This window comes from Dermacentor variabilis, chromosome 1 (genome assembly GCF_050947875.1).
Source record: "Dermacentor variabilis isolate Ectoservices chromosome 1, ASM5094787v1, whole genome shotgun sequence".
Taxonomy (NCBI): Eukaryota; Metazoa; Arthropoda; class Arachnida; order Ixodida; family Ixodidae; genus Dermacentor; species Dermacentor variabilis.
In genome coordinates this window covers 94206492-94278580 of record NC_134568.1, presented here as the reverse complement: position 1 = coordinate 94278580, position 72089 = coordinate 94206492, and positions in this window count along the sequence as shown.

Sequence of the window (72089 nt, the reverse complement as noted above, 5' to 3'; positions counted from 1 at the left end):
TCGCACCGCGCAAATCATACGCGAAAAGGAAACGCACGTATAGAGCGCGAACGTTGCGCAGCGATGCGCTGCCGACAGAGCAACTGCGTGATGGATGATAAAATAATGACAGGCTCAGAAGTCAGATACGGCAAAGGCGATACTGCGTATACCGCCGAAGATTGGAGGCCAGATGCGTCACGACATTCGGCCTCGCCGCTTGCTCGGGCCGGCCCGTTAAGAGAGCGGTTGCTTTGCCATGGACGCTTCTTCTCGTCCTCGCTCTATATTCAAAAGCACGGGCACCTACATCACGTCAGACTATGGCGCACGTTATGATGCCCGTAGGTGGCGCGATATAACCGAACAAGCGGCGTACCGTATACTTTTAGCAGCTATAGAGGGTTCGGTTTCACTCTGAATTCCTTTAATACTTAAAGCGCCAAAATAATAGCAGCCTCTTGAAGCGTAAAACATGGTAAGGTGTGGCGGCGTTTCCGGCTCCGATCGTGTTAAGATAGCGTGTGCCTTCAGCGTGTGCTGCGTGTGCGTGACAGCTTGCGTGATGGCGTATACTCACGGCGCGTATGTGTAGAGAAATCCAGATAAGAGGATAGATCGACTATGAAAAATTCAGTGGCGATTTAGCGGTAAATGCCCGAGATATGCGTTAGGCATTAGGTCGCCCCTTTTTGAGGTACCGCATACATTTAAACCGCGCTCACCACATTGCAAAGTGTTGTTCAGGAGCTTACTCGACACACGTCCTGCCTGTTCGAGGAACGAAGTGCAACTGACAGTGGTCCGGAGCGGAGCTACGACTGCCGTTCGACCACTGTCAGAGCAGAGCACAGCAGACAGATGGATTGATCAATGGATTGATTGATGGATGGATGGATAGACGGACAGACAGATGCATCTGTTTTGCCACTTCGTCACTCTGACGAAGGCTGGCCCACCAGCCGAAACGTATGGACAGTAAAGAACGTATTTCAACGTACGTCATTTTGATTTTTGGCGTGCCCATATGGCAGGGGGCTCAGTTGGAGAAGCTGGAATCACGTGGCTGCTGGTATTTTACTTATAAATGGGCTAAGGCGCTATGAGTGATGAAGGTTACTCATCCAATCAATTTAAACTTGGAATGCGTGCACACTCAGTACGAAGTATGCATATATATATATATATATATATATATATATATATATATATATATATATATATATATATATATATATATATATATATATATATGCACGTTTGCCCGACTTGCTATAGGCACTGGTATTCTAACACAAGCATTTTTTTTTTTCAAGCGAATACCTTTCACTCTTAGAACACTTGCTCCCTTTGGGGTGTATATTTGTCCCACAAAGATAATCGTCATCTCCCTTGTTTGCTGCAGTGCAGTTCGTGGACTTTTCTCTACCCCCATCTCTCCCTTCTTTCTATTCCCCTACTCGATTGCTCCCAGCGTAGGGTAGCCAATCTAACTCTTGACTGGTTAACATCCCTGCCTTCCTTTTATTTCTCTCTCTCTCTCTTTCTGCCTTGCTTGCCTTTCCTTTCTTGAAAACGCTGCGCTTGCTACTTTCCTGTCGAGAATGCTATGCCGCGCTGATCACGCGCAAGCCGTTCGTGACTTGGGAGTACCCGGATCGCAGCGTTAAAGAAATGAAACGAAGGAAAGACAGACCACGATTATTGTTGCAGGACAAGGTAAGCCCCAAATGGTGTTAATTTCCTTAAGAGTGCTCTTTGCCTCTTTCGCCCGTTTTTTGTCGTTGGCCGTCGGAAGGCGGTGGTCGTCGGGAAAGCAGGACGGCAGTGACGTTCCACACTCACGCCGCTCGAGACCACACACACATGACGAATCAGGTTATATGTAAAGCCACCAATAAGCTACCGCCGCATATGTGCTGGTACACCACTACCGCAGTAGATATGCTACAGATATACGAAATTAGCAATTAAACAACAAGCGCTACCTAAATGTCCTCGTTGGAATGGATATATGCCATGACGCGCATCTTTGTTTTAATAAAGCAAATAGCGTTCTAGAAGCATGCGGCTATTCGCTTAAATTAAAAAATCATAGCCGATGGTTCCTTGACCATCTTTTGAGCTTTTTGTGTCATAAAGCTGTTTCCCATACTTGCATCTCAAACTTTTCAGGCCATTTATGACGGGCCTAACCACCGCTTCTGCACGAATGTATACATTGTGCATGGGGAGAGTGGCCTGTCTTTGGCATCATCATCCCATTCAAGCACAGTCGACCGATTCTTTAACAGTATCGCGCGAGCGTCTAGTAGCCTTTAGACTAGCCAACCAGCCAGAGCCTTCTAACGGCGCGAAGTGACAAGATAAGCAAGAATAGCGCATGCGCACCAAGTTCACAAGATGCGCAAGTTTCGTCTCCTAGGCTCTTCCTACCAGCACGACACAGCCCCTGGCATGATTAATTCGGCGCAAGCTTCACGGCTTATTGGATATGACAGGAGCGTGTGTCCCTGACTTGTGTCCTTTTCTTCTTTCTTTCTTTCTTTCTTTCTCTTTTTTTTTTTTGCCGTATGCTGCTCTACCTCGCATGTACAGGAAAGTAATGAACAAAATGCGCACAGCTGCAATGCAACTTTATCATATGGGCAAGAGAAAGTTACGCAAGAGGGGATTATCAACTTTTCGATCTAGTTTAACGTGGCGCAAGCTTCCACTGAGTTAAGCGCAACAGGGGTCGGGTCATGCCTGTGGGAAGAGCCTAGCAGACTAAACTTGCGCTTCGAGTAAACTTGGTGCCCATGCGCTACTCTAACTGATCTCGTCGCTTCGCGCCGTTAGAAGGCATTGAACAGCCGGCCAGTCGACGCCCGTGCGGTAATGTTACATAATCGGTCGATAGTACCTTAGAAAGTGCAGGGTGCTTCAGAAAATGGCATCAGAAGTACCTTTACGATAGGGAAGATATCACGATTAGCTGATTTTGTCGACTTTTTTTTTTCTACTCCAAAGGCATACATATTAATGTAGTTCGATGTGGCAATTAGACAGGTATCAAGTTAGACCATCAAGTTCTTAACTGAAAAAGTAGGACAATTAATCCCAATGCGGGACTTGAAACCGGTCATCCGAAGACTTCCTAACCAGATCCAGACATGCAAATAGCTGACGCTCTTAATTTCTACTTCCGGCCAATTTCACGCAGAAAAGCAGAACTGAACTGACGAAGAGTGCAACCGTCACGCCCTTAGCAGACCTTAGCAGACGCCCATGAAGCTGTTTATGACTCACCGTCGAGCGAGCATGAAGCAAACGAGACCATGGCTTGTAAAGGACACTCGCTCATACACACACGCCCGCAGACAAACGCCTTAATTTATAACCATGAAATGGGCTAAGCGTCACCAAGTAAACGTTTCTCTATGGCCCTCGCTCCCTCTAAAAGAATGCACAAAACGCCGTACCCAATAAGCCGAATAAGCGAAACAAAATTCTGGGGTTTTACGATGCCATAGCGACGATCTGATTATGAGGGACGCGGCAGTGGGGCACTCCCAATTAATTTTTACCATGTGCACCTGGGGATACTTAAGGTGTTCCAAGTAGACGAGCGTCTTTGGCAAAGTGTGAACTTCTCTCTTCTTTCCCTTCTGTCAATACGGATGACAAAACAGCAATACGTTCTGCGAGTATTGTTTACAATTACGGGAGAAAATGCTGGAGCAGAAGGGAAACTCCAAGCCACACACTCATATTTCACCTTCCGACCGACCGTCGAAGGCCCGTTGGGTACAACATTAAAGACTCAATACCGCCGTCGGCTGCAAGACGAAGCCCCACGAGCAGCTTGAGAGAGGGTGTCCGGTGACGCAGTCGCACCGCCGCCCCAGAGGCAATTCGCCTCAAAGGAGAGCGAACGAGGAGCGCTCGGTTCTCGGGTGACTAGTGCGGCGACCTTGGCAGGGAGGGAATGACGACAGCGGCAGGGCAGAGGAGATGCCGAAAAAGAAGCACATCGCGGAAAAATCAGCGGGGCCGGTGAAAGTTACTAACGCTGTGTTGTACTGCTTGTACAACTGCTGGCTCTGAGGTTCCCAGAGAGGCCGTGGCCCGGCGTTGTCTCGGCCTGTTGCCCGGAGCTGCGTTTTGCTAGAAATAACCTCACAGTAATTCGATCGCTGAATACGAAAAAAAGAAATAATCCCAAATGTGTCCGTGCTTTCTTTACTTCGATATGTGGAGTTGGCTTTTGTTCGTATCTATGCATTCACTGCTTTCCCTTTTCCGTACCGTCAATAAAGGGGGTTGAGTTCACGTGCAGCGTTTCACAAAGTATATGCTGTGATGCTTTTCTTAGCGCCCTAGATTTATTTGTTGTTGTTTTCTAATTTGTTACTTGCACCACTTACAGAGCTCGCTAAGCATGGGGTAAACGATGTTTTAGATGAACAAGGGGAACGATATCTGAAGTTACGTTAAAAGAGCGCTAAAAAACTTGAATCAATTCAGACTGCCAAGTTATTTTTACAATGTGCTATTTACGTTAAGTTTTCTGGGATAATAGATTAATTATTAGAAAAGAAAATGAAGGTCGAAACTCCATTTTTTTTTCTAATTTTACGCAGAAAACTCACCGCCGGTCCGTCAGTGGGACGTCACGGATTTGAAATTATTTTCCCGTATTGAGGTCATTGTGGTTCAGTATAGCTTATTGAAACTTGATACATTCAATCTTTGGGCTCCTTTTCGAATACAATGTGCTCAATAGTTACCCATAACAAGTTAACGATACCGTAGTTGACCCCGTGAGAATACGTCACGTCACTGCGAGCTGGTGCGCTAACTTGGTCGTGGCGCCGACGGCCGTCTTTCATGTTTGCCTCTTTTCTGGCTCGCAAAGCCTTCTCGCACAGTGTCTGTGGCATCTTTTTTTTTTTGGCACTGCAGAAGAGTAATTTGCTAATGCAGCTCAGATAGCTTTTCTCGACAGCATCCCTTTAATGGTATCGTTACATCTAGCACCGCCTAACGCGGCACTGCTTGCACGCTCGTGAACAGCCCGAGAAGCTGCGGAACGTGTACAGTATTAACAAGGACGAAGGGCGACCGCAGGTGCCCTCGTAAAATGTGTTCCTTGCTCACCGCTGAATTATGACGCTGGCATCCAACGAAAACAAGTGAAAGTAAGCCGTCTATATAAGAAACGCATTTGTTTCTTAAACAGGAATGAGTAACAAGTGCGAGAAATAAGTGAAGCGCTCACATGATTAGTAGGGCCCGGAGTGCGAAGCATATATAGGACGTCAAAGGATGAGCAAGCCCTTGGCGTATATCATATGACCGACGCAATACCTGGGGCCGAATTCCCGAACGTTTTTGTTTGTAAGTGCAGTTTGCCATTGGCCTGCGGAGTTTGCTGATGATATATATCCGGCATCCCGATAAACAGACATCTGCTCTTACGAAGAGTTTAAGCTTAATAACTTTTCCGTGAATACGAGCCCCGATTACTCGTTTTGAGAACCATCAATAACCGCTGTGAGTTGTTCCATGCACTGCCCATTCGAAGCAGACACAAGTTTTCAGTGAGGGCATTGCGTAGGGAAGATACGTTGTTTCAGTTTTATGGTTGCTTTTAGAATGTTGTATTCCTGTTGATTCGAGGAACCCATCAACCTTTCTCGCTGCTTGACTGTGACGTTGCGACAGTTATTTCAGGTTATTTTCAAGCACTGGGTTCACGGCATCCGGTATATGTATGGCACTGCGGTACGTTAAGGGACGACGAGCTGATGGTTTGTGCAGCTCAGTAAAATGCATGCGAACAGCATCAACCAGCAGCTGCATCATAATGATCAAAGGATCTGTGAGTTGCAGATGATAGGCGCTTGGCTGCTTGAGAATGTAGAGACTGTAACTAAATCAATGTGGCTAGTTCCATTTATGTTCAACGGATTTTGGCATGCTCGTTTTCCGCAGTAACTGTCGTGGTCCCTCGGTCTTGTTGGCGTTTCCGCTGTTTTGACCACAAAAATGGCACTTCGATGCATATTCTTGGAGTTATGTGTCCTTTCGCATGATAAAATTTCCGATCTCCCTTAGCGTTAGCACAGAGCGATTCAAAAGTTGTCGCAGTCATATTTTAGTTGTAATTAAATCAAAACTGTTTCTTGATTGTTTCTTCTGAAATATTTTATGAAGTGAACCAATGTATCAAGCATTGTGTAAATATATAAACAGCGCGTTTTCAATTCAACATTAGTTGAATGGAAAACAACAGGTTTTTTAAATACTCAGCTTGTTTAAGGCCTTTAGCAATCATGCAATGTGCCCTGTTTGAGGTCGTTTTCAGGGGCTACCCGATTCTTTTCCGACTTTATCTAGTCGTACTGGTCTATAAGACAGACAGAGATACTAGTGCGTTCACTGACAGGTGGTAGTACAGGTGGTAGCACCGTGGTAGTACAGGCGTACCACGGTGCTATAAAAATTTTCTGTGCCATCTGTGACTATATTACATTTACTATAGGTTTTATAGTTTTGTTTTCTTATCATAACTGTCCGTAGGTATTTAGACTAAAAAAGCTGTGGTGACACAGTCGTGCACTTGTGTTGCATCGGTCCACACTACAGCATGGAGAATTGATCGAGGGCTGTGTACTGCACATGAGTGACTCCAGAGTCGTCCGCTGTCAGGAGAAGGGTTATAGATGAGAGTAGTCACAGTAGACGCTTGCGCTAAGAGCTGACAATGCGCTAGTTTCTCTCCTGTACTTTACGGATCTATGCAATAGGTTGCGACATGAATGCGTACCGTCTTTGGTTCGCGTACAAGGTTCTTTACGATATAGCGAACCTCCCGTAACTTAAGCTATATCTCTTTCTCTTCAAGGTGTACCAAAGTGTAAAATAGTAGGATACCTTACTATTGGCCGCTGGTGTGTCAATCTAAACGCAAAATAAACACCTAGAATATGGACGTTGGAAAAGCGAAAGGTCCATGTTTGCCGTCCGTCGTTCATCAACTAAATTCTTTTTTTTTTTCGACGGTTTTAGTTTGTGCTGAAACAAAATGCATATAAATTTTTCTTAGTAATTTTTCATTAATAGCATAAATTCAGAAGTCGTTTCTACCATACGATGACAGATTCCTCAATTTTCGTCTCAATAAAAAAAAGTTGCCCTTAAAGAGGAAATTCAGGAATGAATTAAGCCCAGTACCTATAGGCGTGTACTTCTAGCCTCTTAGGTGCTGCGTGCTCGGCTATATCTCTTCCCTGCGCACTTACCTGACGAGGCATCTGCGAGGAATAAACGTTACAGCCTCAATCATACATTCACGTGCGGGTAAGCACGCTCAGTATACTGTTTGCGAAAACCGAGGCAATAAGTTTGTTCATACTGGTCCTTCGAAAACGACACCTGCGAGAGCACCAATGCTCAATTATGCTTGAAGGTCTTGATCCATGCTGCAGGGGCACTGCTTCGGTGTGAATGTACTGGAAGGCAGTGGCGTGGCCAGAAATTTCGTTCGGGGGGGGGAGGTGTGGGGGGGGGGGGGGGCTCACGGTCCGGCTCCGCCTCCTCCTCATGGAATTTGTCGAGGGATCAAATACATTAATAATAACTGCATTGCCATTGCGAAAGATGCGGCAAACGAATAGTTGAACGCTACGCACTGTCCAGCTAGAGCAGCAAAATATGTATTTTTTCATAAAATAGTATACTCGTATGTCTCAAAAATTGTTTCCGAAATAACTGATACCAATGCTTCCATGCTTCCATGCTTTCTGTCTAGTTAATACGTAAAGAAAATATCACACGAACTTTAGAATTATATCAGTCTGAAACCAGAAAAGCAGTGCATGCCGCTGATATGAAACATGTAAAGGCCATGAAATGGACAAGTTGAGGACGAATATTTTGACGAAACTTTGTTAACCTCCGTGCTTTTCTCTCATTTCCATCTCCATATCTCTGTCGTTCAAGAACATTTTTTACATTTCTGTACATATGCAAAGACAAGGGAAAAATCTCAATGACACTGTCCTTTGTTATAATGCATTGCGCAGGAGCAGCTGTCATCGGTCGTGTATTGTGAGTAATTTCATCGAAATTATAGTCGCAACAGAGAGCACATGTCTTACGAAAAGCGGAACTTCAAGGGCTACGAAGAAGAAGTGCAGAAAGGCAGAAATTCTTTCGTTTAGTTTTTCATGACAAAATTGGAATTGATAAGGCATCGTATATAAAACCATCGTCAGAATGTACAATGCGCTTTTGTCACTCCAAGAAAGTTGCAGATTTTATAAATTCCACTGATACGCTCAAAAATTTATTTTTCCGAGAACAACCAGTGAATGGAATTGTCTACCAGCTGATGTTGTAAAATGTGAAACATTCGAACTATTTATAAACGGGCTCAGGCACCAAACCTGATTTTTTTCTTATTGTGTTGATTGTATGATGATGCACTTCATTATAGATAATGCCATGTTTATTTGTGCTTTTTTTTGTTCAGTTACTTTCCTTTTTTTTTCACCATGTCTTTGTGATGTTATATGTTGCAACTATTTTGCCAAAAAAATTATGTATGCTCACTCCTGCTTAAGGCCTGGAACCCAGGCTATCACTATGGAATAAATGAAATCAATATAAAAACAAGGAGTTCTGCGAAATGTACGAGGGCGAGTAAAATGAAAGTCAGCCAATGCGAATATATGACTAACGGCGTACTTTGTTTAAAAGTGGTCTCCATAAGCATTTAGACATTTGACCCACTGACTAACGAGGCACGTGATTCCCGTCTCATAAGATTCCTTGGGTTGCTGCTTCAAAAAGTCTGTAACTGACTCTTTCACGTCATCGTCCGACACAATTCTGGTTCCTTCTAGCTGTTTTTTTTTTTCAAATGCTCCAAAATGTGGAAGCCACAAGGCGACAGGTCTAGGCTGTATGGCCAATGTTGCAGCGTTTCCCACTTGAACTTTGCCAGTTTTATGTTAAGGACATCAGCGACGTGGGGACGCACATTGTGGAGCAAGATGACCCATTCCTCAATTTCCACGTCATTTCTTTTTGATTGCGACACGCAGCCGATCCGACGTTTTACAATATCCGAAACGATTGAGTCTCTCTAGGTTTAGCAAATTCGATCCTGACGACCGAAAAAAAGTCAACACATTTTCGGCAGAAATGACGGCCTTTGCTTTTCTTGGGGGTTAGGAATTGAAATGTTTCCTCTGTAAGCTTTGCCGTCGTCTTTCAGGCTCGTAGTAGTGGCACCATGATTCGTTCCCGGTCACCATTGCAGACAAAAGTCGTCACCCGCATTGTGATACAGGATTAGATGAGTCAAGGCAGCGCCGCACCTCTCCGTCTTTTGGCCGTGGTTCAAAATCTTGGGCACTCATTGCGCACACAAGAGCCGACAACCGAGATGTTCATGAATTATGGTGTGACCCGAACCATGACAGATGTTCACACGCCCTGCCAATTCGCCGATGCTTATCCTCCGTTCTTTTCTAATTAGCCTTTGCAATTGTGTTGGGTTGATTGCACAGTGGCTTTGGCACGGCCTTGGATCGTCTTCGCAAATTTCACGTCCTTCTTGGAACCGTTTGCTACAACGCTTCACAGTGGCTAATGAAATGCAATGTTCAACGTACACGGCAGCCACACGGCGACTAATTTCTTTTTCCGAAACATCTTCAGCTGTCAAAAACCTCACGACAACATACTGTGACACTTTCGGAATGTCCATTATGCCACGAAACCAAGTTCAACCCAATGTACAAGAGCATTAAAGAACTTTTATCCGCACACCTGTGTGTCACTTTCGTAAACGAAAGATGCCTCTGTGCTATGTGCATGCCTGGCAGATAATGAACCGAACCATTATTGGGCGGGGTGGGTTGGCTCACTTTTATTTCAGTCGCCCTCGTGCATTAGAAATGCGAAGATACAATGGAATATGCAAATGCGAAGATACAGCTTGATAGAAGGCAAAAAAGTGTCACTGGAAACAAAGTTCACGGCACGTATACACAAAACCTCGCAACAAGATATTTCAATATAACTATAAGTCTCCAATAAAGCTACGTATCTAAGAAAAAGTCACTATATAAAATGCGTCAAACAAGGCAAATAAACATGTTGCGCAACCACAGATTCACAGATCACAGCCCTCCCCCCCCTCCCTCGACTCCCTCTGATGTATCGCGCGCGACAGGAGGTGGCGACCTTCCTCCCTGCTTTTCTCCCTTGCGCACACAAGATTGAGCCGCCCCATCGTCGGCAAACCCATGCCAACCACTCCCCCCCCCCCCCTTACGCTTTCACTCGCACATGCAGCATGCGGCACGCGGTCACGATGTTTTCGCCTTTGGACTTTATACGGAACATGAGGGCGACGTCGACGGCAGTAATGCGCCTGGAGGGTCCACCTGATTGCTACCGCAATAATATAGTGAGTATCCGCCAACTGAAGCGTCCCTTGGCCCATTACTTTCCACAAAAGAAGTAACAAAATCAAACTTTCACCATGCGACAATTTGCTGCGCCGCAACAATGTATTTTTTTTTCTTTTGTAGGGCGGGGGCATGGAAATGAAAAAGAAACGCAAGGAAGGCATGTTGACTATAACCGAATGCCTACTTTGGGTGCCTAATGCGGCTACCGAAGGAATATCGAAGAAAACGTGAGACGATTGGTCCACAGATAACCTTAGGCATGCTGCGCGGCATCATATCCTAATTTTCCGGAGAACTTCCGCTTAAGCGAACGCGTTGCAATCCGTCGAGTCCCCACAGTGATGACGGCGAGTGGCCATGCATTTGTTCCTTTTTCTCGTCTGCTAGCCAGAAAGCGTCCAAAACTATGCCAGGCGGTAATCCGCTCGGTTAGAGAAAAACGAACGCGCATCGAAGTGCGCTGCGTGGGGATCGGGGCAACACGAGAAAAACGCATGCGCTCTGGTTGGTTCCGGCAGCCCGCGGGTAGCGAGAACAAAAAAAGATAAAAAAATGAAGAGGCTCAATGTGTTCTCTGGAACAAAGTCAAAGTAGAAAAAAAATGGCTGTGGCTTAGCTAAGGTTAAGCCCAGGATGCAAAGCATACTAGCCTGTATTTTAGTTGTTGAACCACTGTTTAGCCTGGTGAACTGCTGTACTTGGCTATATTTGGTTCGGCTAGACAAAGAAACAACTCATGCAGGCGAGCGCACGAGCTGAGACCCGGCTATGTAGCTACGCGGCCGCAAGCGAGCGCACGAGTTGAGCCTCCGCTTTTGCAGCTGTTATGACGTCATATTGTAGCTACGCGGCCGCGCGCGGCGCAGCAAGGAAGAGCGTGGTTGTGCGGCTAGTATGCTTCGCATAAAATAAATAAGAACGTAGTTACCTTTGCCGGCTTTAGTACCTTGACATGAATGCTTTGGCGCAGGTGAAAGAAAAATGTTGATATTCTTTTCTGTGACATACTGCCACAAATGAACCACCACAACGCTTCGTCTCATCGGACCTCGCTGCGTGCTTTGTAAACTTCCCTGATAGTGTGTTGATTTGGCTTGTCTCGTTTTATGGTCAGATGTAAGACTTTAGAAAAGTCAACGCACCTTTGGCTTCAAATGTTTATAACAACATTAAGCCCACAATGTTACGGAATTGAAAATCTAAAGCACGACTTTGGAAATGTCAATGAATCTTTCCCATCAACAATTTATGAGAACTTCATACCCATAAAGTTCCAGAATTGAAATCATGCGCTCCGTCGATTGCGCGGCCTCCGCGAGATGCCACGACGAGCCCGCTTGCCATCAAAACGCCCTTGAAACTTTGTGCTCGGGAGGGGCTCCTTGCGTTACGATATGTGACTCCCTGTGCATGGGCGTTGCCGCTAAATCCAGTCCGATTTCGCAATGTTCGCGCTGAAATGTCTTTTCGAGCATGAAAAGTTCATTCTAGACTAAATACAGCATGATTTCCGGCGCCGGGGGTTATTTTGGTTGGCGGCGCACGAGAGCGCGAAACATTTCGGGGGGGGGGGGGGGGCTGAAGCCCCATAAGCCCCCCCCCCCCTCTGTCTACGCCCCCGCAACTCCCTGCCGGTCTACGCAAACGAATGAATGACTATAGTTGACGGTGTTTTCATTCCGTCTTCAATGCTTCATGGCCTTGCTAGCTGAACTAGTCGCTTTCATCAATGTCGGCATACGATGCTTCCATCGATGCTGTCTCTCTCCACAGTTTGAAAAAGTTTCCCGCTATAAAAGTTGTTTAATTTAGAGATTCAACGTTTTCATGCGAACAGCAATCTCTTGGGTTGAATTCTTGCATGCTTTGTCGACGGTCTCTGGATACTCCAACGGACGTTAGTGGCAATGCCTTACATCGTGTGAGTGGACAGCTTCCATATGAATGCTACTGAATATGAAACAGCAGTTCTATCGCGAAGGAAGGATTGCCGAGCCACCCAACAGTGAAAGGGCCAATAAAGCTACCCAGCGCCTAGCTATATAAGGTGATTCGCTGCCAGTTTCTACTGCATTACACGACTCCGAATCCTTGCGTAATAGGGGAACTATACCACGTTGGAGCTTTACTTCTTAATACAATAGAAAGAGCAATAGTATACACTTTAGCTTTGATGTTTAGGATGGCGCGCGTTCATTCTTCGCTTAGCAAGGGCGGCATTAATGCGTGACAAGGTGCACTTATCTGGTGCTGCCGGTGCTTCAAATGTTGAGTGCACTCGACAATTCGTGCACACGCCGATGCGCCCGAGGATAGTTGGGAACGAGCTCTCGCGGCAGATATGCCAGGAAGAGGCGTTTTTACGTGATCTTTAGCTGAAGGGCATGTCGTCGCACGACTAAGTTTGGAAAAGAAGCGCTCAAGTGAAACAACTGCCGGTTCAAAGGGCTATTACATAGCTGTAGCTCAAGCAGTTCCACCGTCAACAACACCTAGACGATGCACACGATGCTTCCCTAACTTGTTCCCACTCAAGCATAACTTGGTCAAAAGTTTAGAGACTTACTGCCATGCCTTACAGACCGAGTAAGTGCATGGTGACGGCCAAGCTTTAGACACATTCTCTTACAGAGGTGAGTAGCACGCATCGAAATCCGCAGCATTAATTTGTTTTGCAATGAAATATACGAGACCGATTCGTTATCGCTCTCTACATTCGCTTCAAATTTCAAGACGAGTGCGCGCTTCTAGACGGTCTTACCAGAAATAATTGACATGGTCACTCGCTTTACGACCTGCTGCAGGGCCGGATCCAAAGAGAGAAGTGTCCTGTTGATCTCACGCCGTATGACCCAGCTGTATGATGGAGTTTTATCAGGTCGACGAGAAAAATAAAAAAAATACCACCTTCCTCAGGCCTGCCTAGGATTTTCTTTATCTTTTTCTCCTCCTATTAAAACTCTGGATCACATGGCTTGGGGTGGAGCTTTCCTGCTACTGAGATATAACTCAAATGCTTCATTGATTCGTCCCACAAATGAGACAATGCATCACTTCCCGCATTGAGCTAGCACGGAAATATTGTTGCCTACAGCCTGACCCAATGAAAAATGAGAAGCAGGGTAAAAACAAGGGACACGGCCATTGCTATGTTCAAGCGTACGGTCAGCCATGTGTCTCTCCCCTTTTCTGTCGAAACAAGACAGTTTCACAGGAAGAAGACGAGCAGTGATCGACAGGGGCCGAATAAGCGATTTGTCAGAGTGGAGCTGAAGGTTTCTACAAGGGTACTCACCCTAACGAAGCCCCTTGTCTAAATGGTGACTCCAGTTTGACGCGTCCCTTGCTCGACCCCTGTTGATCTGTTTGCATTGTGTCGTCTCGACCACTTTTACCTGCTCGCACTAATAATTCGAGCATAAGCTCAGAAGATACCAGAGAACATTTATCGAGGGCGTTGTAGCCGAAAAAATATTTCTCTCAACCTATTTTCGATTGTGCCACAACCAGAATCCGGCGCAGCGTGGGCGAGATCAGGCTGAACTTCTGAAGCGAAACTTTAGAGGAAGCTTGAGCTTGGGGCCAAATCCACTTCCCCTCACACAACTACGCGTATAACGTAGAAATGTTTTGCAACAATACATTTCTACAGAAAATGCTTTGCTACAATGCATTTCTACAACAAATGCTACAACCTGCTACCGACAACAAATGCTACAATGCTACATCCGCCGGACCAAGTTAAATTAATTTTGTAGCATATGAAAAACAGTTAATTTCTAGCAGCTCTAGGAGGAGGAATAAACTGTATTTGTGCGCAGCAGCTCTAGGAAGCAGAATTAATTTTGATCAGAACCTCGTATGTTTCACGAAAATTGCCGAAAATTGGTAAGTTAATAGAAATTAAACAAGAACTTAACAAGTCGGTAACTCTGCACCAAGAACAGACATTGTAGTTCCCTAAACTGCGTATGTTAGAACATCTGAAGAGGAAAAATCTTATGTATGCATTTATAGCTTGCGTGAAATTCGTACAGGATTTACAAGAGATTAGCGAAGTGCTACTCACAAATTAGGAGTAAATTTCATTGTGGTGCATAGTCTATCTTGTCCTCTTTACATGTATGATTTGGTGCAGCTCACAAACACGCAGTATCGTTTTTTTTTTTTTTTTTTACTGCTGAGGGACAGAGTTGTAAACTTGATAGTTAAGTTCGTTGAAATTTTTTGTTCTACAGAAATTATGGCATAAATGGAAAATTAAATTCCTGTTTCCCTCTAAATGCAACAAAACTAATCAAAATCGGTGCAGTGTTTGTAAAGAAAAATGAGTTCTCTGTTGCAATGTATTACTATTAATAGCACGTTGACCTGGTCCGACCATATAAGAAAATTGGCTACCGACACTAATAAATCACTTGGTTACGTCAGACGTACCCTTGCGCTGTGCCCCTCATCCACAAGAAAACTAGCCTATGAAACTTTTATTCGAAGTAAACTTGAATACGCCTCAGCTATTTGGAGCCCGCACCAAGCTTACTTAATTAATATGTTAGAATCAATACAAAAACGTGCCGCTAGATTCATCACTTCCAGGTACAGCCGTGAAGAAAGTGTCAGTGCGATTAAATCATCTCTAGGACTCGAACCATTGGTGTTGCGTCGGAAAATGCGAAACTGTGCCTTTTCCAGCGACTTTATTATAACATCCCCGAACTGCATGGAAGGCTTCTAATCCCACCAACCCGTACATCTCGTCGCTTTTTTAACTCTTGCAGCATCCAGTGCTTGCATGGTTCAACATTTTCCTTTAATCAATCGTTTTTGCCTAGCGCCATTATAGAGTGGAACAATTTACCAGATAGAGTTGTCAATGAGCGCAACCCCATTATCTTCAAGCAGCTGCTTACTGATCATCTTAAACCCTAACCTTATAATGACCGTACTGTGCCTTCATTCTTTTGCGATTGCCGTTTCACATTGTGACTGTTCTGCTGATTTGCTTTTGCATTCTATTCAGTGTGCCTCTTGGCTTTTTTGTTGTTGTTGTTGTGGTTGTTTGGTTGTTCTAATGCGAATCCACAGGCTGAGCCTTGTAAGAAATTGTAACCATATCTCTGTTTCTATCGTTATCTTCTCTAACCCCCCCTTATGTAATACCCCGACAGGGGTCCTTAAGGAAAAATAAATGATGATGATGAATGTATTTAGATAGGAGCTCACAAGTTATAGCATTCCCTTAGGGCACTTTTAACACGCCACGATCACGTGGTACTTCACCATAACTCGCGAAGGCAAGCTACCTACGCACCCGAAAGTTCCTGGATCATGCGTACTCTGCCTCAGTGGGAAGCGCATCGATGTAGCACACAATAACAAACCGCCCATTTGTTTAATTGCGCTACTCCGCCCCTTTTTTCTGCACCACGTATTTCAATTTCAATTTAATTTCAATCTAGTCTTTATTTTCTCTTAGACAGAGAAGGAGACAGGACTAAAAGCTCGCCAGCTTGACAGAGGTCCTGCCCCCTTTATCAACTTGGCAGTAAAGTATACAGGCAGAGATTTCCATTTTTCCAAATAAACACTGAAATAAGATAACAAAACACTTTGTAAAAAGTAGCGCTTTGCATTGCAGCACAAACAAAGGCATTATAAAAACAAACAACAGGTTATAGAGAAAAAAAAAATACGGCATAGCTTTAAACTGAGTGCAATATGATCATGTCATATTATTAAGAAAAAAATTCGCTTAATAGCATAAGTTGAATACTCAGAAGGGTCAAACAATTCTTTGTATAATTTATTTAATAATACTGGAAGAGTATAAGAAAGAGACTGCTTGGTATAATATGCCCTAGGTGTCGGTACTAAGCAAATTTCTTTGTCTAGTCTGCAGGATATGGATGTATTTCTCAAGTTTTGCCAGATAACAAATATAATGTTCATCACTTCGTGAGGAGCGTTTATAGGTCATTAAAAGTCTATAATTGTATAAACTATAAATTGCCAGGATTTCATATTTTAAAAACAAGTCATGTGTGAGGAAACCGTAAGGCAGACCAGCAATGCATCTTACAGCTCTTTTTTAAGAATGTGAAGCTTGGATAAATTTGTGACACCTGTGGTGCCCCAAACGGTACAACAATATTGCAAGAGAGAGGAGGAGGAGGAGGAAGAGGAGGAGGTGGGGGAGGAGGAGGAGGAGGAGGAAGAGGAGGAGGAGGAAAACTTTATTTGCTCTAATTGGTTAGAAATCAACGGTGGCAGATGTGGTCGGCCGTCTTCACGGTGTTCTTCCTCATCTGCGCAGGGTCGACGCCCCTATTCCAAGACACCACTGAGGGTGGCTACTCGGTGAGCGCGCCTTACTAGTCCATGTTGGACTTTCGGGTCACTGCTGAAGAGCACCCTCTCCCACTGCTCCGCCCTCGGGTCATTTATTTGAAGGAATTGTTGATTGTGAACGCATCCCCATCTAATGTGATATAAGGTGGGCTTGGCGCCGCACCAGGGGCAAATGTCTCTATACTGGGTGGGAAACACCTTGCTTAGTGTGTTTAGATTTGAGTATGTTCCTGTTTTGCAGCCTCCTCTAAGAGGTTGATTCATGCTGATTTAGGCTGTTGTGGGGTGGATGGTATTCGATTCGGACCCTTTATAGTAATTCAGAATGTCAGAGTAGCTTGGGTCGACCGGTATGGGAGACTGATGAGTTGTATAGCAACAGCCTAACCTTGACAGGAAGAATACCGCGCAGGCGCAACATAACACCGACAGCTGAAGACACTTTTGATGTACATAGTCAATATGATCATTCCAAGTCAAATGCTTTGAAAATATAACGCCAATGATTTTAACAGAATCTACTGTTTCAACAGTGTCAACGCTTAAGGACACGTTCAACGGCCTAGAAATTACCTTCCATTTTGGAAACTACAATATTACTTTTGTCTTTTTAGAATTGATCTTCAAACAATTTGATTTTGCCCATGTATTTATTGCCTTCAGAGTTCCGATTGCTTTCTCTTCAATGTCACTTTTTGGTCTCCCGGATATAAACACCGAAGTGTCACCAGCGTAGGATACAATCTTACCGTCAGTTACACATTGTACAATAGCATTTATATAGATTAAACATAAGAGAGGTCCCAAAATGCATCCCCGCGGGACTCTTGCACTAACATTTTGTATTGAAGACAACAAATATTTAAAGTCTACATATTGTGTTCTGTTCGACAAATAAGATTTCATAAGGTCGTGAGCATTTCCTCGGACACCATAGTTTGCCAGTTTATGCAGTAAAATTCTGTGGTTTATCAAGTCAAAAGCCTTACTAAAATCTATTTATATATGCCTGCATCTATCTTTTTATTTTGAAACATATCTACTATGATTTCTTTTTGAGTCAGTAATGCTGTTTTAGTGGATCGATTCTTTCGAAACCGATGCTGAAAGTCAAGGAGCAGGTTATGTTTTTCAAGGACAGATCGTAGCCTACCATGCATAAATTTTTCTGTACCCTTCGCGAACACCGGCAGTACAGAAATTGAACGATAGTTACTAATCAAATTGTAGTCGCCGCTTTTAACAAGTGGTATCACTCGAGCCATTTGCAATGCCTTTAGAAATACAGTGGTAGATAATATGAGATTGTAAATGTGAGTAACAGCCTGGCATATTAGGTCAAGAACATGTTTAATGGGCGCTATTTGTAGACCAGTTGCATCTGCTGACTTGCTATTTTTAATACTACTTATGCACGAGAAAACTTCTGCGTAGTTGGTGGGCGCAGGGAAAAGGGATGATGGACAGCTGCTTCACTTCATGGATTCAATGTAATTTTGGCTGCACTCTACCTGACTCTGAGGTGCCTGTAAAATAAAGAAATTGTTGAAAGTGTCAGCCCTAAACAGGTCCCATAAATTCGTTTTTCTTCATGCTGAAAGTTATCGGAAGTATCACGGGTGTTTTGCTGCAATAAGCAATTCAGTTTTCCGCCAGAGTTCATCCGATCGCTGATCATTAGAGCTCCATAATACATTTGTGAAATAGGCATCTCGAGCCATTTTTAGTTTTGATGTTAGATTATTTGTGTACTTTTTGAATTGCCGAAGCAACTCTTCATCTTTTGATTGTACAAACTATGCGTACAATCTGTTTTATGCTTGATCATTTGGAGCAAGTCGGACGTCATCCAGGGTTTCCGTGCCTTTGATGGCGTGGCTGTCTTTCTTGGTAGAAAATGTGCGTCATAGATAGTCTTGAACGTAGTGATGAAGTTAAGGTAAGCAGTATCACTATTATCTACCTGGAAAACGTGGTTCCAGTTCTGTTGGCTAATGGCAGAAAAAAAGGATTCGACATTTTTTTTCGTTATAGATTGTGCAAAATGATTTGCCTCTTCTTTTGATTAACATGAACAGCCTTATCAGTTATCATGACGATTCCAAGATGATCACTAATGTCGGTACAAACTACGTCCGCAGTTACTAAATTACTGTCAACATTTGCCATGAATACTTCTAATACAGATTCACTTTCTGAAGTCACTCGCGTCGGCTTTGTTATTACGCTAAAAAGCATTAGCAGCAATTAAGTACTGGAGTTCTTTTTGGGATTGAGTCCAATAAAGCATATTTATGCTAATATCGTCACCTAGAACCGTATCTATAGATTGATCAGATGCCAAAGCTAAATATTGTTTCAAGAAATTCAAAGAAGCGATTATTGGCACCAGGTGGTGGCCTGTAAATAACACAGAAAAGTTTGTTCGAACTTCGTAGAATGAGCATCTCGTAATCAGCAGTTGTCGCCGTGTATTCTGCGACTGTTTCGCACGATACTGTTTCTTCAAGGAGAAGCGCGACGCCGCCTCCCGTTTTATCTTCGTGGTTTTGAATAAAGTACTGATAGCCAGGATGGTGAAATACAATCGATGCTGGTGTGTACCAGGTTTCAGTCAACATTATCGCTGTAAGTGACACTCAGAAAGTATCCAGTAGAACAGCTAATTCATCTTCTTTGTTTGTTAAGGATCTGACGTTTAAATGAAAAATGAACAAAGCAGATTTTTTTTTGTTTCACCATATGCTTAATTTCATTCGGCTGATAACCCATGTCGGGAGACAAATTTTAGGTGCCTGCAGGTACAACTACACAATTTGATGCAAATCATCAAAGTGGGTGTTCGCTATGACTGCTAAGGTATCTGTTCTGCGCCCAAATATTTTGCCGTTGTGAGTCCATGCATACTTCCATTGGCATACTTTTTTCTTTGCATTTGCCACACCGAACAGTTTTTTTTTCATAGGAGGGCTCAAGTACTCATTAATGAAGACAGTAGTCTTGGGTTCAAGTTCAATGTATTCTGACGTTATCCTCTGCTTTCTAGCTTTCTCAAGAAGGCAGTCACGGACTGATCTGTGAGCAAACTGCACCACTATTTGGGGCTTCTGTATTTCCCATAGTTAGAACGCGGTGAGAGACCTCGATTTCTCCACTTTCAAGGGACATCTTAATAGCCTGTAATAGTACTGTACTTGCTCATCACCCCACATTTTGCCTTATGACCAAGGCCGTGATGTTAGAAACGCTTTCTTTCCCTTTTTCTACTTACCCCTCCGTGGTTTAGCGTCCAGCCCATCGCTCGGTCGGTATGTCGCATGATAGGAGACAGCAAATAGGCTTATATAGCGTGGGATTTACTGATAATATAGTGCCAGTGATCCTGCGTTGCTCTATGTAATAAAACACTTACTGGCGACTTAAAGCTGCACATATATTTACAGCACTTGGTAATGTCACAAGCACACAGATCTCTTAATGAAAGAGTGCATGATATTCAACGCTTTCTTTGATTTTCTGAAATTTCCGGTATTTGACCTAGAAGACTCTTGGATACTTGGGTCTAAGTCATCGGAGGCTCCCGTTTCTATAGCACACACACACAAAAATTGACCGACACTGTGACACAAGGAATACAGAATACTTAAATGTCTGTGCGCATGTCTTCTTCCCTCAGCAGGCATCATATATAACCTTCATCCTCCAGACATCGCTGCATCGGCACCTCACAGAGTGTATACGCCTTATTTGGTGTTTTGTGGTTACTTGTGAATGGTGTGGTGCATAAACATTAACATTTCATAAGGTGACACGTTGCATAGGACGGAAATACACAATTGTACGCATCGCATTTGGTGGCGCAGTACTTATCTAACCGCTTTACATCAATTTCAACATGTGCGTTGGACCCAGACAATTTCACTTTTTTTTCAGAACTTGAATTGTATTCCCAATCGGGCTTTACTAATGCGTCCTCAGAGTTTCGCTTAATAACTTCGGTCATGTTTTTCTAAACTGCGTAATTGGGTGTGGTAAGGTGAATCGAAAAAGAAAAACGAAATAGAACTGCACACCTTAGAGGGTTGCTGTTGAAAAAAAATGCTGTAGGCCAATGCCTGCCCATTTCGCGAGTCTAAGTTGGCCTTGTGGAGTGCTTCTGGCTAAGTGGTCCTGTCTCGTGAAGACGACGATTCTACGCGCGAACATCTTCAGGGAGCACATAGAGCGATTCCCAGAGGACGGACACCCAAAACAGGACTTGATTAAAACACTTCTCTAAAATCGCTTTCTGAGAACTGCCCCTTATGTCACTTAAAGGGAAGGGCATCGTGAATTTCACCGACGAGGACAGAAACCAAGTGTAGTCTCTGAAGAAGAAAGACGCCTGCTGTTGCTTTTATGAAAAAAAAGTCTACGTTATGGTGCCGCCGTCGTGTACTACATGAAACCCTGTCATTAGCCCATCAGGAGAAAAGGGAGCCATTGCTGAACATCCGACACCGCGTTTTACTCGGAGCAGTGTAACCGGCCACCGTTGCGAGTGGTTTCGTCAGAGCTGTGACACGTGCGGAAGCAGAGATAAGGTTGAGTGAAGAAACGAGCTGAACGAATACAGAAAAGGCGCGTCACTGAGGATCGAAAAATAATTTTAAAAAGAGGAGTGTGTGTGTGTGTGTGTGTGTGTGTGTGTGTGTGTGTGTGTGTGTGTGTGTGTGTGTGTGTGTGTGTGTGTGTGTGTGTGTGTGTGTGTGTGTGTGTGTGTGTGTGTGTGTGTGTGTGTGTGTGTGTGTGTGTGTGTGTGTGTGTGTGTGTGTGTGTGTGTGTGTGTGTGTGTGTGTGTGTGTGGCGGGGGGGGGGGGTTAAGCAGACCTGGCGGAGTGGACGAAGCTGCTAAAAGAGATGTACATACATAACTGTCAGGGCCCTTGAGACGGACAATGACTAGCTCTTGCTTGCCGCCCTGCTCATTCGTCTGCCACTCTACCAATTTATGTATAGATATTTGAAGCGCTTCGCATCAAGGTGTACCTTTCAGTCCGCTTACGCTCCGTAAACCGTGTTGTGCAGAGCCGTTTTTCGGCTTTCTTTTTTCTTTCTACTTTTTCTTCTTCACTTGCCTCTTCTGGTGCGCAGTCTGACTGCGGCCGTTGGAAACGTTGTTCCCCGCATTACGCACCATTAAGCGTCTTGTCTTTAGTTTCATAAAGCGAACAGGTATATAATAGTATACCAACTCATAAAATCTTCCACTTACAGCGACTACAAGACCTGGCGAGCAAAGCAAGCCGCTTATCCCTCAATTCAAAACTTTAAGTACTCTATTTGATATCTAGTGAGTAGCTTTCATGTACAAAAATGCACAAAACAGGCATCAGTCACTGAAGCACTCCTAAGTAAAACAATCTTAGAAGGAGACAACATGGATCCTTCGAGGCCTGTTTATCTCAACGGCCGTATTCAGCTTACTGCGTTAAATAAGAATTGAAAAAGCTTTTGCGTTCGCAATTGCTCTTTGTAATTGACCGGTTCCATGCACTAATGATATGTCTAGAATCAGGATTGGCTGCAATGTTATCTTGCGAAAAAATTCTAGCTTAAGAGCCTTTTGTAATACCGGCCCTGGTTTCGAACACTCACGAACGTTATGCAAAGTGCATTTTTTTAGCGGAATGTAAACAAGAGTTATACATCTACCGTTCATATCGCTTAGATAAACACAGCACTGATAGGCAAGAAACTGGCTGAATAATGATGTCATTGACGAATTATGCGACTGGCGACCACCCGGATTGGTGGCTGTGGTTATGGCGTTTTGCTGCCGAGGAGGAAGTTGCGGGTTCGATTACTGGCCACAGCGGCCGGATTCCGATGGCCTGGGGTCGAGTTTTGGGTGCCCGTTAGACAGCACAAAGGGCTCAAAATTAATCTAGAGACCTCCACGATATGGCCTGGGGTTGATGGTCGTGAATTGTGGTGCTACTGGCGAGTTTATTCTGGCGAACGAAGCCGCCAATCGCTTCACTTGAGCATCTCTTGCAGTATATGTGGAGTACCTTAACCCAAGTCCAGCGAATCAGTATCCCTTAGAAATGCAAGACGACGTGAAGCCTTCTTGCGGAGTATAATGGACCTTTAAATTCTGGAAACCGAAGATATATATATATATATATATATATATATATAAGTGCTTTAAGGGAAAGGCAGGAAGGTTAACCAGGCTGAGCACGGTTGTTTACCTTGCACAGGAGAAATGGGTAAAGAAAACAGAAAGGTAAGATAGAGAGAAGTTCACACTTGCCCACACAGTAAATCAATGAAGCGCTCGTCGTTCTGGAAACAAAGGTGTTGCAAGTACGCACACGGAAGGTATTTCTTCTGTAGGTTCTGAAGAAGAGAATTCCTTGCGGTAGCTTGGACACGAGCACGGAAAGATTTCGATGTCTCCTATGTCGTTGCATCTATAACAGAGCGAAGAATTGGCACGTCCTGCCTTAAATAACCGTGCTGCCATGTAGGGGTCTCTCATAGCCCGCGGCGTAGCTTGTGGACGTTAAGCCTCCAAACATTAATTTGTGACTGAGGAATAGAAAAAAAAAGCTTAACCCTTTTTATTTCTGCCAGTCTGTCTATGTGTAAAACGCAGCAAGCATTCATGTATTTTCGACCGAGGTAATTGACTAGTTGACAGGGTGGGACAAAAATAAAACCCAGTGACACATTTCTTTGTCAAGTTAATACAACCATATATATATATATATATATATATATATATATAACGTGAACAGTTGGTGTCATAAGTGCAACATAAAAACTGCCTATTACTAAAGCTTGTGAAGATATTGGCGTGTACTTTCAATAAGTGCTGAAGTTTCAGGGCATATAGTACGCCTCCGTACATGTTGAAATAGGCTTTTTGCTAATAAGATATATCATTTTGTTGCAAGTTCAGGGCCGATAACAAAGAAAAGAAAAAATAGCGAAATGCGAAAATGCTCATGTACTTAGAGTTAGGTGCACGGTAAAAAAAAAACCCACGTGGTCCAAATTATTCTGGAGTGCCTCACTTCGGCGTGCCTCAGATCGTGGTTATGGAACGTAAACCGCCACATTTTTTTTATTACAAAAACTATATCCGTTAGTAGCTCCAGTTATAGGCAATATGGATCACCACGAGGTTATGCACGTTATAAGGGATGAAGCTTCCCTGCCACGCGAAAGAATAAAAAAATGTAAAAATATGTTCAATTTTACCAAAATCACGTTAGCAGATGTATCAGTACAAACAACAGTAGCTCCCGAGCACGAAAATGCGCATGAATGGGGTTATCTAATCCCCAGATGTGTTCTGTTTTTTATACGGTGCTGAACAAGATGCGCTGCAGGGCTAGTTCGTTCTTTACAGAATGGAATAAGGGAAAGCGCAAACTTCAAACGGCGCCGAAAGCAAGACTGTGTCATGGTCCTTTTTTTCCGGCCCCGTTTGAAGTTCGCGCTTTCCTTTTTTCCATTTTTTACAGTGCGTGTATTTGTAACCTCCTCCCAATGTGAGCTGCATTCGCAGCATGCTCAGCACACATCGCCACACACGCGGAAGTGGTACTGGTGGATGAAGTTGCTTCGTATCGTTCTAAAAGCAGGCGGTGTCATTTAGGAGAGCGCGCGCTATTTTAAAACAATATCCTCCGCGAGATTACGTCACGAGGTGCGCTATCGGCGAACTCCTAAGCAACTTGCGCGGAACAACCGTGAACCGTGCGGGCCGACGCGCAGAATAGCGCGAAGCACAAGAAATGGGATCGCTTTACGACCGCACTTACAGCATGCGACGTGCATATACGCTAAGGTTTACGGGCACCGTTTTATGCGCCAGCGTAAATGTCTCAGATAGGGCCCGCTACAGGGCACTAAAGGTGTTCGACGGGACACACCAAGAGACACGGATGTACGCCGAAGAAGCTAAACGACACGCTCCGACAACAACTTGGCAATACTGAACGAGTGAAGAAAAGCAAGAAGAAGAAGAAGCCCAGACAGACCCAAAACAAATGCAGCAATGGTGCCGTATAGGAAAAGGCGCCGTTCTAACCCTATACCTGTGAGTGCGGAACAATGAGAAATCGCGCGGCCAAGTGTGCGAGATACGAGGGCGTATAAAAAGGAAACGGGCAAGCCTCTGAACGACGCGGTCCTCTCGACGTGGCCGGATATAGCGAAATCCGGCCGCTGGTTGCTAGTATATGAGCGCGCGTGTTGCAGTGCGTGCTTGTGTGTAACGAAAGAGAGAGGCCGTAAATTAAGTCTCATGCACTTCGACACGAACAGGGCGAGCGCTGTTCTGCCGTATTCACCACGCGCTGGCAGACATACGCAGTGTTGCCTTGACGCCGTGAGCCTGTATGAGACATCTATGTTTCCTTGCTATAGCGTTGTGTAGACTCGAGAAAAATGCGACAACTCAACAGTGCACATAGCTTTGCCATGAATAGGGTGGGGTTTCCACGCAGTCATTTCCGGAGCGACACCAGCAGGAATTTTTGGCGGCTTGCACTTCACCATATGATGCTCTCTCCGCTGAAGAGACAGAGAAAACAGGGAGAGGAAAGGCATGGGGAGGTAAGCCGTGCTAGCGTCCTGTTTGCTACCCTGCTCTGGGGGTAAGGGAAAGGGGAAATAAAAAAAGGAAAAGAGGACGAGAGGGAGCACTGAGTGCACGTGGGAGGATGCACAGGGACACTAGAAGCGGTCTCTCAGGCCCGTGTACTTCGACTACTGATCTGGCACAGGAATCGCGTTCTGTGCCAGCGACAGATGTGGCCACGGTCCGAGCATATCTGAATTAGGGAACGGTCTCGAGGCCAGTCAGATTAAAGTTGTGCGGATAGAGGGGCGTTGGACATCATAGCGAGGACAGATACACAACAAATGCTGGATAGCTTTCTCGCACCTACAGGAGTCTCACGTCGGGCTAGCGGCCATTCGCATACGTAGGAGTAAGCGTTCGTAAACGTCACTCCTATAGCCATAGGCGGCACAGCGACGTTGCTTCGCCGCGGGAAAGACTAGATGGCAATTGTAGCTGTAGCTTGCGCACTCGGCAATTAACGACACATGGACAACTCCGGAAAATTTGTCTTTTTGCTTGCAAGCAGAGCATTTCCACATTAAATGAACTCTGAAGAGTGTGACGCACATAGTTGTTCTAATGAGCTGAAGATGGTATCGCTTGGGTCAGGGAACTGCAGAGTTTAATAACTCGCATCCCTTTGTTTTACAAGTGCTAAATAAAAATGTGTGTGCGTAGAATAGGTATTAATATTTGGCGTGACAATATAGTCCCACACTCAGGAAAAAAGAAACATCCTCTAGGGTGGATCGGTGTCGAAACGCTTTTTTGCTCCCTTAATTTCCCTAAAAATTTCTGAAATGGGTGCATTTGTTAGCAGAACACCCTAGTTCATTCTCAATAATTGCAGGGAGCTGAAAGAATGCTTTGTGCGAACCATACACCTTGCGGAATGTAATTGTGCTCCAGCACTTGCACATTTCAAGCGAGTAAAAAGCCATAAGTGTATATTTTCCAGCGGTTGGCGCTAAGCCGTTGTTCGAGCTCGTTATGGGGTGACAGTAGGCTTTAGATGTCAACCTGCTACATCATATACTTCAGGTTACCGGTCCTGAAGTTGAACGACAAGCTTTTTTTTTTATTTTCTACCCTGCCTTTCGATCTTTACCCCTGGCTTCTTAAGTTCTTTCAGCTCGTTGTTGCTTTAACAGATCAGCTGCCAATCGTCAGCCAATCATAGCACGTATGCCAGTCACATAGTTATTCAGGGGATATTCTTTGTCCAGTGGAATTGAGGCCAGAACATTATTAAGCGCAGCAAATCTTGCACTGTTTCGTGCAGTATCGGTTGGGCGAAACATTCGCAGCTGTATGCGGAGCAATCTACTGCTAATAAGCACGCAGCATTTATTGTGCAGGTGGCACGCCCCAGTCGAAAATTGGAAGGACGCAACTACTATGTCCTCTTCTCTCATTCCTGCCTTTCACATCTTACTGCCAACTTCATTTAAATTCTCTCCTCTTGGTGCTGATTTATTTATAATGGGAAGCACTGAAGAGCGTGGCGTGAGGCTATCAGAGCAGCTAGAGGTCTTACTGAACTCTCATAGTTCTGTGTTGTACCCAGTGTTTGTGTCGCCGGAGTGGTCGAGAGTTGACACATCGAAGCGCAAATGCCAAAGGAATTTCAATTTGGATGCATTGATGTGCATTGATTTTTGCCGTCAATATAGACAGAAAAAGAGAGCTAACACGTCCGACTGGAACGCCATAGGTAGGCTCTGTGTCTCTTTTTTTTTTACTTTATATTTTATTAATGTTTCGAACAGCACTTCGCGATTACTTCAGTGCACGCATAAAAGACTTGGTTACTGATCGAATAAAATATATCACTGTAAGCATAAAACGTAGTGTGCATTTCAGCAAAGCACACACTGGGGAGAAAAGTGCAATTAAAGAAAAGTACCCTTTTAAATGGGTGTGTTTGTTTCCCTAAGCACCCTTTTCTATAGGTGTAACAGGGTGTGTTATAGACAAGAGAACACACCATTAAGGGTGTACTTTTCCTTAGTGTGCAGTGTCCTCGAAAAAGAAGAAAGGAAAAGCGAGGAGCAGGCTGGGCAACTGCCTCCGCAAGGTGCACAACGCCTGCTTACTCTTCAGAAGCAAAGAGGAGACAGAAACGGAAGATAGGAAGAAGGGAATAAAAAAATGGAAGACAGAGCAAGATGACAAATCTAAGCAAATGAAGCGAAACAATCACGAAAATTAGAGTATGGACAGTTGCTGCATGTCGCGCTAATGAAGGAATGCTAAAAAATATAGAAAAAAATATGTTCGAGGTGTTGGTACTCGCTAACGAAAATATAGAAAACTTTACACCCTGAATAAAAGTTTATTAGGATGATGCTCGTAAGTATTTGTCCACCCGCAGTGGTTGCTCAGTGGATATGGTGTTGGGCTGCTGAGCACGAGGTCGCGGGATCGAATCCCGGCCACGGCGGCCGCATTTCGATGGCGGCGAAATGCGAAAACACCCGTGGTACTTAGACTTAGGTGCACGTTAAAGAACCCCGGGTGGTTGAAATTTCCGGAGTCCCCCACTATACGGCGTGCCTCATAATTAGAAAGTGGTTTTGGCACGTAAAACCCCATAATTAAATTTAATTAAGTATTTGTTCGTAAGTGCTGTTTGTCATCAGCCGGCCGCATTCGCTGTACCAAACGCCACGATTGTTTTTCAGCATGTTTCCTACGCACAGTTTTAGCGTAAGAATGCTTCTGTGAATACGGGCCCTGGTTTTTAATCACCACGCTTTAAGAGGATTCGTTTATAATACTGGAGGAGCTCTGGCTCAGATGTTACACAGAAGCAATTACCTTTAGTGGTGGATGAAACAATGAAACTTATCGGGACGCACAAGAGAAACGTCAGAACGAGAGACATCTATAACTTAAGCATTTGAGAGGCTAACAACAATTGCCGAGATCAAGTTTTGCTGCTGAAGGGAACAGAAGGTCATAAAGTGCTACAACAGGCTGTATTTGCTCTCTGTGTAATGATTGTAATGAGAATATATAAGCGTGTTCCGTGCTTTTTCTCCGTGCTTGCTATGGGAAGATATTACACTTTCAATAGAAGACATGACATCATGAAACAAGATAGAGGACATATTCGGCGATCATAGAAAAATCCAATGAGCAATTTTTCACAACGTGCTTTGCTGACTTCTAACAAAGTCCACTCCTGTATACTTTTTATGTCGTTGCGCCGAACACGTCTCGATGAACTTTAACGAAAACTCTTGCTTGGGCTAGTTGGTTCATGCTTGAATGAGTAAAGGCAAGGCGCAAAAGACAAGGACTGAAGAACGACACAAACGACAGGACCGGCGCCACTCTCAACTAAGTTTATTTCCGCAACAAGCCTGCCTTATGTAGGTCAATCAATCCGAATCACACACGAAACGTTAGAAGCACAATACAGCAATTCATCGACCACTCAGGAATCATGTCTGGCACAAAAGATCAAATGAGCAAACGTTTCGTGTGTGATTCGGCTTGATTGACCAACATAAGGCAGGCTTGTTGCGGAAATAAACTTAGTTGTGAGTGACGTCGATCCTGTCGTTTGTGTCGTTCTTCAGTCCTCGTCTTTTGCGCCTTGCCTTTACTCATTCGAACTTTCAACAGGAATCAGTACGCCAGCGCCTATTTTTTTTTTTTAAGCTGACTGAAGTCCCGGTCACTGCGGAATACATTGTAGTGTGGCGGAACAAAATCTGAAGATTTCACTGCAAAGCCAAGTTTAAAAAGTAACAACAATAGAAAAAGACGACTAAACGACATTGCTGAAAATTCCCGTGCTTTAGTGCGAAGTCTACGAGAATTTTCGTAAAAGATGTCCACCTCAGAAGCACGCACCATGGGTGCGATAGGAGATGGTTGTTCGGCGCGTTCGTTCGGTTAACGGCGCGCGCGATTGGCCTACTCCGCGCCGACGTCGCCAGCCGCGGGGCGCGGCCACGTTTTTGGTGACGTCAAAATGACGACATGCTCCTGTCAATCATCCTCCCACCGAGCATTTCGTCTCCTAGGCGCCGAACCCGACGGGAGCTGGGAAGTTTGGAGCGATCATAAGGCTTCGCATGGCGTGTCTGGTGGATTGGATTGGATCCAACAGGCGGCTGCGGCATGGCACGTTTGAATCCAATCCATAGTTTAATTCGAGAAAATGGCGCTTCCGTTGGGAACTTAGGTTGTTGCGCTGGCGTTTCTAGAGGAATGAGGAGAGCGGGTGGCGGTGCGAAACGCGTTTGAAGAAATGGCAGAAAGTGAATTCCTGCGTCGTTTTTGTTTCTCGAAACAAATAATTCGTTGGTTGTACAGAGAAATCGACCTCATCATCGGTGCCAGCAAGCCGCTGGAATGTTGTCGCTGCCTCTTGAAAAGTGCGCCACTCTTCCCGTCGTTTCTTTTTCTTTTTTCTTCTCGCTGTGCGCGACACCACCTAGTGACGACGCAAAGAAACTAATAGTTATAAATTGCAGTAGTTACACGTACTACTATTTGAAAACGTCTTTGCGCTTGAGAAGAAAAAATCATTTTTTTAGATAAAGATTTCATCCAATTGGAAGACGAGAAACATTTCGTTTTGTAGTATACTGTCTGCAAGCAGAGGACAAACGACGGAAGTAAACTTCCGGGGAGGTCACCGCTTCCTGAGTGGCTGCTCTCTTCGCCCCGCTGTCCAAATTTTGCATACTGCAACTTTGTGACGTTGCAGCAACTCAACAGAACGCGTATCGAACAAAATATCTCCGATCGCGCCCCATGTCGTCACGTAGCCCCCCATGGAACGCCTTGAACAGGCATCCCGTTCGTTCCGTTGACGGGTTGTTCAGGTGCTTAAGGGCTTCATGAAAAGAATACTTCTCATATTTCATTCTAAGTCGCCGACAGCACAGGGGAGAAATATTCTAGGCATTTAAATGCTTCGTCAGGTCGAAAGAAGTTGTTTCTGTGCTCGACTTAGAAATCCAAATGTTCTTAGGCCGTTGCGGCCGTTAAGCTCGTCGAAGTCTTCCCGGCTCCAACCGAGTCAGGTCTCCTGCTTTTTCGCTTAGTTTCGGGGGAGTGAAAGCAGTGGAGGGAGTGAAATCAGGTGGGCAAATTGCAGCCCGTCGTCCAGTTGTGCGATGAATTACGGGTGCATCAGTTCGCGTTGAGGCAGAAGAAGCAGCGCATGTAAAAGACCTTCCGGGGTTGACAGGCGTCTTCCCAGCCGTGACAGTTGCACGTCGCGTCAGCTCGTCGCGCACGCAGCGGACCGGCCTGCTCGATTGGAGGTGACGGCTTGGGCCTGTCGCTCCACGGCGCGGGAACAGTCCTTGCTAAAGCGTTCGTGCTCCTCTCGCCGTTGGGAAACTTCACTCAGGAACGAGATTCCCGTTTGAGCTGTGCACAAATAGCTACACTACTTATACTGTAACCTATTTGCAACTACTGCAGTAAAAGGCAGGATGTACATGAGGCCTTCATTCTATAGTCAAATCCCATTCTAGCGCATGGGCTCTCTCATTCAATTCTTTATTCTTTATTCAGGCATATCCCCGCTTCGCCCGAAAGCATTACAGCAGGGGGGTTATAAGCATGAAAAGGATACATTTTGATTCTCACTGCACACTTCTTCACATGACAGTTTATTCCACTGAGCGATAGTTTATAAAAAAAAGAATTGGCATACAGGCCCGTCCTAGCCCGGTATTCTCTAATTTCGCACTGGTGGTCAGTGCGTGCCGACATATAGTCTGTTTCATGTGCATTTCCCCATCAATTCCAGTTTTGTTGCGATAGATTTCATACAGAAGCTTTAGCCGCAGCTTCTTTCGGCAAGACGACAGGGACTCCCAGTTGAGCTCTGTTTTCATAGCTGTGCAACTGTACTTCCTCCCGTACCTACCCGAGACGAACCTGGCTGCTCTGTTTTGTATTTTGTCTAGTTTGTTTATAAGACATATCTGTGACAGGTCCCATAGGGTACAAGCATATTCCAAAATAGGTCGTATACAAGTTAGGTACGCCGTGCTTCTAAGGTTAGAATTTGCGCATTTTAAATTTCTTTGAATGTAATTCAAAGCCAACTACATAGTCCACGTGTGCCCGCCAAGAGCAGTCGCCCGACAGCGTGACGCCCAAATATTTAGTCTTGGATTTATTACTTAATATATTATTCATTAGACTGTAGCTGGCATCGATTACTTTTTTCTTCTTAGTAAACCGCACATGGACGCACTTTCCGGTATTCAAATTCATTTTCCACTTTGAGCACCATTCGCAAATACGATCTAGGTCGGCCTGCAGTTTGAGAACCTCGTCTTCATTATCGATTTTTCTATACATAATACAGTCATCTGCGAAGAGCTGCATGTTAGAGTCAACACCTAAGTTAATATCATTACTATATATAAGAAAAAGAAGAGGCCCCAGAACAGATCCTTGCGGGACGCCTGATGTGACCTCAAGATAATCTGAATTAGTACCATTTAGGACCACACGTTGACGGCGACTTGACAAACAGTTCTTTATCCAGCTAAAAAGACTAGAATCTATACTTAACATTCGAAGTTTATGAAGTAGTAAAGAATGGCAAACAGTATCAAATGCTTTGCGGAAGTCCAGAAATATGCAGTCTATTTGTCCACCCATATCAACTACAGATGCCAGGTCATCATAAAATTCAATCAGTTGTGTCGCACATGAAAACCCTTTGCGAAATTTGTGTTGTCTGTTTGTAAGCAATGTGTTGTCCGTTAGATGTTCCATGATAGCCTTAAATATTATGTGTTCCATGATCTTGCACGAAATCGAAGTAAGTGAGATAGGCCTATAATTAGTAACTTCTTTTTTAGAGCCCGCTTTGTGAATAGGGCCTACATTTGCAATTTTCCAGTCCTGTGGCATCTGACCAGTAGTTAATGACTTGTGAAATATTAAATAAAGGTAAAGCAAGATGGCGTGAGAACACTGTTTTAAAATTCTCGGAGAGATACCGTCAGGACCGATAGCCTTACTGTCATCAAGGTTTTTTAGCAGAGATTCAATGCCGCTAACACTGAGTTCGATTGGTTTCATAAGAGGAACGTTGTTATTGGGTGATTTTGGGCTGCATTCAGATTGAGAAAGAAAGACTGATTGGAAATATCTGTTTAGGCATATCGCTTTTTCTGCATCATCAGATAGAATGCGTTCATTGTAAATAATTTCATTTATTCCAACCGGATCAGATCCACATCCCTTAAATATTGCCAGAACGGTTTAGGATTTGTTTTCATTTTCTCATTTAATCGTTTAAGATACTGCTCTTTTGCTTCTTTCGGCAGGTCTTTGTATTCGCGTGTTAATTCTTGTAGCCTTTTAAAACAGGCGTGTGTTTTTGTTCTTTTATATCTTTGAAACACATGCCTTCGTTTTTTTTAATTAACCTCAATACACAAAAGGTGATCCATGGTTTTTTACGCTTTTGGAGTCTAGCCGATTCAATACTTGGTACGAACTTCTCTGTAAGGTCAAATAGCTTTTGTTTAAATGTGCTCCATAAAAATTCTACTTCATGTTCCTCCGCAAAGCATTCAAAATCAGGAAGAAAATCAAGAAGTTTATCAGAAATTGATGAATAATCGCCCTTTTCAAAGAAGAAAATTCTTCTGCTGATGCACTTTTTTTTTATGCGCTGTACTTTCGTTTTGATCTCTGCAACCACAACCCGATGATCACTGATTCCTTAGCTAGGTAACGAAATTCAATGGCACCCAGGCACTCGACGTACGAAGAAGAGAATGTAGGCTGTAGTTCCTTTTTTACTCCTAACTAATCAATTCGCACTTCATCCTTAGTTGTGCTTGTCTCCATTAAGAACCAGGCCCACCCGGCACCATCAAAGCCAGACTCCTGATTCTCCCGGAACAGACGCATTCATGTTTTCTTTCTTCCCGCGAACAATGATAGACGGCAAACTCTCTGGGCACTCACTACACCTACAAATTAGCATTGGAACTTTGTCTTTTCTTTTTCATTTCTTTCGAAATTGCGTTGATTGTCGTGTGTAGCTTACCTCTATGCGCACCCTGTTTGGACCTGAAGTCCGCCGTATGTGCTTAAATAACTAAAAGAAAAATTTATAAATACATCGCCAATATGGCCTTCAATCAGGAGTTCTTTGTGATAGCTAGGCGCCATATACCGCGTGTAACCACGACGGCTGCCTTAAATAAATAAAGATATATAGGTAGTTTCTAACAATCATGCTTCATAGCAACGGCGGACTTCAGAATTCACACCATAATCACCAATACCACTATTGATCAAAAACAACTTACTAATCAACTATATATAATGACTTTAGGGGGCACGTTGCAAAAACATAATTTAAGTCAGGCAGTGCTTAACACACAACGTTTTGCTATTATCTATTTACCTAGCACTAGGTTGGAGAACTACGATCTCAAAACACAGTAGAAACACATGTAGCAGGGGCAGACGAATTTCCGAATTTGCGCCCGTCCGTAGTTTTCTGTACTGCATCTTTCCAGAGTGCAGAAACAGGGAACAGTGATGCCATTCGCTGCAGATTTTCAATGCTTAATTATTCTCGAAACTGGTGCAAAGCAGACAGTTTCCGGCTAAAGAGTATGCTTTGAGTAGTGACTGACTTCAATAATATACTTGCAACGCACCCCTAGATTATTCACTTAAATCATTAATCAGTGAAATTTGTGTTCATTAATATTTGTATTCATGATTATTGCGTTAACCTGCTGTCCCCGAGTGGGCGTGAAGCTTGGATGGCAAATATGATCATTCTGTCAAGCACTCGTCGCCAAAACACGCGTTATTATCATGCAAGCACAAGAAGTACCACTGGGTATAGCGCACGGAGCTCAAAGGCTAACGGTCTTCCAGTAATGACGCTTCTCGTTTAGGACAGCTGCTGTACCACATTAAATGCCATAACCAAAACAAACAGTATTGCTTGCAGTGACGAACCCAACTGCAGTCAACGAAAAACAAACAAACAAGGAGACGGCCATAGACGTCAAGTTCGGCGTACGTAAAAAAAAGCCACATACAACGCGGAGAAATTTCACTCTGAAAGGAGCGCCGCGGATAATTTACGCGCGATATGACGGCGCCGGTGCCTGACTGATCTCGGGGGAAAAAAAAACTCCTCACCCCAACCCCGTCCCCATACAGCGCAACGAAAAATCCCTCCACACAGCACGACTCACCGAAGGCTGAGTAGCCCAGTCGGCGAAGGCATGTCTACCACCAGCCAACCCCCTTTGCGCTGTCGTTATTTCATCTTCTCCCCTTCTCCAATCACGCTCGATTCGTCCACGCCTTGTGCCGCTCCGCTCCCCGGAGAAGATTAGCGATCAACCGACGTATAAGATGAGCGCGACGAAAGATTCTTCTTTTCACGCCTGCTGCGCCGCCGAGTCTGGGCATTCTGCGTGCGGACACGGACAGTATGAACGCACTGCACACGTACGACCCGGTGCACAGAGCTAAATCACGCGCGGGCTCCACGTGCCGGATAAGAGAACAACGACTTCGCCGGTTGGCTTGGAGCTTTTCTTCGTTTGCGCGAGTGCGCGCTCCGCGCGTAATCCGCCAAATTGAGATTCGCCCTTCAGCGAGTGTATACATCCGGATCGATTAGACAGGTGGAGACAGCTTGATTAGGAGCTTGTCTTTATAAATAAGCAACATAAAGAAACACCCAGCTGCTAAGTCGCCTACGCCGTTCCCACCCCTCGCACCATCACGCCATCGCCTCGTTCTCTGGAGGCTTCTGGTCAAGCCGTCAGGAGAGGTTTCGCGGTGATCCGCCTTAGGCTCGGTCATCAGCAGGTCAATCTCGTTGGCGCTAGGGCTGACGCGAGCGGTCGAATGAAACGCAGCAGAAACCCCACGTAGCTGAGGGGCGGGCGAGTGCCAGAGGTTCCGCAGACGGCGCTGCGGAACCGCAGACGGCTGCGGAGTATTATGGACAGACACGGTGGAAAGGACGCGTCACGTACGCCGGCAAAAAAGCCAAGAATAGCGGTAGCAAATTGCTTGATCCGCAGCTTTTCTTCTCCTCCTTGTTTATTCTGCCCTGCTGTAAAACGTGTGCTGCGGAAAAGTCGATGCCTTTGCGTTTCTCTGCAACTATACCGCGACATTCACATCGAATAAAGGAGCAAAACAGCCATAATGATAATAATGACCCTTTGTTTATTTTCATGCATTAAATAATAGAAGCGCTTGTCGACAACCCTGCTCAAGTTGTCAAGAACTGCTAATCACCAGTTCACTCTTTTTTATGAAAAATACCTATGACCCCGACTAATAACAATTCGTAAGCATAGCAGTATAGCATTCCTCAAGGTCTCGCTAACGCAGCCCTTGTAATCTCTGTCAGAACATCTCTCTAGCAGAACGGGTGTCCTTAACTCCGACGTGCGAGTTCTGTGAAAGCCCACACCTCCTGCGTCAGGAGTCGCAAGATCTCGCGCAGTTCTTCTCAGAACAAATTTCTGATAAACAGGGACACCAAAGCAAGGATTGACAGAACACAGGGCCTTTTATAACTCACATAACTAACTAAGCATTTATTTTGGCATAGCGATGCGGTTTCATGCAGGAATGAAGAGATGGGTGGCATCAGCGTTTGGGCCATGCGTTTTTTTACACAGGTTTTATTATCTGCTGATCGCTATATAAAAAATAAATCTCTGCCAGAATAAGTACCTCGTGAGTTGTGAGCTGTTTCCTGTCAGTTATCGCTTGCACGTGTGTCAATGTCAGTATGTCAATATCTATAGTGCTAGTCTAGTGTCTGCTAAGTCTTTGAAGCAGCATCGGAAATCACTTTGGAAGATAGTGCATAAGGTATCGTGCATATCCGCTTAGATGCCCATTCCCAATTCGGTTATGAGCTCACGCACACCCATTTTAGTTAAAGTAACTTTACAAATTCCGTATTACACTCTGTATTAATTCCGTATTACAATTCCTATTACACACCAATATAAAACATGCATTGGTGAACGCTCGACAAAGCCACGGAGCGAATACAACAGGCTATTTCCTTCTTAGAGAGTTGACGGTAGCTGGAGCTTTACAGTCTGTAAAACACAGTAAAAAGCTCCAGCTACCGTCAACTCTCTAAGAAGGAAATAGCTTGTTGTATTCGCTCCGTGGCTTTGTCGAGCGTTCACCAATGCATCTGTTTTATTTTGGTGTGGCGAACATCCATGCTTGCAAAGCAAGTTGCAGCGTTATTTCAATATTTTGCATCTCATTCTCCGGTTGTCACTGGTTTTGTGTGCAGATATAAGTTCATGTAAAATAGCTCTTCTCTTCCTTTATGTTACCTTATCCCGCTTCTTTCGTATACATTTCTAAATCCCACCCCCCCCTCTCGCTCAGGGTAGCCTGCCGAATTTTCACTACTTAGCGTCCCTTAGCTTTAGATCTGTGTTCTCCCCCCCCCCCCCCATCTCTATATAGGCTTAAATATAAGCAATCGTAAGTTATCCGAGCATTGTCATGTAAACGTATTTGATAGCCAGCAGCTCAAATGAGGAGACTCACCAGCTAAGGTGTAATCCTGAGGCCGAGGGAGCGCGGGTTAGTATTCAATTCGCGGCAACGAAGTTTTCATGGGCCCATAATGCATGAACGCCTGCGTATATATATTTAGATGCACAATAAATAACAAAAGCTGATGAAAATAAATCCACACTTTTACAATATATGGCGTCCTTTACTATAGCCAGCGTAGCTATCGCACGTAAAACTCCCGTCAGGCTGTGAAAAGCTACTCAAAGGTCATACTTTCCTTTAATTTTTAGTCGCTTGCATATACAGTAAACTCCCAGTAACTCGAAGTTAAAGAAAACTGGGGGAAATTTCGAGATAAACGGAGCTTCGCGATAAATGAATTCATGAAAATATAAGCCCCTGGCCGCGCATAGGCCGCATAGAGCCTCCCAAAATAGACGCCAGTAGCCGCTGAATTTCTCGGAAAACCTCAATATACCAGGTGCGGTAATTTTAATAGATAACTTTTGCGAGATATTGTGCAACTCGGCACCGGACACGTCTGGCGTCTACGGGCAACAATGATCCTTGCACAGAGTCAAGCAAACTGTTTCACGTATGGGCACCGACCCGACGTGTCCATAGCTTAGTCATGCAATAGGGAGTTTTAGAATTGGGGCCCCAATAGTTTGGGGCCCCAAAGAGCTTTTCGGCTGTTAGCGTTGGGGCACGTAGGAGTGAAGAGCTTTAGAATAGGGTTTTACGTTTGCGGATAGCGTTTTGCGCTGACAGCGCCAATAAGGCGTCAAAGGAAAGCTATTAGAAATAACTAAATAAAATATACCATTTTATGATAGGAATAATAATTTTTACTTGCGTGTATTCGCGTTTAATTACAATTTAGAGGTTATTCTGTAAGCAGCAAACAATTAGTTGCGGTTAGTTTTGAGCAAACCAACTTTACTAGCCTTCACCAGCCAAGCTTATCCGCGTTAGGCCTACGAGCCATAAAATCCACAATCGAATTCAAAATCAGCGGCGTCTAATGAGTCAATCTTCATAACACACGCTAGTTGAGAGAAAGCGATAACTGCAGTCACTTCTCCCAGCTTGCGAACTTCACGCGTTACCGCGAATCGAACCGAATTTTGTGCTAGGCTAGAGCCGTCGCTTCGATGGGTGCCGCCATGTTTGCCGACGCAAAGCTTTTGGGGCCGCTATTTGGGCTCCCGCTAAATCGGTGAAATAGCGTTCCCAACGCAAAACCCAAACGGAGTTTGCGTCTTGCGCATGCGCAGTGGCTTCGACGCTATTTCTTTGGGGCCCCAAAACGTTTGGGGCCCCTATTCTAAAACTCTCTAATATTGCGAAAGCGCTTGTATCCAAAAAAATGGAATACCACCTCAGGGCCACCATTTCGTAGCCAAGACTTCCCTCGATTATGTGCCACTCTTTCATCCACCGTTCTCGGCTGGCTTATCTCGTTTACAACGCGGGCGGCGCGCTGCTATGACCGCTGACGAAGCGCGATAAGAAATCGCGAAATCGCGCGCTAAATATACGAGCGCTAAAGCCACCCCCAGACTGACCGGTACCCCTCTCAGCCGTCCTTGTGATAACCAATAGCTCTGAAGGTCAAGAATACGCCATAGCTGTTCAACGGTCCCTCCGCGGTATTGACGCAAGCGATAGAAATTAGGTCGAAAGCGTGAGCGATTTCCTCGATACCTCCTCAGGCAAGCACTAAACTGCCAGTTCACATATCGCGGGCCTATTAATCACAGCTCTTTCAATCTTTCTTTTTTTCTCCCCGTATGGGACGTGAAAATTTTCTATCCGAGATCGTCTTCAAGGCGCGCTCCCGTCTCAATTCTGCCGTCGTTTAAAACGGATACGAGAACTGAGCTACCTGCTTGCGACGTTTTAACGCTCCCTTATTTTTTTATTCTCGCGCGCGTCTGCTTTTCACGCTGGTCGTCATTTATCTTCCTTTCGCAAGATGAATTCTCCGCTTAATTCGTGAACGCACGCCATCATAGCCCCTTGCTTTTCTATGTCTAAGACGTTATTTCGTTGCCGCAGGCCACAAATTATTGTAAACGTATCTGGGTATGGGTGCTACATAGCTATAGATTCTCTTGGCCATGCTGTTTTATTTTTTTCGTTCTCTTAGCGCTCGGTCACTTTCTGAATATGCCGAGCAGAAGTATATCACGAGCTTCAAGAGACAGCCAACTTGAAACGTGCACGCCTTTTTAACAAAGTGATGGACTCTATAATCCCTATGCGAAGTGGGCTCAAAGTATAACACTAAGTATAAATGTGCAATATTTTCTTCTCGCTCTCGTTCCCGATGAATTGGTAACGGGGAGCTTTGTCCAGTGAAAAAAAAAACAACTCGTTCTGCCGCAAATATGGTGAGTCATATATGTCTGGCAAGCTTATGTTATGTGCTACCAGAACATGCTTCTGATTTTTCTCCTTTTCATTTATTAAGTCATGGCAGTTTGCAGCGGACGTCAGAAGCACAGTGGAGGCGCTGGACGAAAGTATGTCATGCACAACGTCTTGCGCCAGTGCTATCATAATGAGACCCATATAAAGAATCTATCCTCGCAACAATTTCAGTAGTGTCAGAGCGGGTTCACACGGCGCCCAGAGAAGGTCGTTGCTTCACAGAGCACTATATGTATACATTGTTTATTTTCTTTCCATGGCATATGTAATATTAAGACGTTATAGTAAAGAAGAACGAAAGGAATATATACCGTCTTTTTATTATTTTATTTAGGTGTTACACCTTTAAACATGCAATTTAATTGTCGTAAGTGTGCCCCTTCATTTGTTCAACTATACCTATGCACCAGAGCTACAGAACTTTTCCTTGATATATATATATATATATATATATATATATATATTGTGAGCATTATATTACCCCTTCATCTTCTTCATCTGTATATATTCATCATCATGGCCAGCGTTATCGTCTTCAGTGCGCGACCTACCAAATAAACCGTTGAGGCTCAACAGCTGTCTGACGTCTGGTGTCTGTTCTACATACTGACGCCAGCGGACACGGTATCCGCGCTGTTCTTCTGCAACGTCAGAAAAATTCTGAACGTGTGGTTGCATACGCAAGTCGCGTGCTAACAGCTGCAGAGAAAAATTATACTATTGCCGAGCAAGAGTGCCTCGCCGTTGTTTGGTCCGTCCAAAAATTTCGGCCTTACCTGCACGGCCGCCCCTTTACGGTCGTTACTGATCACCACGCCTTGTGCTGGTTGGCGACGGTAAAGAAATTAACGGAACGTCTCGGCCGTTGGATACTTCGTTTACAAGACTACGACTTCGACGTCACTTACAAGTCTGGAAAGAAACACTAGGATGTCGATGCTCTCTCTCGTTGTCCCCTACCACCGTCTTCAAACGCTACTTGCTTACCACCTTCCGTGAAGAAACCACAGAGCGCGTCGCCTGTATTCCCTTCGCTCGCAGCTCTCGACCGGCTCCCATCCAGCCATTCTCATACGTTTGCCTCTAGCCAACGTAATGACTCCTACTGCCACTCCGTTATGGAACGTATTCGCGGATCATCTCGCACACATAACGCTCGGCTCCGTCGGCAGTTGAAGAACTTCCAGATCGAAAATTCGATATTATACCGATACGTGTTTCATCCCGAAGGACACCGTTGGGTTCCTGTCGTTACCCGATCACTTCGGGCCCAGATACTGGAGACCTTTCATGACGATCCCACTGCCGGTCACTTCGGTTTCCATAAAACCTATGAGCGAATTCGCAGCCGCTTCTCTTGGCCTCGACTTGCAACCAGCGTAGCGAAATACGTGGCTTCCTGTTCGCTCTGCCAACACCGCAAACGACTGACCTCACATCCGGCTGGACTGCTCCAACCTGTCCCGTGTCCTGAAGCTCCTTTCGCAGTCGTTGTTATCGACCTGTATGGAACGGTACCCTTAACCACTGGCGGTAAACGATGGATCGTCACAGATGTAGACCACTTGACACGGTACACTGAAACAGCCCCACCATCTTCGGGATCTGCAGAGGAGGTTGCAGCCTTTTTCTTGGAAGCCATCTTTTTACGGCACGGAGCCCCACGTGTCCTTTTGAGTGACCGCGGGAGGACCTTTCTCTCTAAACTTCTCGATTATGTACTCCGTGCGTCCAATACCATCCATAAAACGACTTCCAGCTACCACCCTCAAACTAATGGTCTCACAGAGTGCTTTCATCGCACGCTGTCCGACATGATATCAATGTACATAAGCCCTGACCACACCAATTGGGATGTCATTCTACCATTCGTCACTTTCGCATGCAACACGGCCGTCCAACGCACTACGGGGTAGTCGCCTTTTTCCTTGTGTATGGTCGCCAACCGATCGCTACCTTCGGTGTTTCTTTCTTCGGTGTCCCAGTGCCATCGTCCCCATCAGTGTGTGAGCACTTCGTTTCGCGCATTGCCCGGTGTCGTCAACGTGCCCGCCTCAACACCGACGCCAGTCAACAAGACCGCAAAATTCGCTATGATGCATCTGACCGTGTCGTTTCCTTCCACCCTGGAGACGAAGTGTTACTGTGGACCCCAGTTCGCGCTCCTGGATTGTGCGAGAAATTTCAGTGCCGTCTTATCGGGCCCTACATTGTTCGGGAACAGACTTCGCCAGTTAACTATCGTGTCACTCCAGTTGTTCCGCCCTTCGACGGCCGCTGCCGTGCCACAGAGATTGTGCATGTTTCGCGTTTAAAGCCGTTCATGCGGCGTTTCCCGCCATAACCAGCGGCCAGGTTGCCCGCTTCCACGCGCGGGTGAAATTGTGTGAGCGTTATATTATCCCTTCATCTTCTTCATCTGTATATATTCATCATCATGGCCAGCGTCATCGTCTTCAGCGCCCGACCTGCGAAATAAACCGTTGAGGCTCAACAGCTGTCTCGCAATATATATATATATATATATATATATATATATATATATATATATATATATATATGTAAGATTCATTTGGTTTTCCATACGATGTGCAGTCTTGGTCAAAAAACTTGAGCCCGCTGTGAACGGCCGGGGAGCAGCTGCGCTCCGCTATCGCGGCGCTGCTGCTGCCGGCGCGTACCGCTGTTCGCTTGCGCCGAGGATAAAGAGGGCGAGGGAAGCATGTCTCTTACTTTCAAACATCCTTTGATAACAGCGCTCGCGAAAAACTGGTGCAGTGGTAGTTCTGCCAGCTGCGAGGTCGTCTTGCGGCCGCCGTAAGACGGCGCTTCGTGCGAGTAAATGCGCTTGCCTGGGAAAAACTGCCCGACTTCCATGCAGCGCGTTATACTATAAAAGCTGTCCTGATCATCGAAATTACCTATTACAATTTTATACTACACATTAAAAGGCGAGAGCCTTCGCATTGTGCTTTTAGATAAACATTATGAATGTGTTTCTGGGTGCGATGAAAACAAAAGATAAAATATAAACTGGCGTCTATCACTGCTGTCTAGCGTTGTTACAGGTTTTATTGTAATATGCGGGCGATTCAATCATTGTTCGTTTAGAAAAGACCAGAAGCGGTAATTGCAACTAGAAAAACGCTCTTCGGAAAGGGCCATGTAACCACCGTTGCAATATTTCAAATACGTTGACCGCACTTCTCCATTAAGGAACGACCACACGAGGGCGTTTGGCGTTGAAGTTCTTTAAATAAACCCACAGTGAGATTATGAAAAATTTGCGGGACTGCAAGACGTTTGCCCTGCCTGAGTAGCCGATTGAGTTAGACCCATTCCCTCGGCATTTTGGAGAGTGTGCACTCCCTCGCCTTTTTTTAATATCTTCGTGCACACTGCCTCATCGTCGTTAGGGCCCACTTTCATGCACACATGTGGCCAGCGTAAGTTCATCCCGTTTGCAATGGGCATCGCGGGTTTGAATCGCGTGAAGTAGACCAGGGCCACGAGATTATAGGATTCTCGCATAGTGAAGGCGTCACACCAGCGGTGTTGTCACTGTCACGGTTTCACTGGAAGAAGTATTTTGTATATAGTTTACTCAGGTATCGTTCGTCTCTACGAGAAAGGGCTTCACATGCAGTTAAAAAAAATGGGTTATACGTAGCGTCCTTTCAACCAGAGATCTTGGCTAGTTTACAGTCAAACACATGGACAAGCTGCAATTGTTCGAGGCAACCACGGACCAAGCCACCCTCAATGCCTTGAGGGCGTGTTCCCCCCTGTGATTTCGTCGAGAGATGCAGGTGCCATCCTGAAGCTCATGCTTTCTTGATTAATTTGCTACTTGTGACATTCATGATTACAAAAACGACATGCCATTGTGACACATTATTTAATATATCATTCAGCTGCTGAAGCCCGATCTTAGCTACGATCCTCGCAAAGTACCCGTGTTCGAGCATGCGCAGGACTATTCATAGAGTTGTTCTTTTAATTTGGTCCCAGAAAACATTTACTGATGATTCCGATACTCGGAATTGGGAAATTTGTGCGTATCGCGTCTGACAGCGGTCACCAGAAACCCCGGCCCGCTCATCAAGCATACGCTGCAAACGGCATGCTAGCCGGTCGGGTGGCTTCCACTTCGCCACTGTCGCGCTGACGCCGCGCTGGCCGCACTAGTTTTTCACGAGTTTTGTTATCAAACGAGGCTTGAGAGCAAGAGACATGCTTCCCTCGCCCTCTTTATCCTCGGCACAAGCGAGCAGCGGCGCGCGCCGGCAGCGACAGCGCCGCGATAGCGGAGCGCAGCTGCTCCCCGGCAGTTCACAGCGGGTTAAGGTTTTTTGACCAAGACTGTACTTCTGAAACGTACACTGGAAATGAAGAAGGGCTGTAGCGGGCGTCAATTTCTATATATAACCGGAATTAGTAATCACATAACTTCTCCTACGTAGCTATCGGCTGCGATTAGCTATCACCGTACAGGACATCTCGTTATCACATTAATCTCTCTCTTCGTTCTCGTCTTTGTGCGCTTTTACTGTTTCAAGATGCACGTTAATCGCTACAATTGATGGCTGGTGCTTCCAACTCTGGCCAATGAGTAAATGCTATAATACAGAAGAGGTTTGCGAATAAGTGACCACGGAGTAACGCGTCATGTTTGCCACGTACCGACGGGTGAAACATCAATGCTACAGGTCGTGAGTACTCGGACCGACCGCGTTTACCCGCGCTTCTCTGGATGACGTCGGATTACACAGTAAATAAGAAACGATATAAATCGGATAAGCTAACCGATCCAAACGTCGGCAAGTTGTGTTACGTACATAACGGCGCTCCATACCAGCAGCAGTTCATGTGCCCAGCTATGTTTCGATATTCATCCATCTCAGCGTGGTGCGGTTTCCATTACAGTTCAAGCGAACGACAGATTTTGTGGCTGTATGTGGCAATGCCTACAACTGCACCCCTTTAGGGCTGGAGCTTGATTGACTAACTGGTTAATGAATGAATAATTGATTGATTGATTGATTGATTGATTGATTTTAACGTCTCAAAGCAACACCAGGCCTGTTAGAGACGCCGTAGTGGGGGGAGAGGGGGTGTTCTTTATTAATTTTTACCACCTGAGGTTCTTTACAGCGCACCTAAATCTAAGTTCACGAGCATTTATTTATTATTATTATTATTTCTTTTTAATTTTATTTCGCCTACATCGAAATGCGCCGGCCGCGGCCAGGAATGAAACTTTCGGTCTCGTGCTGAGCATCAGAGCCAACCACTGCGGCTGATGGTGCTGGAACTGTCATCCGGACTTGTTTGCATCAAGAAACTGTGCGCATCATAAATCAGCACTGAAATACAGATAGCAGTGAAGCTTCTTTACGACATGTCTTGCAGTAAGTATGAGGACTGCTCCTGCGGCAAGTAGTAAATCCAGCACAGCAGCAAGCAACACGTGCCCATATCTAAAGCAAAGGGGTCCTCCATGTGCCGCGTCCGAGGGCGGAGAGAAAGAAAGGCGAACAGAGTCGTGCCACACAACGGCTAGCGGCGTAGTAGACGAGAGTCCAAATCTCAACAACTTGTGCACCCACGTGACCCTCTGTCATGGCGCCATGACCAGCGTAGACTAACGCGCACGGGGACGTGCATTGGTACGCGCTAGAGTGGCACTCTATTGCGTAGGATAAGTTAGTGCGATAAATTAGCAAATTAGTTACGTTTAATTACGGGAAATGTTAAATATTCCTTTTGGTGCACATTTTGTATGTAAACAGTTGTAGAGTCCCCGTGCTCTGAAATACCCAGTATAGTTCTTTCCATGCCGTTCTATTTTGCGTGATTACTCTTTTCGCAGGCTCTGAAAAAAAACCGCGAAGTATGAAAAAGAATCTTATTCATCTACTACGTCACTGCGCACCTTACGCGTATTGAACGGCAGTGGTCACAACTTCATTTTTTTTCTCGCCCTCTATTTTCTTTTTTATTTATTTGCTATAATCTTTAACTTTTTCTTTTCTTTTTCTTTTTTCGATGGGCACGCAGGCTTGGATCTTTGGAATCCGATGCGCAACATGCGCAGTTACGTCACCTATGCATAATATTTATTTCTTATTTTGCTGACTTTTTTTCTGAGCCCGTACAAAGTTCGACAGAGACACTCAAGTCTGCTTACGTGTGGGAATGCGAAAGCATTGTAGTCGCTTTGGGGAAATGCGTTCGCTTAGGTCGGTCACGTACGTTGTAAACTTGCACAGCGTTCCTTTTTGTGTTCCTTTGCTTAGTCTTCTGCGGCGTACTCCCGTAGGCGATCACGTTTCACGGATGTCGCTAAGGTGGACGCTTCGGAGTGCATCCCCGTAGACGCAGAGCCGATAAAATCCGAAAAGCAAGCGCGGGAGGCAACGACGTGGCATGTGCAATGACGCACGCACTAGGCCCACTTCGTTTGATGCACACCATGATTTGGCGTCGAGACTGCATCGCAGTACAGACAGCAACAATGAAATCCGAATAGCCACTGACGTGTGGGAGGCAGTGGCGGAGGTAGTGACGTGACGTATGTGCGGGCCCGGTGGCCGAGTAGGTAAGGCGACGGACGTGGCGTGTGCAACGACACCAGCGCTAGGCACAACTTTAGTCAACCGTAACCGTGGAGCCACCGGGGCACGGGGGGCGCATGCTCGTCTCGCACCCCGGAGGCACGGGTTCAATTTCCTCCCCGCACCGAAATGTAGGAAATTTTCTTTTCAATTCCATTAATTGAGTTTGTTTGCAGAAACCTACCTGACAAATTTGGCGTCCATCCGAGCATTTTTAACGTGTTTTTACTCGTCGCGCCGTCGACCATTTTTGGTTTCTATCTTTCAGCCACGTCGACGACGACAACGCCGGATTTTCGGGTAATGGAGGCATATAAGGCTTTCGCATTAAAAAAGACTACGCAAACGGTAACATCATGGGCAAACAACTTTATTGTATGTTTCTGTGCATGCTCTAAAGCTTTTAGGGACGATTTGTACCTCAAATAGATTATTTAACACTTTGCGTCATTGAACGACATTCAATTAGCTAACTAACCATACTGCAAGAAATAGCACGAGTAACTCAAGCCAACTACGAACAATATGCCGTTTTGGTCTCGTCTGTCTAAGGTGCACCGCTCTATCTTTAAGATCTGGTTTGGTTATAAGTTACGTGAACCATTCGGTATTCTTACGCGATCGGGAGTGTGGAAGTATGCTTGCGGACTTTTTCCAACCCGCGTTACTTCGCAAAAGACGTGCCTAAGTAAGCGCAGAGTCCGCGAAACTTGGCACATGGAAACTGAATTCAAACTTTTGGAAGCAAACAAGCACAATATCGTCCTTAGCGTGCCTTCAAAGGAGATAGAGGTGCCCACGTGGCAAAGGGTTTCAGCTCGCAGTGGAGGCCAGAAGTTCATTTTCTAGGAGCCCGTCACGCCGCGCAAACGAAGGGCTGGTGCTTGCGAGACACACAACGCAGCGAAGGCTGCCGACTTATATTTGCCAAGGGCGACCCCGAGAAATGAAAGTTTACCGTGCAGAAGAAGAGGAACGTGCTGCGTGACATGCCACATTCCACGTAAATTATCTTGTGAAACCCACCACGACAGCTTGGCCGCGCGTCTGTACACCAAGTGAAATTCTACTCAGCAGTGGTGCTGGGCTAGCCCAAGCCCCAGGCTACTAGCGCAAGTATTCGAAACTGCGGAGCAAAGGTAAATACCAAGAATGATCAATCCGCACTTATACTGAGGGATTGAAACGAACGGATTGTGACTGATGTGGACGTCACATGGAAACCATCATTTGACCAGCACAAACAGACCTAGAGCCGCCACCCAATCTTGCGCTTTTAAACGGTAAGGCGCTTATTTTTTTTATTTATTGTCTTATTTACAATGCTCCTACTCTCATTAGAGAGCGTGGCAATTGGTCAATATAGTATATATTCATGTATATCAGTATACAGGATTGAAGTATAAAACAGAGTTAAAGAATGGCTAGGCAGAATAGTTGACTAAAGAAAAAAGAACAATCGTCCGAGGACAGCAATATGATAAGGACGCCGAGTTTAGGAATACAAATGCATTTTTCCACATGGCAATAAACTACCATGATACTAAAAAATAGCATTGAAGAACACGTAGGTAAACAGCTACACATGAAATAAGAACGAACGTGAAGATAACACTTAACACGCTAAGAAGTTACACAGTTGGATGAAGAGATAAGGTTATAACATATAAAACTTAGAGAAAGAAGAAATGATTTGGGAAGAGAAATCTAGTCAGGGAATTTACAGGATAAAAAGGAAGTTATAACAATCACCTTATAGGAGTAGAAGTAATAGAGTAATATTAATTCATTTTGGAACAGAGCAAGGCATCTGTACACATAGCAGCAATTAATGAAAAAAATAAAACGAAAAGAAAAGGAAAAAGGGGACATCGAAACCAACACAATGCAATATTTGTGACGATGATTCACGCGATGACAAATTATTTTATTTACGCACTGCTGGTTCTGCTTGTAAAGTAAATTCTGATAACGATACGATGTTGGTTATAGCAGGAGTGAGTGAGTGAGTTAGGATCAAGTCCTTTTCATTCGGCTACTGTGAGGGGGAAGAAGGAATACTTAAAAGTGTCGTTGTTGCATGTGTATTTTATTAGAGCGTAGGCATGTTTGTTAAGTGTTTTCCATGCCTGAGGAAATGAAACTAACCTAGACGTATATATCTCATAGTTATTTTTTAGTAGCGGAAACAAGAACTTCAGGCGAGTCTGTTTTGCTCTGGTATAGATAGCGTTTGCAATCCAGACTGCGTTAGAAATTAGTCGTTGAGTCAGCGCATTTATCTTTATTGTGAATGAACCTTATGGTATTTCTTTGTTTTGCTTCTAATTTTGTAATGGTAGATATTGAATGAGGAAACCAGACTGTGCTTGCGTATTCGAGAACTGGCTAACGAACGTTGTGTAGGCTAGTAGCTTCGTTAATGGGGTAGAGATCGCAAGGCTTCTTTTGATAAAGAATAATTTGCGCAATGGTCCTGCGGTGATATTCGTAATGTGTTTATCCCACCTGATGTCTGAGGTTAGTGTTACTCCTAGGTACTTGTGTTGTTCTACTTTAGTTAGCGGTATGCCGTTAATCTCATATGTAAAGTTAGATGGTCATGTTTTCCTTGTTACAGTCATGGTCACACATATTTTTACGTTATTTCACATCCGCCACTTAGAGCCCCAAGTAGTTAGAGTGTTGAGAGATGTATTAAGTGCGATGTGGTCGCTATAATTAGTGATTTCGCTATAAATAACGCAATCGCCGGCGAACAGTTTCATATTGAAATCACTATTAGCTGTGATGTCATTAATATAGATTAAGAAGAGCAATGGCCCCAGAACTGAGCCTTGGAGAGATCCGAAAGTAATTGCGACAGTGTTAGATAGCCTTTTTAGTAGATTACAAATTGTGAACGACTGTCTAGAAATTCTTTTATCCAGGTTAAAAGGGGCCTTTTTTCAATAACACTTCAACTTTACCAATTAATTTGTTATGGCATACATAATCAAATGCTTTAGATAGGTCAAGTAAAATCATGTCAGTCTGACCGCGGTGACTGACTGTAAACCCAAAATAGTGCACTAGTTCTGTTAGTTGGGTTACTGTTGATAAACCACTGCGAAAGCCACGTTGGTAGGGAGACAAAAAGTCAATGCTCTCTAGAAAAACCGCGATGTGCTTTAGGATTATGTGCTCTATAAGCTTACAGGATGTACTAGTTAATGAAATGGGTCTAAATATTTGACATTTTTGCTGTGTCGCCTGATGCATGTATCGGTATTTGCAATCGTCCAGTAATTTTGTAGCTGTGACTTCGTGAGTGATTGGCGAAAAATTAAGCCAAATTATACCATTCCGCATGCCTTTTCAGAAAGTCATTAGGTACGTTGTGAGGACCCCTGCCTTCTTTAGGGTAAAGATTAAGCAGAGGATTAAGTATGACAGAGTCCGCAATGTCTAATTTGCCAATGTGTACACCCTGTCTGGTTAGCATAAGGGGAATAATAATATTGTCTGTAGTAAATACTGATTGAAAAAAAAAACCATACGCATTGGCCTTCGCGGTCTTTTATTTTTGGAGTAAGTGGGCCGCTTCTTTATCAATATGTAGAAGTAACGATGATTTAGTTATTTATCGTTACCGGAATCATCTAATAGGTAACGTTATGAAACAGTGGCGGGAATATTTTTCTTTCTGGAATGAATTGCTGAATAACTCATGCATTTTCCTTTATTTAAGCGAAACGCTCGAGTATACAATAATCCGCGAGACTACTGACAGTGCTTGTCAATAACTATTTGTGTTTCCCTATTTTCTTTTACTTTTTTTATGGTGAACATTTGATTCAGGTGACTTACGAAGACGCGTTTCTTTGTTTCTTTCTACTACCCAAATAATTCTTAAAACTGGCATTTCACAACTCTCTAGCCATTTCGTTTCTCGCTCCCTATTTCCCTCCGATGTCTTAAAGAACAGCAGGCGTAGCTAATAATCATTTTCAAGTCTGCACTTTGTGACGAAGACATTCGTTCTGCTAAGACGCGTCAAGCGACGGTCCCACATATTCCTTTTTAATTGTGTCACATCTTACATATGAATGGCTGAATTGATAGCTTGTTATACTCCCGACCGCCCTTCTAAGCGGACAGAAACGCAAGACACTCGTGTTCACAGACTCAAAGAATCCATAGTGGTCAAAGTTCGGAGCACCGCACTACTGCAACTCTCACGGCTCATGAATCGCTTGAGCCAATCAGTCCCCACACTTTGTGGGAAGATTCGACATTCAGTTCCTAGCTTTTCCTGCGCAATTACTGTTTCTGGTGCAGAAAATTCTTCAATATAGTAGTACCATCTCGAATGGAAAGGATGAAAAGCACTCATGTATTGATAAAGCGGCCCTCAGGCATCAATCATTCTGACGTTTCTCCTCAACCATGTTCAAAGTTACATACCTTTCTGTGGTAATTTCGTTATGACGTAGTAGCTACCTTTAAGTTTAGTTTGAGGATTACAATCGACGCTGAGAGAGCGAGCAAGTGGAACGCAATTTTCTGTAGGCCAGCTTACTCTGGAAATGCGTGCCTCGCACTCTTTTCGACATTACTGAACGGAGTGCGCGTAATAAAAGAGGCAGCATGTTTCGTTCTGTCTATGGCAGCTCTTGAGAATTAATTAAGTTAGTAGACGTCTCTACAGACTCGCAATGTTCAAGGAGGGCTGCTATTCTACGCGCACCCGGATAAAGCGAACCTCTGCAGCCGCGCGCAGACGCTTACAGCGAAGTGAAATGACCGGAGACGCGGACACGAGCGCTGCACGCCGAGAGGTGCCGGATACACGGCGCCTCGCGGCCATTAGCGCTCCTTTGTTGCTCGACGGCTGCACGCGGGGCCGCGCTGGCTTCGAAACTAAGCGGGAAATGCGATGTGCTTGCTGCCACTTGCGCGTTTTTCCGTCGTGGCCGCCCTTTCGAGAACGACGTCGTCACTGCGAGTCCGAGTGAGCGCGAAACAGAGAGCCATATACGTGTCTTGCCACGTCCTGTACCCGTTTCCGCCCCCTTGAGAACTGCGCATATAATAAATATCTCGCAGTGCTCCGGTACGCACAAGGAAACGACACGGTTATGTCTTTTCTTTGTTTTACCTTCCGCTATATATAATGCGCTGTGTGGCTGTTCGTTACGGTCGTAAGTCTCGTGTTTTGCTCTTAGCACGTCTTCTTGCCGTAACAGGTAAATGCAGTGCTGCGGAATTTCTTGCGCTACATTCACCATGGGAAAGCGTTGTTATGCCACGCTGTCGAACAATAACAACAACCAAAACAAATAATAGTATCACTGTTTTCTTGCGCTTGCGAAATGTAGTAGGCTTTCTCGCAGAACCACTAACGGCGACCGTAACTTAAACAAATGTCATGGCATATGTGTTGAGATAAATGTAAGAGCGACCAGAAAACTGCCTGAAAGGGTGACAACGCACATGCAGTCAAAGCCTAAATGCCCATTCCAAGTGAACATCACTAATCCGCCCTAATGTTGTTCAAAGCGGACAACGTATAACGGATTGCGACCAAGAACAAAAAGGGCTTCTCGCATCTCCTTTTTATCATTATTCTGAAGCAAACGAAAACAAGGCTGTGGGTTCGGTTCCCACCTGCAGCAAGTTGTTTTTTCATCCACTTTAATTTCCATTAATTTATCGTTTCTTTATTTCGTTTATTAACCACAAGTTATTTCCCCTATGTTGTTCTTGGTGTCAGTGTTTGTTGGCTTCTAATGATATGAAGAAACTGTGTTAGTCGACGCGCAGGCGAGCGTGTGTGTGAGTGTGCTATGGAAAACATGACACGGAATGGAAAGTTTGTCGCTTAATGAAGTGCCGATATTTCCGAACTAAATGGTTCCGCACTCCGAGTACTCTGTACCCAAAGTACTTTCAAGTACTCTGACGACGGCGTTTTCAAAAGGGCGCGTCAATGAAACGCATACAAGTGCCGGCAAACACATCGCATTTTCCATTTATTCCCGAGGCCAGTACACTCTTCGTGAAGTCAAGCACCAACGTCCTCAGTATAAGCGGCATGTTCTCGGTTCAGCCAAGACGACCGCACATAAGCGTTCTTTCAAGCGAGATCACGCGTGACAAAACGCGGCCGACCTGCTGCTCTCAGTTGTATGCGGCCAATGAGCAAACGCAACGTTGATATGCAGCCCCGGAAATTTGACACCCAAAAAAGCTCGCCGAAGCGTTGAGAGAGTGTTACAAAGCAAAAGCTGAATAAGTGGTGAGGGAGATGCTGTGTAACATTCCTGGCAACACAGCAGCTGGTGAAGCAACACGACAAGCACACCTCAAAGGTTTGTGGTTCCACTCCCAATGTCAAAGAATGAATTACGCGGCATTATAAGGACAACGTCTTTCAAAATGTGTAGAAATACGAGGTTTGATCAGAACTCTAAGAGCTAGGATATGTATCATATTGATTCGTTTATTGAATTCAAATTTTAATTGTCATTGAATAGAAATATGGAAACCCTTGTTCATCGATTAAGGCTGGGCACTGCCGACACAAAACATTTATTACGCAGAATTGTCCGCGCGGAAAGCCCCGAATGTGATTGTGGGTTTGTAGACGAAGATATACATCACCTCCCCCTAGATTGCCCACATCACGACACACCGAGACGCCGACTTAGATCAACCCTCATTACATTAGACCGCAGAACTTTCAGTTTAAGGAAACTTTTGCATCCTTAGCCAACAACGTCGTAGCAGAAGAGCGCTTTTAAAAGCACTAAAGACTTTTCTCGAAGACAGCGGCATTGTTGGCCGTTATTAAGGCTTTTATTATTCCTTTCATTTCAATGACGCTTAGTATATGTATGTGTTGGTGGATTATGTTATGTTGACTGTTCTGTTGTGACTATATGTGATAATGCATTTACACGATGTATGTACCACCCGCTGATTCTAAAGATTGTGTTATTAGGCGACAGCATCATTTGTATTTTTGAGACTTCTTTTCTACAGAACTGTGGGATAATTTAACGTGTATATTTCATGTACCATGTGTTTCTTACGTCATAGTGTTACTCTGAAAACGTTGTTTGACAAGTCCTGGTGCTTGTATGAAAACTTCATTCGATATGTGATCTTTTACCCTGTATGCTATAAGCTAGACCCTTTCAGTAGCTAAGGAGTGGCCGGCGCATTAAATTGTGCGTCAACATCTCCTCGTATCATATCAGTAACAAAAAAGAGCGAAAGGCAAAAGCAGAGAACGAATAGACTAAAGAAAGAAGTCGTCGCCTTTGTGCGTAGCTTTGATGGCGGAGGAGGAGGTAAGACTGAGCCGGCCGGAAAGGAGCAAAAACATGGCGTGAGCCGGCCGACGAGGCGATTGCTGTCGGCGGTAATTATCGTCATATCTTTGTACCAGCGACGTTATGCGACGGTGTTCGTGTTGTGAAGTCATCTGCCCACGTCGATGAACGCTCTCGGTGATCTCAGTGATGTTCAATTCTACCGCTGTTGATGTATATCGCAAGAAGCCATACAAACATCGACAACACGTAGAAGTGGAGATCAGTGGTGGTGAGCTTCCATGTGCGCTGGATCGTCGGGCCCTGGAGTGCGTGCTGTACAGCTGCGAACCAGTGTTGATTCGGTAGGTTCATTTGTACTTCCCATACTATTAGATGGCTGATTTCTGCCATTGCATTGTTATGAATCAGCAGATAACGAACCTTGGTGATTTAAGGATATAAGCATGTATTTTTAATGCCGACACGCGCATTGAAATTTTGACGTGTGAACTAGCTATAATTGCAGGCGTGATTCCGTTTCGGTTTCCTCAAATTGCATTATTGCTGGTGATATCTTTTATTGCGTAGCCGGGTGTCCTTTCTTTGAAATTTCATAAGGGCTTGCCTTTTATCGCGCTTCTAGTAAACGCGTGTGGCGTTTTAACCATGAATAACCCCTTCGTGAACTTTGCGAAATGAACTTATTGCATGTCGTAGTTTAAGTTTCTCGAACGACGGTTTTATATTTAACAATTTTCTGGTGTGGTATGCACTTTCCTCTGTGTAATGTCTAGATTTGCGCGGGTTTCTGGCTTTCCTGTTCAATGCTGGAATTCACTGGAATTTAAATCCCAATTTAGTTCGAAGCCTGCTTAATGCGAAAATAATCATTTAACTCCGACGGCGCAGCAGCACCGAAGACAATACCTCTTGGAGAGGAGCATTATACTCGTCACTTGTAGAAAGGCTAAAGTTCTATGCCACTGGCCAAATTTCAGCTGTCCTATATCTCACGTCGATCAAGCAGTTTCAAGTTTTATCGCAAGCTGAAAAATCTGTGCAATCCAGTAATTGCGTCCTTTCATAATGTTGTCAAAAAGCAGCGCTGCATTGCTAAAGAACGTGAATGAACAAAAAAAAACATATCAACAAGGTGGACATTTTGGTTTTGTGCAGTGATTGCTATGTGGCGTTGATTTCCGGCTATGAGGAACCCACTAGCCCCAAAGTAGGCCTTAATAAGACCTTTCTATAAGCTTTTGTTTCTCAAATGATCAAATTTCTGGAATGTCTTTTTATTCTCACCTAACTGAACTTTTTTTTCTATAGAGGATTAAAGCGGGAGAGGTGGACACCAATAATGCCCCCACGAAAGAAAGCAGAACCCCCGGTTTTCCAGTGCAACTATAGAGTGGACCACAGCAATGGTAAGTGAAAATCAGGACCAGAATGGCTGTTCACTGCCCTGCACAAAGATCCTATGCTTATGATGAAGCACAGGAAAAAAGCTTATATTTTGCCAGCAGGAAAGTGGGGAGGGGCTGAGAAAGAGTCACGTGTTTACACTATTACTCCGATCGCATGCGGATGACATTGAAGCACTTGCGCGCGCTGTACTATCATTAAAGCTTGACACACATTCAAGAACGCTCTCACTCATTTTTGCAGTTTTCACAAGAGTGGAAAGTCACTGAGTTAGTTTGAGTGAGTGTAAGTGAACGCAAATGCAGTTGAATGCCAGTAAGTGTAAGGGAGAGAAATAATTGCCCCTCAATGCCAGCTGACAATGTGGGCCAATTAGTTATTACCTGCAAGTGTGAAGAAATATGACTGTGAAATGAACCATAAGCCAAAGTACATTGAGTTGACTTCGAACAGGACAAGTATGTGTGAAAGGAGTTTGTGCAGAATGTGGAGAATGCAGCTGAGCGCATTTTGCTCGCTTTAGTTGCTCGCTCAGAACATTAGGTGAGTTTGCCTATTGTCATGGCTCGAATACTTTGTTTACACTACGTATGCGCTCATTGTATTCAGATTAAGTAGAGATGGACTTTGGGGCCAATAATGCCAGTGAAATTTCAAAGACAGTACTGTAACTTGAAAGGTTGAACACATTCGCATGTCGTTCACAATCTCTTATTAGTTATGCACATATGAAGTGTGGTATAGAATGTTCTGCTTTCTGCAGTAAATCATCGACACCTAGTTTTATAATCTTAGGGTGGATATCTGGGCGTGTTGGTTGAGCATAACGACAATGGACAAAAAGAGAAGCACACACACAGGGTGCCTTTTTTTACTTGCAACAATGTTTAGTCATGAATAAACGCCACTATTTTGTACAAGGATCGCTACCACAGTTCATCTGTGCACATTCGCGTGCAGGTAATGCAGTTCTTCTTGCAATAATGACATTGGTGCAACACTCACGCACCTATCACCTGCCTCAATTATCGTTTTGGCGTCAATTACTGATCCAGCCCATTTGTCATGGCTTCTGGCCACTAAAGCGCAGGCGTGAAAATTTGGCTTACGTTTGCAGTCTCTACAATGAATTGCCAGGTGGCCCTGTCTCTCATTTCTAACATACTTTTGATGTTTCCTCGGCCTATCTTTTCATTAGCTGCGAGCACTTCGCTGTTCAAGTTCCTTATTAGATAACTTATCTATGGAAAATGTGGCCTTACACTAAGTTTGTGACGTATGTATGTTCTGCTCCTGATATTATACTTATCTGATATTTTGCACAATTGTGGTTATAAACTATTTTTTTTTTTCAATGAACGAGAAAGCGCAGAACTGAGAGGCCCAACTTCTGTTGGACACAACCGCATGAATTTAATGCAAGTTCATATGTTATGCTTGTTTCACATTTTAAAAGCTGCAGGCGCGAACAATGGCCATCTGCTTCTGTATTTCCTGTTGCAGTTTCTCTTTTACTTTTTACTGTCATAGCTTGGTATATAGGTCCTCATTCTGTGTTAAGAACCTAGAAAGAAACTATGCTGTGCGCTTTGTTGTATTGTAAATAAATCATTCTTTTTTCAAAATATGTTCTGTGTCTAAGTGTGCATGAACATGTGTGCATGAATGAGCAGCACGCTTTCAGATTGCGTACACACATGAAGTGGACAGTTTGCTAAAGCATACTTCAGGTGTTAAGAGAAAAACTTACGCTTTTAATAAACTGCATACATAGGGGCGCAGTTCATATAATGAATATGAAGACGGCAGAGGCACTCGACTATTGTACACGATACCTCAATCCTGATTCAATCTTTCCGTCGAGATAGTTGGGTATGCAAGCGTGCAGTCCATCTCACCTGCTTGCAACCACTGCCTGGCACACCTTACTTTGCATGACAAACAGCACACTAGTGTCGTGCCTGCTTAATACAACGCGTCCACTTTAATACAGTCGGCACGTTTTTGTATTGTTTTGTTGTTTTTATTGACATAATTAAAGTAATTTGTGCATTAATACGGCTCGTCTTCTGCGCGGAGAATTTCTTACATTCCAGATAGCAGAAAGTTCTCGCTGCGGTAGTGCTGATCATACAAATGTAGCACAAGACAGAATGGGCAAATCGCTGTTATTCCAGGCTCGTTTTTAGTTCGAGCCGTTGACTTGCAAGGCTAGGAATGGAGCCGCTTTCATCTTCGATACCTAGACAAAATCGCGCCTGGTTATACATATTCAAACAGCTGAATCGTTCTTTTGAGGACAGTCGCCACCGTAACCCGGTGGATTTAGCGCTTTGGCCGCGCCTATCGCATTCCGACGGAAATGCAGAAGCGCCCCTATCATCTGTCACCGGAGGGCCGAATTTTGTTAATCATAAGAAGCCAACAAACAATGACACCAAGGACAACATATGCGAAATTACTTGTACTTACTCAATCAAAGAAATGATAATTTAATGGAAATGAAAGGGGGTGAAAAAACAACTTGCCGCAGGTGGGGAACGATTCCCCGTCTTCGCATTATGCGTGCGATGCACTACTACTTGAGCTACCGCGGGGCCGTTTTTCCATCCACTTTCTTAGGTATTTAAGTTTTCACTACCAGAACTAACCAGAGGAGTGTTTAAAAATACCTTAAAAATATGCATATGCCACGTAGCTGGACAGAACCAAACACACACAACAGACAGAAGCCAGAGAAAAGCACCAACTTAGTACTAACGAAATACTACCTCGGTAGTGCAGTTACTAACGCACCTGAAATATAATTACCAACAATACAACGGGGCCTATATTCGAGCAAGAATGTACTACATATCTCCTACAAGCAATGATACGCAAGAACACACGCGCAGAACGGCAAAGGTGCTACGAGACGCTTATGAAGAGCAACTTCAAGAGTATTTATAGCCCTAGTTTCAGGGAGCACATGCTGCACCGGTGAGAACCTATGTATTTGGCTAAACAACCAAAGCTTTGTGTACAAATTTCTAAAGCGTACTGTCTGCACATATGTGTGCTACGCCGTCGAACATAACTGTTGGCCCAACATAATTAACAACACTGTACCGTTTATCCCAATTTTGCATGAGACTCTCACAATCACAGCATAACAGGCCACGGCAAGACAAGAGTGTTGTGGCTTAGTAGTTACTTAGTAAAAACTACTAAGAAGCCATTCTCTCTAGTAAAGGCTTTAAGCTAGTAAAACTTTCCAACAAGTAAAGGATAGTAAAGCTAGTACTTACTAGCTTTACTAGCCGCTGGCTAGTGCAGAACTAGTAAAAAGGTAGTAAAATGCATAGTAATCTAGTAACCGCGTGCATTTACTAGCTATTTGGTAACTTTATTTTTAAGAGTGCATATCTGGCTATGTCTATCACCGGCAATACCAGAAACTGACGATCGAGAATCGCGGCCATGGCACCATGTCGTAATTATTGCTCACTGAAATAAATTAGCCGCAGGGATGCGGTGTACTACATTCCGCGTTTATTTGTGCACACAATCCCAGCAACGCAAATGTTCAACCAGAACTAAAGAAATGCAATGTTTCAACACATCGCATTACCTAAATACATATTAGTACATTGCATAACCTAGAAACGCAAAAAAAAAACTACAGTGCATATAGAAAAAAAGTAACAGCAGTGAATGCTAAGGCCCCCGCCTGCCCGCAATAGGTACTCAAATAACAACACGCACACACAAAAAAAAAAAATGAGAGCAAGAAGGGAAGAAGAAAACGAGGGTTCTATCCGTGGCGCCAGCTAATTTCCTTCTTCTTGGGCTTCGCATTTACGGAATACCTTATTAACCCAATCAAAGCCTTTCCCGGCAATCCGAGCGTCCGCTGCTGCAGTTCTACCGGCGGCGTGCTTCTGTGATGAGGCCTCTCGCGCCGAGGGCACGGCTTGTGTCTGTCGCCGCTGCTAATTGCGCTCGTGCCGGGCACACGATGGGTCCCCGGAGACGGCGCTCGCCAGTCGGCCACTTACGCTCGCCGTAGCCATGGGACCTCGGGACCAGTCTTTTCGCGACTGTTCGGGCAAAGCTTCATTGGGACTACGTTTTATACGATAGCGGCTCGTCGCAGAAGGGGTGCAGCGACGCGTGCCGAGCGTTTTTGGTCGAGGTAGCGGGCGTTCTACTCTCTGCCTTCTTTTTTTTTCTTTTTTTGTATTCGTTCGCCTCCTTGTTTTCCTCGTCTGCATGTTGAAGCTGGGGGAGAGTGTCAGGTTATCGACCTCGTGGTCAGCCGTGGTTCCCTCAGCATTCCCCACTGCATACAACGCCAAAGCTCTTCGATGACGGAAGCGCGCCATGACCACGAAAAGACCAGCGAGTTCGTCAGCCAGGGTATATAGGGGGTCCAACTAACTGTCGTCAAGCTGTTCAATATATATATATATATATATATATATATATATATATATATATATATATATATATATATATATATATATATATATATATATATATTAAATGAACACGGTGCAAGATATGACGCTAAGAACTACGGTGTTCGGTAGTCAGATGTATAACGACTGAACACCATAGGTTATAATTGCATCTTCCGCCGCGTTTCTTTTTAATTTTTCTTTCTTTATTTATTTTTGCTGAGCACCTTGGCTAATGTTATCTGGCACACGGGATAAGGCATGGGCTGCAAACGAGGCATGCAGTTTCCGACTTACACTATAGTGCAAAATTTTAATGCTACGTAACAAGAGTCGGAAGCGTCGTTCACTACAGAGATTATGAAAGTGAGCAGCTGTACGCTGGAGCATTTATCACCGTGACTATCTATCTATCTATCTATCATCTATCTATCTATCTATCTATCTATCTATCTATCTATCTATCTATCTATCTATCTATCTATCTATCTATCTATCTATCTATCTATCTAATCTCTAACCGTTTTCCAGCCAACCGGGGGTTCGAAACCAACAGTCGGGGGACTGGCTTGGGTCCCTGGGTAGCGACACTATGTGCCGCGCTTCAGCGAACCTTTTTGACGCCAACTTGCGTCACTAGTTACGTACCACTGGGTATGTGCTGCTCTTGAATGACGAATAAAGAAAATCCTATAACGTGTATCCGGTGCTGGGTGAAATTGAACGCGAGTCATATAAGCTCTGAAAATCTTGTCTCAATATATACACACACACCCAGCGTGCGGGGCGCAGCGCGGCCAGAGGGAAGCGCAATGAGAGAGGAGCCCGGCTGCATACACGCCTCGTATATACATGACGCGTTTCGGCGGTGGCAGTGCTGCGTGTCGCTACATTACTTCAATGCCAATCGAAATAGCGTCGACATTCATCGTGAGATTTCTGCCGGAATCTTTCGCATATGGGCTGCTTCAAGTACAGAAGAGGGAGGATGGCCAAATACGAAGTGAGCAGAAGAGAAAAAAAAGGGACCCAGCGATAAACAGCGCTCAGTTGTGGTTTGTCTGTACTGTATAGGGCACACTTGACAGCTTGTTAAATTTTGACAGCACACGAATTTTCTGAACACCATATAGGTGGCCCTCAGGACTCCCTGTAGGAGCCGCCAGCGCAGCAAACCCATTCAGTGTTGCGCTTTTAACAGCTGTCGCAGTAAAGTATAGTTAATTAATTTCTTAGTGTTGCACGACTATATGTGATCTGGCTAACATTAGTGAACACAAAGTGTGCGCGCATGCATATGCATGCTTAGAGAGAGACAGCTTGCCTTGCCGCATTTCAGTGTTGTGACTTTCGCGAAAATAGTGATCATAATGTGTTTTCTGACGCCCGTGTTGAATAAAGCGTTCGTGTACGCATCATGCAGGCAGTGTGCACAGGCACTTCGGAAGGAAAGGCTTCGCACCTCCACAAGGACGCTAGCATTCCCGTGCAGTGGCGAACGAGGATGCTTAGCGATTATCAACGCCGTAAATATGCCGACCACAAGGCGTGCCGCTTCTCAGCTGTGTTCGAAGCCAGCATGGGAGGAGCAGTGACCCGAAGGGACGCAAAAATTAGTAGCGCATTTGGAGGTCGTTTGACCAAAGTGACCCGGGAAATTGTTTCGACGAGACAGCGATGCCTAAGGCAACGTGCACACGCCACAAGAAATTAAGGGCGCCAAAGTAGCCCCAAATTAAGTGGCGCCTGCAACGTACGTAATTGGTCCAAACAGCTCAAGGGTCGTAAAAGGTATCAATGGAGCCAAGCCATAGCCGATGCGTTCTAAAGCCGGAAGGAAGATGAGCTTTCAAGCGTGTATGGGTCTTGATGCGCTGCCATGGCAAATTACAGACCGAAGAGAGCCTGATCGCTGGAATGTGTGTAGTATTTCTAGGACTTGCTCATTTGAGCCGTGAATAGTGAACAATTTGACACATACCAAAGGCGGCAATGAAAACGGGGCTGATAATTGAGAGGAAAGCAAGTCACCCATCCGAGAATAAGTAACAGCCGCGACAATTAATACAACTAGGATTAGTGAGACTTTCTTCTGCGGAGAACTCGAACATCTGTGTCTCAGTTAAGTTAAATGGTAATCGCAGACTTTCAGAAATCTATGTGCACAATAGAGGCAAAAAAGCCGAACGCAATATTGTCTTATCTAGTTTCTTAAGCATACTTTGCAAAGTCTACACCGTTTTCTGATCTGGGGTAACACTACAAAAAGTAATATAAATTGTTTGCGCATCCGTCGAGAAAGGAAAGCTGTTCGTCATGAAGCCGGTACACCCATTACACTGCGCACTTTAATCCACTCGTCAACGATATTGGGTTAATATCGGTGCACCACCTCCTGCCTTGTAATTTAGCCCTGTGGTGTAAACAAAATCTTCAGTGTTGTGAGGGTACTTTGCGCACTTGTTCAGTTAAAGAACAATATTTATGCCGGCTCACCGCGTAAAACCCGAATTTGGGTAATGTCCCATAGCAGAACACAGCTAAGTGAACAATGCCTCGACAAAAATTGTATAAACTGTAAACGTAAGTAAATGATAAACAAGATAGACATTACGACTGTTTCTAAAAAAATGAAGAATTCTAAAGAAAATAAAAAATATTGCAAGCGTTCTTTTTTTTTTTTTAACGAGTAGGAAGATCGGAATGTTGAGCTGTTACGTCTGCACTAGGTCGCTTACAAAGAGTACAAGCCTTTTCGTTCAAAGCAATAAAAGTGGGATGCTGAGACAAACGTATTCCTGTAATTTTTTGTTGTTTTTAGGTACAAAAATATCTGCATGTGTTCCGTATGCTTTTCAAGGAAATGTGTCCTTGCATGTGTATCTTGGTTTACGAATATGAGTATCCGATTTCTTTTCGTGTGCTTTATTATTGGGGAAGCAAGCGCTGTAGTTGTAGTAATTGATTGCTTATTGAAATAAATAAAGTAAACAAGGAAGAAAGAAGGGAAGGAAATTGCTGCTGACTGCCCTGTGACTGTCTAGCAGAGCATGTTGATACCTGAACGACAGTCAGACGTACGGGGAGGGGAGATGGGTAGGGGAGTAAAAAATTCGAAGTTCCGCCCGAAATGCGAAGCACCGATTGCGATAGGAAATTAGTAAATATCTGTATGATGTAAGGATAGTAGTTTTATCGGCTGTATCAACTTGTAAACATTCGCTTGCCAACTAAATTAACAATGATAGAATGCGCAAGCGTGATTCAACGTGGACGTAGAAAGAAGCAGACACACGGAGACAGCGCTGTCTTTGTCATCTGCTTCTTTCTACGTCCTTGTTCAGTGGCGCTTACACATTTCTATCATGGATTCAAACCAACTAGCCCGTCAACGTGTTTTAACTAAGTTAACCAGCACAATGTCACGCGCGCACAAGTAAACATGAACAGACATCGCTCGATGACAGCGGAAACTGTCTGTGAAAAAGCTGGAGTTAGGAATCGTGGCCATAGCCGCCAGCCAAATGACCTCCGTGCATCTGTCGCTTCAACGCGTACAAACCGTCGAAAGCAGAGAATATACGAAGCTACCGGCACTACGCGCACTCTGCAATCATCGCAGGTCGCTTTGAAAATGAGGCCCGTGCGGGCGCGCACTTTAGCCACGTCGCAGACCCCTTTCAAGACACACGAGCGCCAGCAACGCGTCCCTACGGCGTCCGCCAAAGGCGTCTACTATACGGCGTCCGCGATTCGAGTGGCCAACGACGTAGTAGACGCCGCGGTTGTGTCCACCCTGTACGGAGCGGCGGGCGAGGAGGACATCGAGGTATCGTTGCACCGGCCGGAGAAGAACGCCCCTCCTCGCTCGCCTCACCACCCTGCCTCACGTGCCACCGGAGAGGGCACGCATCTGGACCGTGCTCCTCGCTCGCCCACGCGAGATTGAACCGAGTTCGCCGGCTCACCTGCACACGCTTTCACTCATGCGGAACCTCGCGGCGACGGCGACAGCAGAAATGTGGCTGTAGTGTACATATAATTGCTATGGCAATAAAAGGCAGGGAGATAGGACAGCGGAAATGATAATCTAGAGAAGGTAACTATTCTGTGTACAACAGAGCACCAATATCAAATTTTATACGTAGTTCGCTTGTAGAGTGACCACCACACTCGTGATTAGTGATACTCTCTAATCATCAGCAGCAACAGTGTTCGTTGTTCTCTTTCTTTGCGCACCCTGCTGGACATTCCAGACCGTGGCTGTTGGCTGGGTGCTGCTGCTGCTGTCTCGCCAAATGGCTTGCACTCAGGACAGCGCTACCATCTTTATACTACCCTCGTAGGGTGTCCAGGCTGCCGCCGGCCTTTGCTTTTTACGGAATTACTCAGTTATAGAACAAGTAATGCCCAAATACCCTCATTGCTACAAACATACGTAATCAACAGCACAATTACCTTGATAAAGCAAGCCCTGTTAACCACTCTGTGCCTACTTTTCAAACCATTAGGCCACAATCGCACGTCTCCTTAAATCGTGTAAACGCCAACTACCTCTTTGAGATAGTCTCCGCGTGTTGATTATGATGATGATTTCCATATGATGGCACGTGCCTACAACAGGGGATTGTCAAAGGAGTGGGCGGTACATTTAAGCTAAATAAGAAGGAATGAATAAATACGAGGCCATTTGAATTGTCACATTGCGTATAGCACTGGTGCGCGAGAGCATATGCGCGCGTGCGAGTTTCCTTTGCGCCAAAGATGCAGGAGTCAAATGGGCAAAGTTGTAGCATTTCATTAACCGCTTCGTTTCACACCGATTCCGAAATGTGCCTTGCATCAGCAGCATTTTTCATTCTTTATTCATGTGAATTTCAAAAAGAGGTTGGCGCCTTTAGCGGCGCCTGCTACTCGGCACAGGGCAGACAAAATATAAAAGCACGAAAAGCATTGAAAAAAAAAGAAATTGACTGCACTCTTTTAGGTGTTAGTGTTTGCGCGTGCTAAAGTGTCACAATGTTGCGATTTGTACTTGTTGGTAAAGCATTACGATTAAAACAGTGCGCTAACTGGAACAAGAAGAAACGTGAGGAGCAGATAAAAAGCGATCTTTTTATCTGCTTCTCTCGTTTCTTCTTGTCCCAGTTAACGCGCTGTTTCAATCAGAATGCTAAAGTCCTCTTTGTACATTTTTTCTCGTATATTATTTATATTCTTTAGGAAATTTTATGTTTTGCACAGAAATGGAGTTGCCGGAGGCGTTACTTGCAACCATTCAAGTTGGGCCCTGTTAACCGTATACCTGCATCTAAAAGCGCCAACGTCTGCGATGTTCCACACACTACATAGTAAAGGAAGGAACAAAAGCGGTCATTTGTTTTGAAATTGTCACATGGAACGAAGCCATCTCACATGTTATCTATCCGGGCCTCTAAGGCGGAAATAAATGTACTGGATTGAACAGATCATGAGAACATTCAAATGACGCACACAGTTCTGTAAAGCGCAAAGGAGTCCCAGAACACGCAGAGAGGTTATTGGAGGCGAAAGCCCGCATCGGAAAGGAGCTTCTTCAGCGGGCAAAGCGAGCAAGATCAAAACCATATCAGCATAATTGGCAATACAAATAATATGCCGCAGTTTTGACCATATCGACGGGAGTGTGTCGCATATAACCCTTTTCGCGGCCCTGCGCAAGACTAGGTATACAACGCGCGCTTCCCATGGGCTTACGTTAAAGCAAGCGAAGGAAGAGCTACGAGCACAACAGAGAATTACTCAGTCAGTTCAAACTGATTAAATATTCTCTTAAAACTCTATTTTGGTTCATATTACGATGCTACGCTGGCTATTGGAAAAGAACATGAAGGTTAAAGTTGAATTTTTGAAATTTTGCGCGGTAACCCCAATGCCGGTGTACGTCAGGGGGACGTCAGTGATTTCAGCGTATTATTTCGCATTTGGGCCGTTGTGTGTAAGTAAAAACTCTCGGAACTTGCTGAGCTCAGTCCTTAGTTCTTTTAGAGTGCAAATTTGTCTATATTTCACGATAAAAACTTAACTATACCCGAGCAAACGTCAAAATTCATGACATCACCGCGAGCTGGCGCGCGAACTTTGAGGCGGCGCCGTCCTTCCTGATTTGTGTGTTTCTTTTGCATTACCTAGCCACCTATTGCGGCAGAAGGGACTTTTGCGGTATTCCAGAAGGCTAGTTTACTAATATAGCTCAAAATTGTTTTTCTCTATAATGTTCTTTTAAGGCAGCTAAGACGAAGTTTCGCGAAAGAACGCTGGATCGTCCTGCATTTGTACTCCGTACTTTGCGTGCCCACGTTCGTCCGGTGGACTTCTTGTATCTCCTGTATATGCGTTCGCTATGGTGGTTTTCGCCTTAGCGGATCACGTACCAATTCGCCCAGCAGTTAGCCTTTTTGCCCTATTAAGCAGTGTTTTAAAGGATGACGCACAAGAAGTGCCACTCTGCAATCATGTTATGACTCGCATATGTGAACCACGACTTGTTTAGGCTGAGCCAGAAGTCGCGCTGACGCATCTAGATCCGACCACGCTCACATGAACTCGATTCTGGCGGGCAGAGATTGCAGTGGCGCGCAGTGCCTACGGACGAGGCAACAGATAGTGGGAAAGGAGTGTCCGGATCTATAATATCTTGCAGGGTAACAGGGCGGGGTGGAGGGGGGGGGGGGGAGGTATGTCACATCGCCGTCTCTGCTCGACAGCAACGGGCTCAACACTGGCTAGGCAACCTGGCGTTTTACGTTGGTGTTAGCGCATTGCAAATCGCAAATATTAATGACAATGTCTCTGCTGGTCGACCCGAGCCGTTCTATCATAGCTTGAGTTGAATAACTTTGACTGATACTCACTTAGATCGACCCACTATCTTCTGCTAAGCCTCCATACGCCTCATTTTTTGTGGAAATAAAGTAATTTTTCTAACGTTAAAAACAAAGGGCAAGTTTTCGTATAGACTTGCTGCGGTGAATACGAACACAAACGCTACCAATAGCACTCATTTTACAATTATGCCACTCCTCGCGGTGCAATAATTTACTTTGGTTAATTTTAATAAACCTTCGTTTGATTATCTTCTAGGCCTTTTGTTATTCGTTTAAATATCCAGGAAATACTGTCTATATGTTAACAAATGGGAATTCAACGCCCTGAAAATGAGGACCGGTTTTCTGAGGGCTTGCAAAGTGCTTGTTCAGAGGATTTGCCCGGAACTACTTTTAATCTTTCAAAAGAAAGAAACTTCCGGAGACCCTTTGTACCATTGTATAGCTGGCCTACATCATCCGTTAACGCTGTCAAATGGTTTTCTTTTGTTCTTTCTTTTTTCTTTCTTCGAGTGCTGCCGATGCATGTGATTTGTTATGATGTTGTAGATTTCACGATTACTATAGGGACAAGCAAAAAACATCCTCAATGACTGTGCGGCTTTCCAAAAAAAATACATCATCGTTGCCCCGAGCAACAACGCACCGCATGCACGCTCCGCCGCCCAAAACCGACACGGTTCTCTCATAGCGTAATATTTTGAGCTCATCGTGATTGTGATGTCAAGCGAGCCAGAAGCGGCCGCTTTGGCAGGGGCGCGAGCACGGAAGGACGCGCATGCGCAGTACCGTGGTGCGACAGCAGACGACCGCTTCGTGAGAGCTGAGGCTCAAGACTGCCCAGTGCGGGCACGCGCTCGCAGATCCCGCAAGACTTTGTCCCCGCCTCCGCGTGTCTTTGCATAAGCGTATAGACATGCACGTGTTTACACCTGTAAGTGCGTACACTGAGACAATGATCAGTTTTGAGAACTATGTCTGCAAACTCGCAACATATTAAATTCCCAGAGAGCCTTCCTTGGGCTATGCTGGCGAGGACTATACGGAATGCCAGCGTATACGTCGTGGCAGATTTAGGAAATGATTGCCTCAACGCTGGTGGTACCCTCAGGATTGCATTCTACGGAGGCACTCCCTGTGCACCGACCAACTTTAATTATGAAATTGCAACGTGCGCTAAATTAATTATTGAGCAATTAGTCTAGTCAAAGAAAGCGTTCATTGGTGAATGTAGAGCAGTTTTTCATACACACCGGTGCGGATAATATGCCGTCTTAAAGATAAACTCAGTTATCTCTACTGCACTTTTTCTGTAAGATATGTTAAGCCACTGTTGAAACGCTCAAGCACCCAGCCTTCAGTTTCTGCAATCTCTTCCGGAGCTGATGCTGCTTTGTTCTCAATGGATGCATTTCAGTTGCAACGGTATGGTTTCACTCAGCGACTCGTATGCGACCGCGTCAGAGAATGCGTAACCATGACTACGTTTATTGCAGTTAGAGTGACAGCCACCTCGTCGTAATCAAGAAAGGCACCCATATTAACACAAAGCAAGATAATTGCTCAGGCAAGGAGCTCGAACGAAGCTAAAAGGGCAAGCAGAAGGAAGGAAGGAAGAAGCGTCTGACATGCCTTAAAATCCGGTTGATCATACTGGTAGAAAAAGAAAGAAAAAAGACGCTTTTTTGTGGATTCCGTTGCTAGACGAAATACTTCTGAAAGACTTCGTCGCGAACCCTCCGGTACGTTGCTGGTTGTGGCTGCTGCTGTTCTCCTGCCGAATAACTCGCACAGGATGTCCCATAACACGCACAGCACAGGACAGGCAGCAGAACACAGGACATCACTCATACAACGAATCGGTTTATATGTAGCCCCATCTGTACGATTCCTACGGTTGTGCTGGTGGCCGGCTTTGTTCACTACAAAATTAGGCACCGAAACAAGAAACGGTACCTAAATATCCTCACTGCCGGAAATATACGTCTTCGAATGAGTAATTGCTTTATTTGTGCGAAGCTCTCTACGGCTTCTGTCCCGATGGATGGCGCGTCTGCTCGGTCGCTTTCTCACCGAGTGGGCCGATCTTGGAGTCTATATGCAATGGATTCGTGCGCCGATCCCGAGGACGGTGTAACGAAAAGTGGGTCTATCCCGGAGACAGTGTGACCCACGGTCGCGTAGTAACGTGGTTTGCGTGGCGGTACCTTTGCGTTATGCTGGGAAGTCACGTAACCACTATGCTGCAAAACGCGATGCAGAAGATGAACAGCTTTACAGCTTTTCATGAATCACTTCACAAAAAGTTTCACTTCGCATATATTCGTACATGTGCGTTGCATTGGCACAATTTATTTCGGTATCCTAGGTTCGGCACAACCTAGGACACCGCACAACCTAGGCGCAGCGAGGAACGCGGTGAACATAACAAAACAACGACAGACAAATAAGCGTAACTTGTCTCACGTTGATAGGAACGCCGCTCCATCGAGACATTTACGTCATTTTGTTACGTTTGCATGTCTTGTTATATTTGCATAAGCATTGCATTGGGGAATTCGCGTTATTAATTGGCGTTGCGATTTGCACAAAATTGCATTGCATTTGCGACGTTTGCGTAAACAGTTGCGTCGTTGGCGTGACGTCTACATAATTTTTTAACATTTCTTTATATATCGAAATAAGCTGCGTTTATCACCGATTCCCACATATCATCGGGATCAGTAGAGGTTTTTCATAATTTTATTTCATACCTAATTGGAACCGTTGTCAGTTATTTTGTCTCAGGCTTCTCCAGAATCCGCAAACTACAAATCATTCAATGATTCAAAGATAATAACATCGGGCGAAATAGGTAACTGAAACCTATTCGGCCACCTAGCGAGCCATCATTTCTTGTCGTGGACAGGATATCCACACTTGCGGAGGAATTCTACACTTCGTAACAAAAGGCGTACCAAGGGTGCAGCTCAGTGAATTCAGCCACTGGGCAAGTATTCACAAAAGAGAAAAGTTCTTACGTTCAAGCTGTTCGCAAGAGCAGCTGCTACAAAATCGTGAGGCCAGGTATATTATTAGCGAAGGAGAGCGGCCAACGAAAAGCTGCGTGAATTCGGACCCTGCAGTTCACGAACTCCTTCATATATGCACTTCTGCACATGAATATTTCGCCATTGCCGGATCTGTCTTCTTACAAAGCTCCCTTCCCTAGCTCGTGGGGCGCTCGCTATCACGGAGTGCTGTAGTTTCTTAAGGTTGTGCGAGAGTTTGTGGATGTGTGTAATCATCAAATTATACGTCTACATGCTTCTAAATTTTACTTCACAAAGTACATATTTTCTTCGCAAACAGCTCATTTCTGCTTCATGCTTGAATATTTTTCATACACATCTCATAGTTCAAACTTTGCAAGCGTTTGGGCAAACAATTCGGCCGCATAACTCATACTGCTGCATGCGTGACGCGTGACTGAGCCAGTAGTATACAATGCATTCTCCAGCCTAAATTTCGTTTTATAGACTGCGTCATTATAGTTATTCGTGAAAAAGAAAAAAACGCCGTTTGAGCACGTATTTTGTAGTCGCTGCCGCCAGAGGTGCTGTTTGTTACCACTCTGAATAAGTGCCCATGCACGTTACTGGAGTTTATCCAATCACTAATTTCACAGTTATTATTTCTCTCGCAAGTTATTTCCGCCTCTTCACAAAGCCTTGAGTCACATGCAGAGCGGTTATGAATGGCTGCCATAGTGTGTTTTTACACCTATGATTTCATAAAAGACAGTTTGTATGATCTGACGATTGAACACAGGCAACAACACTACACTGCCCTGGGCTACCACAGCAGCACAGTGTGGTCATACCGGTAATGCACGATGCTTAGGGTCACTGTGTGAACGATAGAAAAAAAAAGGCATAGATGCTTTTAACATTAAACATATGCGAGTTTGTTAAATTGGCTCCGATACTATATCCTTTCGTTCTTCAGATAATACCGTATATCCATCATAACTAAAATGGTCTACAGAAAGAGATGCATAACTAAGCTACGTATTCCACGACTGTTCCTGCTTCGAACTGCAACGTCGGGCTTTCTGACATGCGTCGACCCAATCGGGCACACCACCGTTTACTGAAACCATAATGATGGAAGCGCGGTCTCACACTTCCTGTGTTTAAAAAAAAAAACTGCGCTATGGCGCTACGGCGATGCCTCCGTTCATACGATGCGAATTGTTTGAACCCTATAGGCATTCTCTTCGTCTCTTTTTATCTCCTCAGTTACGTTTCGGAACACTTGCTCATTGGTCCAGGCTAACCTTTTCTTCTTTATTTTCTTCACCTCTCTATCGGGTATCATTAGGCTTCGTTTGTATGCTGTAAAGTGCCTCAATTAGGGTGTTGCAACAAGTATCGCTGTAGGCACATCGACTCGTTCCCGCGCTCGCTCACGAATTCGTGATCGCAGTTTTCTGTCAGATGCGCTCGAACCCGCAAGCAAAATAGGAAAGAAAACGCGCTGCTCACTGTGTAGCATTACCGGCTATAGAAACAGTACTGAAGTAAAAAAGAAAGGCTTTTTCTGAACGTTTTACGCTGTGTAACATAAGAGCCCATCTGTGGCATGATGACACCAATTGCGGCGTACGTGTTTTCAAAATGGTGTTAGCATAGCTAACATGTTATAGAAGAAGTACGTGACAGTGCATGCCGTGCACCATGAAAGGCGAGATTCAATGACCCATTTTTTTAAATTTTGTTTAGGGCACGAAAATTGGATACCGCGCATGAATGTAGCAGATGATCGATAAAGGCATCGTCGCCTCTTTCAATTTTTTGGTTTGAACCTAAAGCTTGTGCTCCACTTTCCCTTTTCGCGTTCAAAATGCCTACGACTAGAATGGAGTGGGCTTCGAGTGTAGCCTAACGTCATATAGAAAATGAGCTCGACAACGGTAACCTACGTTTCGTCGAAGTAGCGTCCGACTTTCTTTATTCCCGTAAGCTCTATCCCCCTATCTGTCTTTCTCGACACAATGGGAGCAGAGCTGAATAAGCACTCCTGAGGCGAGCCGAAAGACGGAAACGTGAATCAGGGACGGCAAAAAATAAAAATAAAAACATGGAATTTCCGCGTGCAAGTCCTTCCATCAGTGGTGAGTTCAGCTACTCGTGTATACGTCCGCGTCTATTTGGGGGGACGTGGGGGGGGGGGGGGGGGGGGAGGAGATGGAGAAGACGCATCCGAGACGCGAATGATTTATTTCTCTTCTTTCCTTGGACCAAAATAATAATAAAAAACAGAAAGCCCATTTCGCCGTTGTGCATTTTGTGGTCCCTAGGAACGAGAAGAATGCGCTACCGGTGCCTTCTGACCCCCTCCCCACCCCCCTTCCCGCAAATCAGAAACCCAACAACGACGAATAGATGTGGAAGCATGGAAAGCAGGAAAGTACGCTCCAGATACAATACTAGTAAGGTGCCCCCTCGTCACGGGGAGAATGAAGGCGAACATATGAATTGTGTTCGCTTCAGGCATTTATTCATCCTTAAGGCAATTCTCTTTTTTTTTTCTGAGATGTCCCGCAGCCACAAAATGAGCATCGCTTTGTAAAAAGTCACTCAAAAGCTGACAGATGGACGCCTCAACAATGTGACCTATCATCGGCCGAGACTTTCCCAGAAACATTGCGCCACACTGAGAATATATACGAGAGAGCAGATAACAACGCAGGCAGAGACAGGCAACAAGAGCACGCCCATGCCCTTTGTTCCTGGCATATACGGGTTTTTGGTTTGTTTGTATGTTTGTTTGTTTGTGTGTTTTTTTACAGATGAAGATCATAGGGACAACTTAGAGGCCGTGGATAATTAAAGGATGACATTGCACCCAAGGCACACGAACATAAAGTGTCGCATCGCTGTTTTGAAATTAATGAATGATAAATAATAGGCATTTGGTATGAAACGCAAATAAGTAAGGGGAAACGAGAAATATCGAATATATGTCGTTGCGTAACTGATGAGAATTTAC